The following is a 71,738-nucleotide window of genomic DNA, read 5'->3' as shown; positions in this document are numbered from 1 at the left end:
AGATGGTTGACATAACAGCCCCCAAAAGTGAAGCCAAAAGATTTAGCGCTCCCCCTACTGACTCTCTATAGTATAGGTCATAAAGTTCCACTCCTCCAGGTTAGTAGATGGGAAATGGGGCTAACTTATGTCCAATTATTTTTTTCTCAAACAAGATTTCTGTCATTACATTAAGTTTAACACATTGATTCAAAGGCTCGTTTTTCAGAGGAGTTAAGTTTACATTATTTGATGCTAAAAAAAGGGGTCATAATGACTGTTCTGTTAACAAATGAAGCTCTTGTTGTGCTTTGGCGCTAAAAAATAATTGACTGATATCAGCAGAACTTGTACATTCTAGTTGAGATACCAAACTTGCCAAAGATATCAAATAAGTAATGGATAACTGGGAAATGTTTAAAAGTGATGCAAATCATAAATTTTCACTAAGATAGGTTTCTTGTTGATATGAACTTCAGTGATGTTTGAACAAGCAGATCCAGTGTGTTCTTTGATGAAATCAAATTCTGTGAAAACCTCTTTTACCTTACTTGGAAGCTAGTTCAGGGGGGGATAATGGGAATAACATATTTTGTTTTTTCTGAACATTCTTTTGTGTCAGTACCAATCAGCACTGTGGGGCTGCAGAGATCTGCAGGTCACTGCGAGTTTCAGCTCTGTGTTGTATTTTGGTGTTTTGTTTGGGTGCTTGTCAACAGGGAGGGTATTTCAGTTTTCTCAGTGACTGATAGGCCTTGTTGTTTACGGAAGCTCAGTTATACGAGCGGCTCAGCAGACTACTGGTCCCAAATGAGACCCTGTGGGCCCAGTTATGGCTGCCCCATAACCTGCTGAGGTTTGGTGAAAGGGCAGCTACTGTCTTTGCTAGCTGCTATAAACTATTTTACTGTTCACTAACAATGTAGGCGCTGTGCTCGGGCTCTGTTTGCAAGGTTCTCCATATTCAATGTAAGGAGTAAGAGGGATTGATAGACGCAAGGGTCTAGGTGGAAAAGCCAGAAAAGGAACTAGTGGCGATAGATTTCACAAGCTTCCTGGTGTGCCTGTATGACATTTCTCAAGGGACTTGTCTTTTTGGACCTTTCCCCTTTGCCTTGTTTAAAAGGTATAATGTCAGAAGCTATTTAGAGGAGGAGGAGGAGGAGGAGGAGGAGAAGAGAGAGAGGGACAGAGAAAAAAAGGATGTCAGGACAGCTGGATAGAGATGAAAAGGAAAACACCAACAAAGATTACAATAAACAGATTCAAACATGAGCCAGTTGCACTTTGCTTTTCTTGTACCTCAAACATAAAACAAACTTAATGACAACATGGAAAAGAGCCCTGAGTGCCTCCCTCAGTTTATAGCCAGGAATATGTCAGTGCCTGGAGAGAAACAACAATCCTCTTTCAAGTTTGTTTAGACTAGAGAGTAAAAAGATTCTCCATAATTCCTCCCACTGTCATCTTGTGTCTTCTTTTCTCTTCTATAACCTAAACCTCCCCCCCTCTGTGACCACCCTTGCTCCTGCCATTAAGCCTACACAGGGCACAGATTTAAAATGTTATAACACATGTGTGCTTAAGTTTGGACAGGAAAACATTAAATATCTTGCAACACTGAAGCGATTGATTGAGGAGTTCAATGAAATACCTCAGCTGTGCAGTCTTTTAGCTTATACAGATCAGTCACTTAATGTAATTAATGTAACTCCATAGTGTTTGGATCTTTGTTTAAATATTCTGCAGCAGAATAAAGAGAGTGGCACGCCAGCTGAGACAGATGGTGCAGAAGAGGAGGATGGGAATTGACTGTGCAATGAAGACCAGTGTTGTAGTGATAGCGGTTAGTATTTTGTATGAATTCTGAGCATGCATCAGGGGTTTGTTGTTGACTGCACTGTCCACTACTCTGCACTTCCACTCTCACTCAGGCCTCACTCCCACTTTCTCTTATCAGCTTTCCTCCACTGCTCGCTAACATCTCAGCTCTATTCTTGATTCCCTCTCTGACACATTATTGCATTCCCTTGGATCACCCTTGTCTTTTTTTACTCTCCTTTTCTTAAACAAATCTTTTTATGCTCAATTCAGTATACTTGTTCATGAAAGTGTGAACATCAGCAGTAATATGATGGCTTTTTAGGGCCTCAGTTTGTCTCAGGTACAGTGCTTGATAGATCGTAGTGTCATGAGCTCTTAGTCGTTTCCTGTTTTATTTTGTTGATCATGCCTTGTGTTGTCTTGTTCATCGTTACTCTGGTTTTGTTTTATGGTTTTCCTGTTGTGTATTTCTGTTGCCATTAACTGTGTTTCATGTCTTGTGTTCTTGTTTTCCTTGTGTATGTATTTTCACTTGTGTATGTTAGTTCATTCTCAATTGTTTCCTGTTTTATTTTGTATTACTTGTTCCTTTAGTTTTACTTCCAGCCCTTGTGTGTTTCACTCCTGTTTGATTACTGTAATTAGATTCCCCTGTGTCTTTTGTCACACCTTTGTTGATTACCCTGGGGTTATTTAGTGTCTGTTTTCCTTCTCTCTTTGCCAGTTCATTGAGTTTTACTTGCTTGTTTCCTTGCATCTCCCAGTATTCTTCGCGATCTCTAATGTTTCTTGTGTACTTTGTTGGATTTACAGTTGGATTTTGGATTGTGTTATAAGTAAGTTTTTGTTTGTCTCTTGGCTTTTGTTCATTAAACTCTTTATTTTGTCGGTATCTGGGTCCTGGGATTTGGGAGTTAGACGGGAACACTTTCCAGAACAAACAATCTGACATGTGGGGCGTTTGTGACCTAGCGGTCTAAGCGCCCCAAATACAGAGCCTATGGTCCTCGTCACAGAGGTCGCTGGTTCGACTCCCGGCTGCAACCATTTACTCCATGTCTCCCCCTACATTTCCTGACTCTCTTCAGCTGTACTATCAATGAAGGCAACCCCCCCCCCCCCCCCAAAATATAACTTAAAGAAAAACAAAAACACAATCTGACATGTTAGCCAAATTCATACCAAAGTAATTTGATGTGTTCAGATTAAAAATAAAGAGGGAGATTTTGCACCTTGCAACTACTGTCCAAATAAAGTTAATACTAACACACATACACGCCAGGCAATGCATTTATAATGATATATTATACTATAATAATGATCAAGAGTCTTTTCAAATTTAATTCAAAACAATACAATTCAAACATACAAGAATCCAGAGGTTTACCACTCTCAATATTTAAAAGGGTTTCCTATTACCCCAGATTGATTCAAGAGAAATCTTTTTATTTTTTGTTCATCCTGCTGCAGAAAGCCAGAATCCAGCTTACGTGTGACATGCTACCAGTCACAGATGGACGGGTGCTCCACAGCTGTAAGTAACACCTGCAGTTAGTGTCAATCTGGGAAGTCTCAGGACTTAACCGAGCAAAACGTGTCATCAAATTAGTCAAACTCAAGTATCTGGAAATGGCAGGAGAGCTTATCCAGTCTCAGTTCTTGCAGATGTCCTAGAGATAGGATCCCAGATGAGAGTTTGGTTTTCTGATGGAAGGAAAAATATTCCCAGGCTATGTTTAACCAACCATTAAGACACATGTACCTAAAGACAAGTTTAACAAATGAGGCAATGCAGAATACTACCATGCTTTTTGTCTAAACACAGCTTAAGACTTTCTTATAATTCAATTCATAAAATTAATCATTCAACCCACCCCTCTCTATCACAGCAACCTGTGCATTGCCATTTGGAACCCACCAGAGTTCATTCTTGTGAAGATGCCAAATCCTACAAAGTAGCTTGTTTATAGTATACCTCTGCATCTGCTCCCTTCAAAACCTGCAACAATCTAAGACATAATGTGTCTCTGTTCCTTTGTCAATGTCTTTTGCAGAAACAAAAGGAATTTAGACTGGCAATGTTTCCATAAGCAGGGAAAGGAAAACTGTAAAGTGTTTCAAAATCTCTTCAGACTCTATTCATACAGTAAGAAAACACATGAAAGAACACACAGTCATAGTCTGAAAGCTCTGTCACGCTCATTTTGAATAAGAGGAAAAAAGATTACGGGACCTTTCTTTCCCATGATTGGTACGTCTTGTGCTGGTTGGTCATAAATGGATGAATCTAATGGGAACAAAGTACAGATGGTGACCAAATCTTCCTCCAGGGTATCGCCCCAAACTCCTTCTCCTCCTCCAGGACAGCTGAAAATTTCATGCCCAGTTCTGTACAACTCTTTTTGTGCATTGGATAAACTGTCTGACAGTGATGTATTCATCAAATCTTATTTTCTCTTTTTTGTCTGAGCTCAACTATATTTGGACTTAGGCTACAAACACTCTCATTTGCATGCTGTATAGCTCCCTAAGACTCTTTGTATAGGGATACAAGTCATTCCAGTGAGACATGGAAGAGTGATTAAGTGAACAACGCTGATTGCATCTCCAGGCCATGTTTGTATATTTTTCCAATGGGGACTACTTGTTTATTTTTGTTTCTCTATCCAGCTCTCCCTAATGTGGTTTCTCTGATGGTTCCTAAATGGTATATTAAGATACACGCTTCCACGTGGCTGACCTTTAATTTCTAGAGGAAATTGAAAGACAGGAAGGTATTTTCGTGACACCTTTGGCCCACTTAGGTGGATGTTTATTTGCATGTGTTTTCTCAAGCATTTCTTTGCTGTAATGGTGCCCCAGGCCTGTCAGACATGTAGAATCATGGTCTTTAAAAAGCTGAGTTTTCTCAGGAAACAAAGTTCAGCAACAGTATCTTTCACCTTTGACCTTAGGCTCTTAATGGTGATTTCTGAGAGCTTATTTTCATTCTTTACATTTACCTCATTCCCTATTTAGCGCCCCACCCAACCCTCATCCAAGTCTGTTTTTTCCTCTCAGATTTGGCACTTGTTTTCCTCTGCGGCCCTCTGCCCTGGCTCTTAAGGGCTGCATTAACATCAATTTACACAATTAAGCTAGAATGCGTGAAGAGTTAGCACGTTGCTGCTCTCAAGCCAAATATGTAATTGAGCCAATAGCAGCTGTTCGAGCCGGATCTTGTAACACATTCACATGTTCCATTAGGATTCTCTCAGGAGCCAGTGGTGGAGTGACTGGCTCCAGATGTTCTCCATGGCAGTGAAAAAACCCTCACAGGATACACCAGGGGAGATGAGGAGATGTGTTTTCTGTCACAGGAGAAGGATGAGAGTAGTCCCTGCTGAATCTGAACACCCTAAAAGGAGCTCTATTTTTACCATCTCTGAATGTATTGAGCTGCTTTTAATCAGGCAGTCGCTCTTTGCCAAACCCTCCTGAGTAATTTTGTCCTCTGAGTTTTCCAAATGATAACACCTCAGTGATTCTGTTGTTTTTAGGTGGTTCTCGGAAACGGAACATGCTGTGGTTGTGATTAAGTTGTGTTTGTAGTGGACCGATGTAAACAACCTGTGGGTGGTTTAAGACAAGAGCTAATAAACAAAGACAAATCTATCAATGGGGTTTCCCCACTCATTGCTACACGTTTGTCCAGTAGTTTTTGTGTTTCCCTCCTCATACATCCCTTAAGAGGATTTCACAAACACAAAAACTAACCCAGTTCCTTTGCAGAGAATTTGGCCTCTGATTAGCAGCACATAAACCACTGTTGCAGATGCTACTGTCCGTACACTTTGTCCAAACCAAACAGCTGTGTTCTCAAGGGAAAGTTATTACCATAAGCACTCTCCTTGAGCAGCTCATGTACAATCAAGCATCAAACTTTCCTCTCATGACTCTGGATTTCTGTTTTCCAATTGTTAATCACTATAAACACACCGATTCTCGCAATTATTTAATCCTGCATGGATTTTGTATGACTGTAATTGTATGAAACAATCACTTGATTGTATATATGCAAAAATCAAAAGCTAATGCTGAGCTTCTGACCTGCATGATTAGACCAAATACAATGACCAGCCATTCAATTCAGTATGTAAGTCTTTTCAAGTTCTGCATGGTCGGTCAACTGCTTACCCCATGGGAATAACTGCAGGTTGTAAGTCACAAAGGTCCATTGACCACAGCTCATTGGTTATATTCTATTTGCCCCAGACCTTAAAACAAACAGTTATTGAACCTTTGAGGTTTCAACTTTGGAAGTCCTGCTAGACCTGAACTCCTTTAAAAAAAGATAATCAGGCCTGCTTTTGCTTAATGTCTCAGCCTCTAAATGCAGTTTTTTTGTTTATGCCTTCTTCTATTTTATAATACTTTTAATGCACTTAATATAGTATAGATGTATCATCCATGGACTTTTATCCACATTGGACAATTTGCACCTCCTTATCCTTCCAACAGAAACATTCAGTCTGAAATCAAACTTTGGTGCTGAACGTGTTTTGAGATTTTACAGAATCAGCAAATTCAAGCATTATTCTTTTGGTAAGCAGATAAGGTTATTTTATTATTTTAAAGCTATTTGTGGCACCTAAAATGCAGGAAATATTTATGGAAATTTAAGTTAATCATCGCTTGAATGTCAGTATGATAAAGATATAAGATTTATATGAATGTGCTACTGAGTAATATGACGTGTGTCTGTGTGATCATGTCTGCAGTTGGCTTTTTTAGAGATACTGTGGGGTTCTTTTTTCTAGTTTCTTCTTGTACAGGAATCACCTGCATTGTCTGTTTAGCTTCCTCAGCTGTTTTGATGACATCACTCATGCAGGTTACCTCTGCCTAAGGGCTGATGACAGCTCATCAAAATGAGAGAAGGAGGTGAAATAATAGTTTCACTTACCTGGAAGGTGGAGAGCAGCACTGTCAAAGACTAAGTGCTTTGTAAGATACTGTAAATGTATTTCAAAAAGCTGATTTTAAGGACCAATTTATAGCTGATGTTTTCTAACGTCAAATCATTTACCTTTACAAATGTCATTAGTGGTATTTTCTTCCTTTCTTTAATGCATAACTTGGATTTTATTCTAAAAAAATCAAATATTTTACATAAATTGATGACAAAAAGCACCCAAAAGCTGAACTTGAAATCCAGCATTAAACTTCTCAATTTTTTAAGCCCACCTAAATCTGATTTAGTAGCATACTGTCAAAGCCACTGAATCAGCATTAATTTCTTTTTGGCCGTGTGATTTAATGCCATTATATTTATGGTGAAATGTGAATGGACAACCATTGGTGATAGAGGTGTTCAAACCATAATCCAAACGATTTAAATATCACAGTATAAATACAATTCATTCATCAAATACAAAGTCATGTATTCAAATTGAAAAGCAAAAGCAAAAAAAATTTAAAGATAAAAGTATAGCAAAAGATTGAGGAAATCTTGTATCATACTATTCATACTATAACTTTAAAAATAATTCTTCAAAGGTTACACACTCACAACCATTCAAGGCCTAAACTGACACTGAGACACTTTACAACAGAGTGTAAATGTGGAAGTTTCTCTTGTGTCTGGCAGTGTTGGTTTAATGAGTCCATCTCCTCATCTGTGTTTAATTATCGTTAGTTGTCTTCTCTTGTGGTTCTGGTTTATGTGGCTATGATCTCTGCAGCTAACTGCTCCTTAAGCATTTAAATTAACTCTAAATCTTAAATTCTAAGCAGATTTCCAGTCTAGAGAAGAGTTGCACCACATCATAGCTTAAGTAGAAGGTAATTGGAGGAATTGGTGTCTGGGGAGTTTTTTAATGATGCATTCATTAGGGTGGCTTATGTGTTTAATGTTGCTCACATCTGCTTGCTCACAGAACAACGCACTCAATTTAATGAAAAATGTAATGCAGTATGTCTCATGAAAACAAGCATGGAAACAAAGGAAATGCAATGCTTCCTACGATCCTCCTCTCTTTAACTCATCATCTTGTAAGACGCCACCGAACTGTTTATCTCCTCAGACAACAACTGGTTTCTTAGACTACTGTGTAAACATAGTACAACACCATCAGCTAACATATTTGGAGCTATTTAGCACAGCTAGTAGCAATAAAACAACAAAACCAAAGAGATGCCTGCCAAAAAAGTCAATAAGTTAAATTCCAGCAGTGCTTCACTGACACAGTAGACCCATGACAAGCCTCATTCTCAATATCTACTCCTCCAAAGTGTTTCTTTCCACTCCCTGAAAAGTAAGCACATTCTTCTTCGTCTTTATTCTTCAGTAAGACAAAGTGTGTGTGGGGAGTGACACTGCTCATTAATGACCTTTGACTGTAGCTGACATTAAACACGGGGATTGACACTGTAATGGTGTCACAGGATCTTTGGTTTACTCAAAAAGCACTTCAAGTAACCCTATTATGTTTGGTACAGCTATGATGACAGGGACAAAACGTTGTGCATATAACATGTGAGTAGACAGACAAGGTACTGCAAGCACTAATGGTGATGTCAGATCCTCTGCAAATGAACCCTTCAGAGACAAAGAGAGAGAGAGAGAGAGAGAGAGAGAGAGAGAGAGAGAGAGAGGAGAGAGAGAGAGAGGAGAGAGAGAGAGAGAGAGAGAGGGAGAGAGAGAGAGAGAGAGAGAGAGAGAGAGAGAGAGAGAGAGAGAGAGAGAGAGAGAGAGAGAGAGAGAGAGAGAGAGAGAGAGAGAGAGAGAGAGAGAGAGAGAGAGAGTAAGGGAGAGAGGTAGAGAGAGATTCTCAGAATTCTTCCTGAAGAGGAAAATCCTTAGCCTGTGGTTAAAGTTAAGTTTCCTAACTCTAGGTCTAACAACAGATAAATAACTGCTCAAAAATGCTGCAGTAAATCTTGTGAATGCAGCTGTATTTTGCAACCTGACCCACACTTGGCCGTATACATCCATGTTAAAGGTTTTCTTTTTGTACAAAAAATGACAAAGTTTCAGTTGTCTGGTCTAGAACTTCAACTTCTATCTTCTGACATTGCTCACACGTCCAATACTAATAGATAAAGATGGATAAAGATACACTCAAATCAAATATGGGTATTTTGAGTTCTCCACAATAAAATCCACAACAAAAGTATGCCTCAAGTTGGTTGATTACAGCAAACCAGACAGCAAGCTAGCACTATCTCAAGCATGCTGCCCCTTGACAAAGCAACTGCAAAATCCCATACAGCAGCCTTTAAGAAAGCAATGATGCATACACTACTACATATCTACAACTTCACATTTGGCTAATAATATAAACCATGAATGAAAATATATGCAGGCTAATCTTGGCATGAGTAACAATTAAGTGTTTACCTTGAAGAGCATAAAGAGACTGAAAGTCCAACACTGCTTTCATTTGCTGTTGCCCAATTAGTTTCAGTTTCAAACTCATCCGCAGAAATAGACCCTGATAGAGGCATGGTCACTCACTGTTAGGACAAGAGTCAGTGACCTATATTTCTTGTATTAGCTGTGTGAACCTGGCCCACTAGTGAGTGATTGACACAGTCTTTGAAGCTGTCAGCAAAATAATGCTAGCTTACTACCTGACAGTTAGCATGGTAGCCAGAGCTATTGTGACTGACTAGTCACAACTAGACTGATTGTTAGCAGTTCAGTTATAGGCTACAGATGTTCAGTGACACTCTGAATACAACTCTGAGCTTTATGTTCAATTTTGCTGTGTCCTTTTCTTTCAAATGCTTATTTATAGGGCACGAGTATCTTGAGGACATATTCAATCTTCAAGAGTCTATGTATATGATAACAGATTGTTGCTGTGAGAAAAACAATGGAAATGAAGTGACCATTGAGAATGCATGCTGTCATCATAGATGATAATGACACAAGCTTTAAAGCTAGCAAGATCCACCACTCTGGATAAACAAGCCGTGTTGTTCAGTCTTCATTCTAGACAACTGGAGCCATTACCAGCCACCGCAGAAACCCAAGGCTCTCTCTTTATTAAAGACTGCCTTCATCTACAGTCGTTTTCATAAACCCCTCTACCCTTCCTCGCTTTCTCCTCCAATATCATTCTTTGTGGGTTTGGGGTTGGCGAGTGTGAGGCGTCACAGAAATTGAGGCCATCCTCTTCTTTCTCCCTTTCTCAATTTTTCTCTTTCTTTGCTGCTCTCCCTTTTTTTTGCGTTTTCCTTCCCTTCTTAATTCCTTTTCTTGGGACTGGGCGTTCACGGTTTTCTTTTCAGGGGGGGGGGGGGGGGGGGGCATGTCAGGGAGAAAACAATGAGTTTGGTAGCAAACACAAGAAGGCAAGATGTATAGACTCCAACTGGCCTGTACCCTGGTGAGACTGTAAGCCAGCCAGAGCAGAGTGTGGTTTGTGGGTGCGGCCTGCTGTGCTCTCTACCCCGGGAAAAGAGTGATTTACCTCACACAGACAGAACCCGCTGAACTGAACACCCCTGAAAACATTCACACAGGCACTTGCCAGAGCAATAACACATGATATTGTAAATTCTCCATTTTCTTTTACTCTCCATCTGAATATCATGAAATCATTAATTGTCCTGAAAATTCTTACACGTTTCCAAGTGTCTGGGTGTTTTCTTTTAACACGAGATAGATCAGTAGATAGTTAATTGAAACCTGCAGGAATGGGTAAGGAGAAAAGGGCGGAGGTGACTCATACACACATATAATGGTCAGTATGGGGGTGTGGGAGGACAGATGGACCCCTGTAGATGCCAGTGAAGGAGGTCTGAATGAGCCTTTGTTGATAACAGTGATGGATGATGCTCTTGGACTTAGGGACTTGTAGATGGTATCTGTTTTTGACAGAACTGAAGAGGGGTCTGGGGGAGATTGGCAAAGTGCCACACAACATTCATCAAGTGAGGTAAAAAAGAAAAGAAGCATAGAGAGAAAGAAAAGAAAGAGATACCAGTGTTTGAACCTAGCTTGTTTATGGCGAGTCCTTACATGGGGCTTTCCACCAAAGGGCTTTCAACATAGCAACATGAAACACATGGTGGAAATGGGAGTTGGGAAGAAAACAAGAGTCATTATTGGCATGGTGGGAGTCAAGGAGTCATGAGGGAGTGAAGTCTGTGTAACTGGCATATCCTCCTCTTCTGTGGTTTCTCATGAATCATTAAAAAGAGTTTACAGAAGACTTTCAAGCCTTTCTCACACATGGACTTTTTATTGTACTAGCACACAGAAAGAACCTGCTACAAGCACACATCGTGTGTTTCATCTGCCTGCTGCTTCTGCTTGCATGGCTGGTATTGTGGTTCCTCATCAAGCATGTCTTTATATCTTACACAGATGGTGAAGATGACCCCCTGGTAGAGACCAAACCCACACCAAATCACAGTTACTCTTCATTTTCTGTGGGAGAGGAAACTTAAATCAGCAAAAAGGGTTTGTAAAAAATGAAATTTCAAAAAGCCATCTGCTTGTGTCTCTTCATACTGCACTACATAACTTTGATTGACTGCCCACTACTAGTGTGCTACTAACATTTGGCATTAGCAACACAGGAATGGTCCAGAGGGAGAGCTTAAGGTGGCAAAGTGCCAACAAGCAGGAAACATGATCCAGGACGCCACACTGCTGGACCAAACATCTCTCCTTTAAACATTCTGCCAGTAGCTTGACTTTCTAAGATCTTAAGACTGTGAGTGTATAACTAAATCACACTTACACCAAAAGTCAACTTTTCTTGTAGGAAGCTCCTGAACTGACAAAAAAGTTGCAAAGAAAATAAACCTTAAAAGACAGAAATATGGCTTAACACACCAATGAATAATTGAAGAAGAATTGGCATGCATTCGATGATGAAGGTAATACCTGAACCCAGATGCTGGTCCCTGAGCTACAAAGTTTCTCCAGCTAACACACTTGTCTGCTTTTGGCTAACTAGTTGAAATGTTGAATAACTTATACATTGACAACTGTAGCATGTAACACAGAATATGGCTGGTCAACAGTAAATTGTCTTGTGCAATTTAGTGATGAAATGTATCCATAGCTAGCCATAAAGGATGCATCCTCCAAGTGTTTAGCTAACAATGTTGTAAATGCAGATTATGAATGAATGTGTGTGTGACCTGTGTCCGTAATTAAGGTCGTACGGGGTCATTGTCTATTTAAGGTAGGAACCTTTGTTGTGTGGTAAGGTGTTCCGCCCGGAAGGTTAAACAGTTTTTGACCGCTGAAGCAGCATGGTGCTGCGGGAGTTATATGTGTATGTTTGTCTGTGATATGTCATGGTTTGGACACTTTGGAGCTCATGTCACGAAAATAAACGAACCGAGAGTTCAACTGGCAAATATGACTTGGACTTTAATTCATCAAGCACGGTAACTCCAGCGCATCAGATAGGTATTCCAGGTGCAGCGCTCAGCCTCAGTGGCTTAAAGATTTGGCTTGGCCTCTACAAATGTTTTCACCAAGCTAGCAAACAACACAGTCTTCTCAATTACTTCACAGTATAGAGGCACACAACACACGTTCTGTCACTACAATACTCACACTTTATCATCATTAAATTAAGATAAATTTGAATTTGTCATGAAAAATGGTAAATGTTGAGTGGGGAAAATAAAACAAATAAAATATTGATTGTGTGGCAGCTTAAAAGAAGAAAATGATCTACGATATATAAAAAGAGTAAAAGAAAACCCCTTAACTAAATTTTGAGGTTCCATAAACCTTTACCTATCAAAATGTAGGAAAACCTTTAGTCTTCAGAGTGAGGAAATGCCTGGAGGAATGTGACAGAGTAGTTTCTAATGTACTTCCATGCAGGGAATTTCCCCATGCTGGTGGGTTACTATTGGAATTGCCACAGTTGTATATCTTCCATGAGAGGAATGTGCAGTCTATCCCACTCCCCTTTTTACTACACAGCCCTGGCTTTAAGAAATAAAAAACCTGGTAACTTTAATTAAAAACCACATAATGCATTTTTGTCAAATGACTGGTGCGACCATAGATTTGGCAGACACTCCTCAGGCTTGACTTTCAGTGAAGTCTCCCTATTTCATTTTTTTCATGTTGAATCAAATCTACTTGCTTACCAGTGATTACAACATTGTCCATTACTGGTTTCTATATATGTATTCATATTCATGTTAAAAATTATATTTTACCTTAACTATCTCTCTCTATTCAGCACTTTTTGATTTTTTTCTCTATCCATAAATAAACTGACAGATCCTAGCTTGACAGAGTCTGACTGCTAGTTTGCTTGTGTTTAAGTGCAGATTTATTTTAGTCTTCATGAGGTAATGGGACCAGGTGTTTCGTTCTAGACATGAAAGAAAGCATGAGGTAAGTATACCAGGATAATTATAGGACCCCATATATGTATGTGTGTTTATGCCTGTATGTGTGTGGTTTGTGTGTATGTGTTTTTGTGTGTGGCATCATATGATCATTTCTGTCTGTCTGGGTCTGACTGTTAAGATGTGTACTGCGTGGGTGTGTGTGTTCATGTCTTGGAATGCGTATGACTAAACCTGCATTGTGTACAAGCTCTATCTCATACAGTAGCGGTCTGACACACCTGCTCACACCACGTCACCTCATAAGGTGTCTGGTTTTGGTGCTTCCCTCTTACAGGTGGACCCTTAATTCAACCTGTGTGTGTGAATGTGTGTGTGTGTGTGTGTGTGTGTGTGTGTGTGTGTAAATTCATTATATGGTGACAAACAGGTGATTAAAAAACACATATGACTCAAACTTCTTCTGGTTTCATATACATATATGGTGTATTTTAAACATAGAGCGTGCCTGTAACCTTGTCTGCAGGAAACACCAGAGTAATAACTCACAGTGCAGTGACAACAGCCGCTGTGATGCCCAGTGCAGATATAACAGACCGTTCAACTGCCACCTGCCAGGCCTTTATCATTACCTCCCTGTCCTTGTGTGGAAGTGTGAGAATAAGTTTGTGTGTGTGTGTGTGTGTGTGTGTGTGTGTGTGTGTGCGTGTGTGTGTGTGTGTGTGTGTGTGTGTGTGTGTGTGTGTGTGTGTGTGTTTGTGTGTGTGTGTGCGCGTGTGTGCGCGCGTGTGTGTGTGTGTGTGTGTGTGTGTGTGTGTGTGTGTGTGTGTGTGTGTGTGTGTGTGGACATGCAGGGCAAGGCCTCTTGTCAGAGATTGCTTTAAATGAAATCGGAACAGGAAGTAAAATCTAGTGGAGGGTAGACGTACATCTGTGTGCTAGCCCTCATTTCCATAATGAAAATCATGCAAGCAATTGACAATTTTAACAAAACAAGCCCATCCTCAAAAAAAAAACTCAGTCTAATGTTTGTTTCCTTAACAAATGATCCTTTAAAATGGGAGTTTTTGCTTTTCATCTGGTTACACCTCATGTAATATAATATCTTTTCACTCAGCCTGTCTGGTCTAAAGGCAGAATGAGATTTTGATGCCAACTCGAACTTGATGACTTTTCCTTAGTTAAATATGACCCAGTGAGACCTTTTCTTTTCCGCTCTTGCGTGCTCTGCGATCTTTTTCTGTTCATAAATCTTTCCCATCGTAATCCTCCTCCAGCCTGCAGCAAAACACTCCTGAGATGTAAAAAGAATGAGGGCTTTGTTTAAGTTTGCTTAAGCATTGCTTAAGCAAATCTTAAATTATCACAGCTCTCTTAAAGATAATCTTCTCACATGTCTTAAACCACAGCTGAGCTTTCAGTACAAACACCAACATCAGAGGGAGCCCCAAATTAAATCAAAAGTGCAGAGGACAAAATCCTTTGCAACTCGTTTGAGCTCTGTCAGCCAAGATTAATTTCAAACTGCGAAACAACTGTGGAGAGAGTTGTTTGTATGCAGATCTTCAAATAGTTTCACACATGTTGGGATTCTCCAGACCACATCCACAGGAGTTGTTTTTATTGTCTTCTCATGTCTGTTGAGTGTTTAAAACTTAAACATTAACCTTACCCTTAGGCCTCAGAAATACATTTGGTTCCAACTTTTGCTTGTGCTTTTTTCTTTTCACTCAAGTTTCTATGACCTTTTTTCTCCAGATGACATTAAGCAATTAATCTAAAATGTTTTGGGAAGAACAAATACATAAATAAATAAAAATATAATAATACATAAATAAATACTTTCTTTTTGTCTCACGTGGTAATTAAATCTTTGGATCCACAGGAAGACAATAGTCCTTATGTATGATAATCAATACATACACAATATAGAACAATACTGTAGAGTATGATACAATACGATACGGTGTGGTATGGTAAAGTTCAATAAGGTACAGCACTGTAAAATACCGATGTGATGCAATATGATGATAAGATATGAAATTTGTGTTATGTGATATGTCAAGTATGTGGTTATAGAATGAAAGTTAAGGCACAGTGGTGAAACTGCAGTCATCTAGCCTCTCCTAAAGAAGAGCAATATTGATGCTACCATACTTAACTTTCAAACCCACCATTTCTGACTCTAGTTATAAACAAAAATGTTCACAAACAGCTTTGCAAATTTTTGACTGAAAACTTAATTAATTAATTTGATAACTTTCAGTCAGGTTTTCAGCCTCATCCCAGCACAGAGACTGCACTCTAATGAATAATATTGAACTATTTAATTTTTTTTATTTCTGCATTGACTCTACCCCGGTTATGCCATAGTGACCTACACTGGCAGACACCTGTCCGTGTAGCTCTGCAATATTCTGCCTAAACACTAGTTGGTGGATGATTTCTATGCTACATCTAAAGCCAGTTTCAGTTCACACTATTCTTTGGTCCCCCAAATCAGGCTGTCAGAAGTGATTACATTTGAAATTTCCCATAAACTCAAAGTCAATTTTAGTTCACCCACATTAAGAGTTCTGTGGCTTTCAGATCTGATTCTGTGTTTGTTTTAACCCTGATAAAATGGTGATGCATCGAAATTTAATAGAGGCACTCGCATTATTTCAGCCATATTTTCAGGTTGAACAGCAACTTGTCCAGATCCTTTTAGTTTGGATATTGGACATTAGAAACTCTTAGTGATAAGCAGCCTAAATAGAAATTGATAATAGATTGAAGGCTTCATACCACAATGAAAGCAAAAACAATGAACCTGTCAAGATGTGTTGTTATTTGTGTGTGTTGGTTCTTACAGCATCAAATATGAGGGCCAGTTTACACTTTAAATTGTTGGTTAGACTGCATATGTAAGCTTTCCAAAGTAAGCCTTCACGTTATGTGGTCTGGCCATGTCTTGGGTTGTCTCTTGTCATATCAGCTGTGAAACCATAAGCCCTGAGCTCCAGATAACAACAGCTCCCAGGCAGGAGAGGACAATCACAACTTGTGCAGTTTCACAGACAAAAAACCCCCACACTCAAACATGCATAAGACAACCACACAAGATAAGACCCAATTATCATATCAAATATTTGGGGTGACTAAAAAAACATGGTCTTTTCTATCAACATTCCTAAAAATGGTCTTTAGGAAAAGACGTTAAACTTTCATAAGCTCACTTTCCTGAGTTGAGCAGATTCAGATTGTAATTAATCACACATGGTATTTTTTAATCTCCTTAGGTTTTAAATCTAACAAAACAGGTTTTAAATGTGGTTTAAATGACTGTGTTGCCATCGAAGACATTATATCTGTTACTACTAAGCACCTGTGTAAAGCTTGCATTTGCACTGCTATAACTATGCACAAGAAAACAATACGAGAGCCACACACAAAATGGTTTTTTTGGCTCATGTTGTTTTGTGTTGTTTCAGTCTGCATGAAACACTGATAACACTGTTTAGACTGTTCTGCATACACGTCTGTGTGATTCTTTTGAAAAAAAAAAGAAGTTTTGTTTTGGTCAGGACTTGTATGAGGGATGATGGTTTATTTGAGATACAGGAGTGGGAAGGGAGAACGTGCAGAAAAAAAGAAATACAGGGGAACAGTAAGCCAAGAAAAACGGAAATTATCAAATAAGTCACTCTCAGTATGTCTGATTTATGATTTCCTTGAAGTTTTAGAGGCAGACTTCTAATGTAGAGAAGAAAATTAAAATAATGATAAGAGAGTGGAGATTTTGATGCCATAAATGGATGCCTGTCCTCTTGGAGAGTTGTTTTGGCGCATAACTGTACTTCTTTTAATGACAGAGGGAAAACATTTTATTGAACAGCAGTGAGTTTACTTCTCTCTGTTTAAAAGTACAAGTTCCAATTTACTGTCTGCCTTTCTGAAGCTTGAAGAAGACATTTTTATTTGTAGCGTGAAGTGGAATTATTTAGGACTGTGACTTGTGTTTTGAGATAGAAGCAAATAGACCCACAGGGCAAGATAAACAAGAGACTCTGTGAAATGTTACATGGTCACTTTAACTCAGGAGATCAGATATGGTTTGTGTTTGTCTTGAAGACAGTATGATCTCTATGCCTACACCTTGGCATGTAAAAACACTAATTATTTTTTAATGAAAAGAAATGACCCCTAGATGTAAAACCAATCCACTGTGACTGTGTAAAGAACATTTCATAAAGGCTAATCATTCATGTTGAAATGCATGGCTGAAATAAAGACAATTTATAGCTACAATGAAAAGTCATACCGGCACCATGTGGAGAGAAACAGAGTTCAGTTTGTCATGGAGTTTACACCTCTCAGTCTCCAGAGAGAGATTTTACTCTGCTATGGACTGAATGTTTCATAGAGGCCACGTCTGGATCATGGAGGGTCAATTATTGTTGCTGTTACTGCCATAATTCAGTGACACACAGAACTCACACAAAATCACAGAGACACAGGCAGACAAGCAGTCAAGCACACACTCATTTATGAGTTGAGAGAGGCACACACACACAAGCAGTTAAAAAAAAGTTCAATGCCCTCAACAAATCTGTTTTATATACACACATAAGCACCCAAACACACCCTCTTCATCCCAGTAAAAGTGATCTTTCAGCTGCTGTCAACACAACAGAGGGGGAGCCTGGAGCAGCTCCTCTTCCCCATGGAGACTATCAATCACTCTGCTGTCTTGACAATAGTAAAAAGCCTGCGGTTGGCTCACGAGGAAACGCTCCAAGTTCAAGAGTGCTGCTGTTTCCCTAGTGACCACTGAGTGATTGACAGATTAGTGTTACATGGCAGAGCTTTGATAGAGCGAGGAAAGAAAGTACTAAGTATTCTGTGAACTGATGAGTCCTTTCTTTGAAGCTTAAGCTAAGTGATATTATATGACTATTATAAACAAATCCAATAACACCCTAAACCAAAAAATGAATTACCCTGACTAACATTTGCTTGTGTCGCAAAATCGTACTATTTCAGACCTCAATTGATGTAAAAAGAAAAGAAAATACTTGAAACACCTCAGTGAACCATAACACTGCTAAGGGGTGACTTTCAACTTTATTACCTTTACATAGAAACAAAAACTGCTGTGTGGACAAAATTCCTCACTAAACTAGATTGATATATCAAACCAAAATTAATCCACTGCTGAAACTAGTCCCAAAATTCCTCATATTTCCTTGTGTAAGTGACTGATTACATTTCCAGGTGAATGTACATCCTGTGTAGGAATGGTGTTGTTGATGAGGGAAACAGATCGAGCTCAGAAGTCAGAGTGCAGAAAGACTAATGTTGTTTTAAGTCTTTTTAAGTGATTTATTCAAAGAGACACACGGCTGTGTTTGAGCTAAAACTTGCAAGTCAGTCACAACCCCATTTAGTAGCTGCTGTTCAGCTCTAATGAGTATTCATAACCAGAATGATTCCTCCAAAACTGTCACTACTTTTATAATGTTGTTTACCTCCAATGGCAGGTCAGTGGCGGCCTGATTGGACTCACCTGTGTCTCGTTTTCACGTAATTGTCTGTGTACACAGTCTTTACCCTGTGTTTTCCGTCTTGTTGCCAGTTTGATGGGTGCTCTCTTGTTTTGCCTCGTCACAGCTTTGTCTTGTACTTGGGAGTTTTTCTGTTGTTGACCATAGCCTGAATTTTGCTGTTGTCTTTTTATCTGCCTCTTTTGGATTATTTTCCATCTGTGTAATCAGGCAATGGCATAATGTAGATCATGATAAGTGACAATAAACTGCCTGCATTTTACTCTGCCCTGTGTGAGTTAGTGAGTGCATTCTGGGTCCATTGCTCGTTATTCCATAAGTTGTAAACAGAGACGGTGTCAAAGTGTTAAGTGGGCCCTTTTTGGACATTTTCCACATCAAAGATACTCAATAAAGGAGGGGCTTCAAGCATAAAAATTCCAAACCAACATGCATCTTGTGTATATCTCTCCAACTGGACTCTTTTAAAATTTAAAGCTGTATTCACATATGCACAAAACTCCTGAAAACTTCCTGAAATTTTCAAGTGGGCTGTGTGAACCCCTGAAATATCTTCCAAACTTCATCCAAATAATTTCCCAGGCCATAAAAAGATATTCACAAGAAATTTGATGTCAATGTCAGAGTGCAGCAGTGAAAACGTGTTGCTTTCCCAAATTGTGTTGAAAAAATGGACTCATGAATTTTTAGACGTGTCTGGATTTGTTGACATGATTTGTTTCACCTCTATGACCTGCAGAGTCTTGGACCCCTCTCTTCAGCCTTTCCCTATCTGGGGTCAAAGGTCAGCGGTCAGTGCTGTCCATCACAGGCCGACGGTAGTCACTCTGACTGAAACCACTAAACCACAGCCAGACTTCAACCTAAAACAAACACCATAACCACTGTCCGCTGTGCATATTTTGGTGCTGTGTGTGAAAAGGGTCATTAATTACAAACAACTAAACACCACCTCCACCTCCAGGGAAACTCCTTTAACACTCCTACATTAAGACTTATGACACACAAGAGAGAAAGTGTCCCAGACACATAAACATCACAAGAGTTTGACTAAGACGCTGTAACAGTGCCAACTTCCAGGCTGCCATGTTTACTCACACTGATGGTAAGCTTGTGTCTGACTGAGAAACATGCATTCCCACACCAGCAGAGCATGAAAGGTTATAGGGGCACCTTTTTTTTCTTTAACCTGTTTCTAATTAGCTTCTCTCAGAAGTCTGTGTGAGTCATCTGAGAGGAGAGAGTCATGAGGCAGCTTGCACAGTGCTGCTCATATGCACCGCTGCAGGTATGCGCATGCATAAACACACACACACACACCACACACACACACACACACACACACACACACACACACACACACACACACACGCGCACACACACACACACACACACACACACACACACACACACACACACACACACACACACACACATAATAATAAAGTGAAGAGATGAAGATGATATGACAGAATTACGCATAACTTAGTCACAATAGTTTAGACATGTCCTTCCCAGCAGCTGTACAGCTTCTGGAAAAACTCAAAACTTAAAAAAAAATGAAGACACTACAAGAAGTTTTAAACTGTTAATGATGCTCTTAGCTGTATCCTTAAAAGTAGCGATGTCACTGTTTAACTCATCACTTCTTTAACAACACTATCCTACACCCATCTTCAGTAACTGAGACTTCCCAAAAGGACAGCAGTCATGCTGAAGTCAAATGTTGAGTAAGTGGCTTAACAAAGATCATCGTGAGCAATACGCTATTTACAGTAAAGCCAGAAAAGGAGAAAAGGAGGAACTAAAATGTGGATGCAGACAGTGAGTAAGCATGACAGTTATGTTTGCGCTTATATCCACAGACAGTAACATACATGGAAAAACCCAAGCTATAACTATGTTTTTTGTCTTCCCTAATCATTCTGACTCTGCTACCATCTGCACCGACCTTGTTCCATAATGGCCCTGTGGTATATTTTTGAGAAAAGCTCATTAATTTAATCTGCGACATTGGGCACTGAGATTTTCAAAGCAAAAACAGCTGAAACAGCATTTAAGTCATACACACTTGGTCATCAACTAGCTATTTTTGTGGGTTTGACAAAAAAACAGAAAAAAGAGAAGTAACCAAGGGGAGCAGTATGGCTCATTGATATATTTATAATATTTCAATGAGCCACATCATTTATATATAGATTAATGTTACAACTTGTATTAAATAAATAGTTTAACGATCTGGCTCCCAAGAGAGTAAATCTTAAAATACATTCACTGTTGATTGAGATTAAAAATTATGCTTTTTTTTTCAAACCGTGAATGTAAAGAAAAACAAGATTATTTCAAACAATGATACTGATGTTTTAACTTATGAAGAGTTCAGAATTAAATGCCTGGTGAAATAACCCTGTTCTTTAAACACAGCTTTCATGCATCCTGGCATGCTCTCTACCAGGCTTTCATTCTATATTTTACATTGCTGTTGAGTGATGTTGCACTCTTTAAACAAAAATTCAAGCAGCTCAGCTTTGTTTGATGGTTTTTCAGGTGATCACCCCAAACAGTACCTCATCAAGTAAAATAAGAACTGTCTGTGTTGGAATCCAGCTTGCACTTGAATAAAATTGCTTCCATGCATGATATTGATTTGAGGACAAATTTGGGGTGGTCTCTTAATTTTTTAAATACAACAGGTATTTTCTTAAAAAGACATTCAACTTTGTTTTCATAGTTTCTTATTGTTACCTTATTAATATAATGCTCATTTCAGTTATTATGAGTTTGATGGCAAAATATTTAAAAGAAACAATAACAACAACAGGAGGGCTTTTGGGAGAGACTGTTCTAGTGTTCCCAAAGGAATGCTGGGAAATGTTGTGTTTTCCATGCTTTATGTCTTTGAAAAAATAAGCTGTGTACATACACTTGGGATCCTCCACAAGATCTCTGTAGCACTGCTGCTGTTCTCTCTCTCTCTCTCTCTCTCTCTCTCTCTTCTCCTCTCCTCTCTCTCTCTCTCTCTCTCTCTCTCTGTGTGGTGTGTGTGTGTGTGTGTGTGTGTGTGTGTGTGTGTGTGTGTGTGTGTGTGTGTGTGTGTGTGTGTGTGAGCTAAGGGAGAGGAACAGCTAGGGGCCACTTAATAGTCAAGTCAAGTGTAACAACCTCCACCCGCCACACCTCTGCACAAACACCAGCACAAATGCACCCTGCAGGACCTGGGACTACAGGGCCCGCTGGAAGATTAAGTAACAGACTTCACAGGCACACAGGTAAACTGTCCCTGGACACTTACCCTGTGCAGGTGTGTGTATGTGAAAGTGAAAGTGTAATGGTGTTTCATTATGTGTTTTCAAAGTATATAAAAAGCAATGATCTATATGCCAGTGCAGGGACTCCCAGCACTTGCCATAAAAAGTAGACCCCATTTTCTTATTTTCTAGCCATATGCAAGTAACTCCTGCAGATCCAGGTGGATATCTTTAACCAATTTTATGAGTGGGTGTCCCCTAAGGAACAGATTATTATGACTCACTGAGGAAAATATAAGAGAAAGTAAAATTATAGTGTAATATCTCAGTGGAGGAGCTCATCAGTCACTGCTGCATCAACACAATGCTCCTCTGTGGGAGTTACATGGCCCTGTTAAGGGATTATGTCAGTATAAAAAAACTTCCTTTCCCTCTAAGCAGATGTCAAAGAGGAGGGAGCACCTGAACACTCACCTGCCTCCAGTCATAACATCACTTCCCTGACTTCACACACCACTGCTCTCAGATTTCCACTGTCAGACTCCATCAGATATCTTTTCCAGGTTTGTGTTGCTCTATGGCACACAAAACAAGGCAGAACATGTATTTACCGATATGTGATAAGAGAACACAGTTCAACACACTGAATTGGGATTTTGTGGAATTGGAGAGGTTGGCTGTTTAAACTGTGAGAAGACCTGTTTTCTGAGCAAAAACATAGCTAAGAGGCTTGTATCAGACAGAGCATTAACAAGGGAAAATGCACATTTATGCAAAGTCAGAAAAAGCAGCAATATCACAATATGAAAGAAAAATTAAAACAAAGGAAACAGAAAATATATTCCACCTAGAATATTTTGTTTCCAAAAGTTTTGAAAATAAAAGAAAAACTCACCTGTTACCACTGCTGTTGCTTCATGGAAAGTAAAACCCTTCGCTTTTGTTTTCTGCTGGGAGATTTATATACCTTTCTTTGATCCAGATTACAGGTTAGAGTTTGTGTCCACAAACCCCTTGGTTGGAAAGAATCTAGGCACTTTAGTTGGACTCATTTGTTTTGGCACATTTTTGAGGTTTTGATATAAATATTTTCAATCTATTGTGCACCCAACATCAGAGGGCAGCATTGTAACGTATGCAACCTTTGCATATTTATATATCACAGGCAACAATGTTTTTTTAAACCAGTTCTAATATTTGGGAGGGAAAGAACAGAAAAAGAAAGAAAGAATGAATTAGCTCAGTCTCTACTGCTAACATGTCAATGCATGAACAGCCTACTATTGATCACACTTATCACACTCCTACATACATGTCAAATTGACAAGGTTTGGTGTATTTGACTACTTAAAATCCTTAAAGTTCATTTGTTTTCATAACTTTTGTAGCTCTGTAAACTTTTGAAGGATATAATTCTAGTTGAGTGTAATAATAATGTGTGTTGGCTAACTTTCTGCCCAAGTGAAATATATAAATCATCCCTTCATCACTATAAATCTGCCAAAACCATACACTTTTCTCATGGTATAGTGTATGGAACAACAGCGTCCTCTGGCTGTCAGAGCCACGCTCCACAGCCAAGACGTCACCCCACCAAGTCTTTTTACTATTGGCTACTTTGAGCCACGTGACATAAACAGAGTGATGGCGGCCACCGCGGCGGTCCGGTCGAGCATGGGGCTGACTTTGAGACTTTCTCGTGTTATTCCGGACTGTAGCACCTGTCCTATCTACAGGTTAAAGAGCTGCGTGGGTACCGTGGGTAAACTACAAAGCAGGGGTCCCCTTGACAACTTTAAGACGATAAATCGACACTTGCAGACGAGTATAGGTGAGAGATGCTGCTAACATGTTTAGCCTAGGAGTCTATACATTCTGATGCGACTAATATACTACTGTTTACAATATATCTGACCAAGTTGCATTGAGTCCTATATCTATTTTCAATAGGTTTAAGTTGTCGTTGATGCCAAAAAACCTTGACCTGTAATGAGTTGAAGGATGTTGGCAGTCATTAGAGTCGCTCAATAACACTTGTGTAACCTCAACCCTAAAATCCCACACTGGCTTATGAAACTTGGTGCAACAAGTAGCCTAAAACACTCTGAGGCATTGAATCAGAAAACACTCACAGTCCCTTATTTCTCTCCTTCTTTTCTCAAAGGTCTTCATCACGGCGAGGAAGGGAGCCCCAATGCAGAAGACCAAGAGGATGTGTGAGTTTATCTAGGGTTATAATTATGATATGATAACGTTCCCAGTAAATACTACAAGGCTTATTTTACGACTACTAAACTTTGAATGTACAGTCGTACTCAGGCTAAAGCGGAAATCAAACTGTTTGATGGATTACATTTTTTGCTTAGTCATGCTGAAATGGCTTTTATACACAATGAACAAATAAGACAGACTGTGAAAGTGGTTGAATACACGTTTGAAGATGAAAACACTAATAAAACCCTTAATACTTAATATATATCAACATATGGATGTTTTTAAAAAAAACCAAAACATTTTTAACTTAAAAAATTAGATAATTCACTGTTTCAGTGTAAATTGCCTTGTTTTGCCAGTTACTGTGATTAACAACCCCACAGCACTTAGCAAAAACAAACAAATAAACAAACAACAGCAATGGATGAGGAGGAGGAAGAGCAGTTACCAGTTGGTCATACAAGTATTGCATGCAGTGGAAAGGGATTTGGCTTCTAATTTAAACTTTTTAAGGGATAATCTAAGGGTGAAAGCCGAGATTAACAATCGTAAAATTAATTGAAGAGGTTCTCCATATTCTAAGAAACTGTTATTTTGCTGGGCTTGAAACAAAATCCTATCCTCTACACAAAACATAATCTTCCTCCTCCTCTGGTTTTTGATTTTCAGGAATCAATAATGAGGAAAGATGAATTGAAAACAATGTTGCCAGTTAAATTAAAATGTTTGAATGTTAATGCAATAATAATTCTTAATTACCTGCTGTTTAGGGTGAATGTGGTGTATATAGATCGGTCTGGCAAAAGGATTCCAGTAAAAGCTAAAGTGGGAGATAATGTCCTGAACCTGGCTCACAGGCATGGGATTGAACTAGAAGGTGAGTACTGACACTTTAAAACTATTACTTGAATATCAAATTAAAGCACTAAATCAAAACTATAAATTGTTAATCATCTGTGTTTCTCTTATGTTTAGGAGCCTGTGAGGCATCACTGGCCTGCTCAACATGTCAGGTGTATGTGAGTGCAGCCCATTTTGACAAACTGCCAGAACCTGATGAGAGGTAGTCCCCTAAAATGATATCTTTCATTACTATGACATTTTAACAACATAAAAGGGTAATGAGATGATGTGGAGGCCACTGTAAGTGTTGATGAATATCTTGGTGTTTTAGGGAGGATGACATGCTGGACATGGCACCCATGCTACAGGAGAACTCCAGGCTGGGGTGTCAGATCTGTCTCACTCCGGAGCTGGAGGGCATGGAGCTCACCTTGCCCAAAGTTACCAGGAACTTTTATGTGGATGGGCATGTTCCCAAACCTCACTGAGAAGAGGTGCAGATGATGAGAGTTTGGGGGAAAAAGAGAGAGTAGCACTGCAAGTGAGACACCATGCGTGCTGGTTGAGTTAAGGGGCGACAATGAAGAGATGCACGGCTAGGATAGCAAAGTCCGTTGCAGCTTCCAAGACGCCTTGACAACTGACAAATTCCACAGTTAACCATAACAGGACCAGCCTGCAGATGAGATCAGGCATAGCCAGACACAATACGAGTCTCACTGAAGGTGAAATTAATGGTAACTTCCAAAGAAACACATGGTGGTATAACAGAGGATGTATTTATTCATGTGAAGAGTTCTCAGGCCAGCACTGACACTGTTCAACCTCACAGCTGCTCTTGTTACAATACCAGACCACTTTACAGGCATAATCTTGTTTCAGACATTGCAAGTTTTAACAGAGTTATTATTTGTGCCGTTCAATGGAACATTCCTTGTTAAAGCTCACATACGCACAAGTATCACAAGATTATGTTCGTAGTATATTTCTGCCAGTTCATTATTGTCATCTTGATTCACTTGCCAGCCACTGCATGCACAATCTTTATTTTCATTTTAACTACCAAGTTAATTTGTAAGTGTTGTGATTTATCGATGAGTACCAGATGACCATACTTTTTCAAAAGTCTTAAACCTCACAAATTATGACGGAGGACTAGGGCCATATTAAGGAAAAAAAATAAGACTGCAAGAATAAAGTCGTAGTATTCTGAGATGAAAGTCGTAATACTTGGAGAATAAAGTCCTAATGTTACAAGAATTAGGATTAATTGTATGTGAAATAAGTTTTATTACAGGTAAGATTTAATCTAGATATAGGCTGAAATATTATATAGAAGAATATCAAAAGATCAGCCAGCTGGCTGCACTGAACAGATGGATGTGGATCATCTTGTGAAGTTGATGCAGAAGCAAACACAAGCTGCCTTTTAGCTTGTCTGTCTTCATATCAGGCTCAGAATCCTGACACTTATGACACTGGGTTTGTGATGTGCTAAAAAAAAAAGTAAAAAGTATTATTTGCAGGCTGCTCTTCTGATATATCTCTTCAAAATAGCATACAGTTTAATTATAGCCTAAGTTTGACTTAATTCTCAAAATATTTATGAACTAATTCTTGTAATATGGTGCCTTATTCTGGTAACAATACGACTTAAATCTCAAAATATACACTTTTTCTATAAGGTGGCCTTAATACTCTGAATTATAAACTTCAGCCTGACACAGAAGCAGCCATATTTTATCGAAATGTGTATTTGAAAAACCGAACATGCCTGAGGCTAAAGAGTAGGGCTTCACAAATGATAATTTAAGCTGTTCAACATTCACTTTAAACATTTCAAAACATGCATTGTTAAATTGTGTGTTAAGTGTCAGAAAGAGAGTGCATTTTAAAGAACTCCCTGTCTGATGCCAGTGATGAAGGCTTAATTGGTTGATCTGGTTCAGGTGAGCTTTGATCCAGATCAGGTGAAGATGAGTTCGTTATGAAGCTGGTGGGCTTAACGTTGCCATGTGATGAGTTTACCACCATCTACTCTGTTCTTAAGTCTACTGTACTTGTCCAACTTACACAGGAATATTAGTGTATCATGTATCAGAAATGATAAATATTTAAAGTTGTGCAATAAAATCAATTTTAAGACTTACTTTTTATCCCTTCCCCTGATTTTCAGAAGCTGCAAACTGTCAATATAAGGTCTTAAAGGAGATTGCATTATTGAACCTGAAACTGAAATGAACCTAAGCCAGTGATTTCAAGAAAAATCAGGGAGCATTTTGGTCAAATCCTCACCTTTGCGTTTGAATACAAATGTTCTTGCAAGCAGCCATGAAGTGGGCGTCACTTTAATTCCCAAGCTGGTGTAATTTAGCAAACCAAAAACACCCGCGCAACTCCTGATCAAAAACACTATCCGGTTATAGCAACGAGCTACCTCAAAGTTGGCACACTTTATCAATTTATTGATGATCGATACGGAGATCAAAGGTGAGCATCTACAGCAATGCACAGCGATGACAGGTGGGTTATACATTCGACTGTGCTGACCACATTTTGAAGTGTCATTGGATCCATAAGATAATGTTGTTGATAGCCACAGAGGCCATGACAGGTTAGAAATGGACAAAAAAAGCATCGGCACTGATCACTGAGCCAGCTCTAAGATCCCAGGTAAAAATCAAAATATATGACTTGATGAACCAACAGTAGATCCACATCGAATTCTGAGCGAACAAAGTGTCCTCCTGGGAATGTCCAGACTTAACACATGAAACCAAACAATGGCTATAAGTCCTAAATACAGTGAATTCCATGGCTACCTTGAAACAGAAATCAAACCTTATTTTGACTTTTCTTAAACATTTAAGTATAGATACGTTAAAGCCGTCTGCTTGAAATATAGTAGAGAAGTGTTTGTAATAATTGAACGTTTTTCAGTATTGAGTCAAATATCCTGAGGCCTGCCTCAGCGCTCGCGACCCTTAAACTGTAGGGACACGCGCGAAAACTTCTAGAGCTCAAAGTTCTACATTTTATGTTCCAGAATACATTTACTTTACGTTTTTGGTTAATTTTTTTGTCGGTGAGTATTAAAAAATGTAACATGTTCCTAAGAGTCGCCTGTTGCTTAAAGCAGTCGGCTGTAACACATTTATTTTTTAGGCAAAATGTAAGCTTTACCGTGTTTCTTATAATATATTGACGCTAGATGGTTTTCGTTAGCTCGTGGGCTATTTAAATGAGGCCCTGATGAAACAAAATCAAGGACACTGTCTAAAACAGTTTTCAGTAGTCTTAAATCACTGTCACTGTTGTTGTCAGTTTGGAAATTAAGATGTTAAACGTCATAATTAAGTGCATTGTTGTAGCTTCTGTTCTGTTTGGTTCACTTTAGAAGGTGTGGGTGTGTAGGTTTAAGCAAGTTTTGTTGTTCCAGATTTTGAAGTCCCATTTGGAACTTTTTTGAAGTAAATGTATGAAGCAGAATTGAATTTTCACCTCTGTCACAGGGTGCATATCTGTTATTTAACAGCAGTTCATTGAATTGTAGTATTTCAATGGCATGAGGTAAGAAAGCACAACTGATTTTTAAACAATTCTTGTTTGAATGTACCCTACAGACATTATTTCAGAATGAGCACAGGGCCAAGGACACAAGCTGCCTTCATCCAGGGAAACCAGAGCACAGTGGACCAAGATGCTCCTCAATCAGCTCTTCTCTATCTTTTTCAAGAAGTTTCCCGACTAGCTTCCCCCATCCACAACAGTTTCCTGTACTCACCTTCGACTTCTACATGGCCTGATGAGACCTCAAGAGAAGGTCCTTTCATGGCTAAAGAGGATGCACACTCATTTAACATCTCCAGTAGTTCCTGCCAGCACAATGTGTCTTGTTTGTCAAATTATAAACAGACAGAAAAAGTGACACGGGAAAGTCACAGCAGCAAAGACACAGCTTTGGTTAATCAACATCCTGAATGCAACAGCCCCTGGAAAGTACTGAGTCTGATCAACCTGCAGTGTGAGAGGCTTTTGAATCACGGTGATGTAGAGGAGTCAGACCAGAGTTCTGTATCACCTGCCACTAAATTAGACAACTCAATAAACAATGCATTGACTCAAACAGACCAGGGTGGTAACGTTCTTAATGAGAAACAGAATATTCCATCTGGTGTTGTTCATGGGAAAGATGTGAGGGGGGATAGAGGAGCTGATGGATGTAAACTGCGGTGCTGTGTGAAGGACTCCCAGATGGGCTGTTGTGTTCAGTCACAGACTGCTGAAAACCCAGACACTTTGAGATCAGAGCTGGTGGAGGGTGAGATGCCAGCATCCTCTCAATCACAACTCAAAGACACAAAGGAGGAAAGGTTCAGTGCAAGCGGACAATTAAGGTGGAACCAGGAGTGTAACAATTGTTTCTCTTCTAAAGGGAATATTTTGAATATTCTTGTCACTGAAAATACTTCTCCTTCCAAACTATCTTTTGATTCAAAAGAAGAAACTAGTAAAATTCTGTCAAAACCAGCTCTAACACTGGACCACAATGCCAACCTTGTGTTCACTACAGAACTCCAAAGTAACACGCAGCTGCCCCCTCTGAGCGTTGACCTTTCTGCAACACAATCAGCATCACTTCTATTAAACAAGGCAGAAAACTATCACTCACTCTCAAACCAAGATGACAAATTTACATCATCTAAACCGGACTGTTCTAGTGCTCCCTCAGAGGATACATCCCCTCCAGTTTCACCGCTGAGAGCCTCAAGTTACAGTGGAGAAACAAACCCCTTACATTCTGCAACACCAGAGCTTAAATCCAGGCTTGTGCATCAGGAGGAATTTGCTCTGCATCCTGCAAAGAAATGGAGAACCAAGACTCCTAGAAAACAACGTCATCCTAGCAAGAGTGTTGATATCCAAGACCCGGACTTCCAGGGTGTGACATTCAGGATGGACACAGAGGTGGATGACACTAAGGAACAGTGTCGACTCCTCATTACTTCAAAGTACAGGTAGAGGCAGATTTATTACAATGCATGGGATTTGAGGAGGAGATGATACAAAATTTGATGTGACATAGTTACATTTACACATCATTTGTGCCTTCTTCATGTGTACCCCACAGTAAGGAGTTCCGCAAGAGTGTAAGAAACCCAGACTGAGGACTCGGACAGCTCTGAAGTCCCTCAAAACTATAAGCTCAGAAGAGGAGAGTGACCCATCAACCAGTGCTTCCAGTAAGTAACATTGAAGTACCTGAAGGAAAGTGCATTTATACAAATCATTGTAATTCAGTTTTGTTAGCTGCATGTAACCTATAGTAGGCATAAACATACATTTTCTCAGAGGGATTCAAATTATTATAACATGCAACACAAATTATCCTCAGTCTTTAATCCAGATAACAAAAATAACACTATAAAGCTCAAGCACTAAAATCCTTGGATGGGAGAAATTAACATAGCCCCAATTTGAAGAGTGTTTGATTTTGCGTGTTCAAATTAATTAAATAGTTGTTAAGATTTTAAGTACTGATACAGTTTCAAATATGATGGTGTTACATGGTGTATGTATTTGAATAAACGGTCCATTTGCTCCACAAGAGGGCGCCACCACCTCAACTCATAGGCATAAACAGCATCACTCAACACAGGTGGTGAACATTTGACAAGTATGTAAAGAGACTGTTGGGCCAGCATCCATTGCAATCAAATAGGCTTCTCATGACCAAGTAACCAATTTTTAACTTTAACATTTATTTTTCTTATAGCTGCAGGGAGTTGACTCACTGTGTCTCCAGAGTTTTCCTTAAAGTTATTTCAAAGTCATTTCAGTAATCAGCACATCTTCTTACATGTAAATTCTAAATATACTATTATGATTTCAAGTTTTTATTTTCTGTTTTATTCTTTTTTAATGAATTTGAAAAAGTTTTTATCCCCCACATTTTGAAACATCATGCTCGTGTGTGACGCTAGCCAGTTTTTCAGGCTTGTTCTGTTAGTGATTAACTGATACAAGCAGACAACATAAATGTTGCCATAAGCTGGTAAACACAGTATATGCATGAATGTACAACTATAAATACTTTTAAAGGAATTTATTTTTCATTTCATCTGATTGTGGATTTGAGGTCAGTCCTTCAAAGTCAGAGAATGACATCAAAAACACAAGACTATTTCAGGTCCTACTCATATATTAATCTTGGCTGAAACATATTTTAATTTCCAGAGAACTTTCTGTTGCATCCCATCTTCCTCCTGCATTTAGAAAATACTGCTTTTTAATTCGTTTTAATGAAAACTGTTTCACAACAAATAAATAATCTTTCTCTGTTTCACCAGAGGGTAAGGTTTGTGCATCCTGCTGCACCAGGAAGACCCCCATGTGGAGGGATGCCGAGGACGGGACCCCGCTCTGTAATGCTTGTGGAATAAGGTAGCTCATATTAACACTACTGGCTGTTGTTCATTTTGCACAAATGAAAACATAAAGCAGTGTCAAAGAGCTTCAGATCAGTATGGGGGTTTTAAATTAACTAAAGTCTTTGCTTTAATTCACACATGAACACGTGTTTTCCACAGAGTTAGATTTTTCCATATTGAAAACATCTTTCAAAATATCATACCTGTAACATAAACTAAGCTGGACTGCATTTGACAATAAATCATTTACTCAAAATATTACTGCAGCATTTCTTGCCAAATTTTCTAAAGGTAATTTCTTCCTACAGTTGTTATATTTATCAGTATAGACAGATTAACTAGTTTTGTTTTTGAAGCACAATATTATAAAATAATTTCAATTCATTGAAAGGTAAAAATATAATATACATTTTACTTCACATAATTCTTTTGTATGTGTGTAATTGAACTCATTTGAAGATGGGTTTTTGTTTTCTTCAATAATCAATAATCTTCAATAATCTTATCCTGCGGAGATAACACAACAGTAATCTTACTGAAATGATTTAATGTGTCAGTGATCTTGGATCCGAATTCCTACCTAGTGTCTTGTATGACTGAAAAAGGAGACTGGATAAAATCAGTCATCATGCCACCTGTCAATAGACAGGCGTTTACTCACTTTTAGGTCTCTACTTTTGCAGGTATAAGAAGTACAGAGTGCGCTGTGTCAACTGCTGGCATATCCCGAGAAAAGAGAGCAACTCAAATTCATGCTGCCTCAAGTGTGGAAACTTTGTGAAGCTGACCTCAACCCATCGGAAACACTCCGCCTAGTGAACATACGCAGAGCAAGCAAAGGTTTTTATATCCACATGTGACGATGCTCCACACACACTTGTATAAACAGTTCATGGCTACACTCACTGTGGTCCTCTACATTTTGCAAACATGGAGAAGCAGCACCAGCTTCTTGCATCGTACTTGAGTTTAAACAAGTGCTACAATGTTGAACATTAAAGTAACGTTATTCTCTATATTCTCTTTGGCTCTATGCATGGCTGCTCTCACTGAGATGTGGGCATCAGGGAAAAACAAACAGGTCAACACTAACAGAGTACAGATGATCTGTGCCCCAATCTGTACTCCACCAATGCTAGGTGCTACCTGCCAACCTGTATATAGGGTTTGATTTCCTCCATTTACACAAAGAGGGACATATCTCGATGAAGCACGGACAGAATGTCGCAGAGGCTGGAAGTTGTTCACAAAGGCTTATGGAAAAAAGTAAGAAGTAATGATAAGTAAAATGTGTTTGTTGACATTTTCCTTAATTATCTCCAGTGTCGTTTATTTATAATGCTCGACAGTGCCAGATGGCAGACCAAAAACACCAACCTGAGCTCTGTGCTGCATTCATGGTCATTAAGTGCAACAGTTAACGTCTCTTGATCTTTCAACACTGAGATTTTCTACTTAGTTCAAATTAAGTTTCACAAGTTTAATGAAGTTATTTATTGTGTTGTCATTGTTGTTGTATTGTTTTTGCCATGTTTATTTGGGATGATGTTGGTTAAATTGGCGCTCTTATCTCTGAAGCTTTGCAGTTGTTCTGTGAAAAGAAAATACATAATTTCTGTGAGTTCCTCATGGGTTTTGAGGTGTATTAAATTCTCTATGAATCATCCAATTTGTTTCCTAGTTGTTTTTGGTGCATGAGTAAGCCCTGTACTTGATATAGAGCCTCGACTGAAAATGTAACAACTGTAATACAGTGTTGGAGTTTCAGAGCCCTTCACAGATCACATTAAACTATATGGAGAGGTACAGGGAAGAATGGTTCATTAATGAGACTTCCCACAGTTTCCTTGGCCCACCCTGCAGTACAGGCCTGTTTGCCAAGTGGGTGGCCTCCCACGAATTGATACAGTGCGGCTATTATTTCAAAACCGATGACGTCTTCCTCTTATTTGAAACAGCCAGTTTGAAGGAGAGAGATTTGCCTCTCTAACCATGAGCCAAACCATCCAGCGATGAGGAACAGTGAAGGAAATTAGCACTGTGTGTGCCAAGAACATAAAAGATAAAAATGAGCTTAATAAAATGAAAGAGCCTGCTTCATTTTTACATTTGGTATATTTCGCTCCAAAGAGTCTCACCTGCACCGGTCATTTAAACGTTTAAATCAAACTTAATGCAGTTATGGAGAGTTACTGAGTGCATTTACTCAATCATGTACTGTTAATACATTAGTGGTACGTGTACATTGAGTGTAGTCATGCTTCGCAACTTTAAACGTCTTCTTCACCACATTTCACAGGCAAAAATTTTGCTCCATACTCACCTTTCTTTGCACAGTTAAATTAACTTCTTCTGCGTGCCTTTCTTTTTTTATTCTTATATATCACATGATTAACATGTAAAATGTGGTTGTCATAACCCTTACAGTGGATGAAGTAATACTTATAGTACTATTGTGATGGTATAAGTGGCTCAACATTGACAAAGGGCTGATCTGAAGTTCGATTTCAATCTAGTGGTCAGATACTATTACAAACAATTCTATTTATATTACTATAAACAAACTCAGTTGGTGAGTGCATGTTCTGTTTTTATTTTGCTTTTGTCCTTTAAGGTAAATTTTGAATGCAGGACTAAACAAATACTCGGGTACTCGAGTTTGATTAATTTTGCATACCAACAAAGGATGTGGGTACTCCAGAATTTATGATATACTCACTGGGAGTGTTTTTTTAGTAGCATCAGAAAAAGATATATCATACAAGGATAAACATTACATAAAGATCAAATGCAAAACAACACTAAAGTAACCCAGATTTAAAAAGAACCCACAGTAATGCAGGTAGTTTACGGATCTTTTTAAGGTTATATGATGAGTGAAGAAAATATAGAAAAAGACACCAATCCATCCTAATAATTTTATTCCCACATTGATCACTTGAGCCTTTCTTTGAAAGCTCGTTGTCTCATGTTTCTGTTTTTATGAAGACACACTGTTCAAGAGGAGGAGGAGGAGGAGGAGAAAGTTTAGACTGGGAGGCTGTAGATTCAAAGATGCATCAGATGTGTAGCTTTTTTGTGAATGAAAGAAGAGAAGGGTCTGCGCCTGCAGTGTCCCAGACAGGCGAGATCACCGCCTGGGGATCGGATACCCTGGATCATGACCCCAGACAAAGAACTCATGGACGCGCTGGACATTGACGTGGAGGACCAGACGGACCTTGGTGAAGAGAAGAAGAACACAGATCTGCCAGAGTTGAGGGAGAATCATGCAGACTTCGGTAAGAGCGCTTCATCTCGTCCTCTTGGGGAACAGAAGGTGGGAGGCTTTGAAGTCCGAATACAGGACGGTCCAGGCAGCAGAACCGCTTCGGTGAAGCCCCCGTACTCGTACATCGCTCTCATCACCATGGCCATCCTGCAGAGCCCGAAAAAGAGACTAACCCTGAGTGAGATCTGTGATTTTATCAGCCAGCGCTTTGCGTATTATCGGGAGAAGTTCCCCGCGTGGCAAAACTCCATCCGCCACAACTTGTCTCTGAATGACTGCTTTGTGAAAATGCCTCGCGAGCCTGGAAATCCTGGTAAAGGGAATTACTGGACACTGGACCCCATGTCGGCCGATATGTTTGAAAACGGGAGTTTTCTCCGGCGGAGGAAACGCTTCAAGAGGCAGCATTTCTATTTGGGAGCGCTGAAGGACTCCATGGCGCACGAGCGCAGCCTGATACCAGTGTTTCCTATAGGAGCGCACAGGATGAGCACTTGTCTCCGGGGTCCGGATTTGTACCAGGACCTGGGGATAAGAAGTCGTTTAAGCCCCCACAGTAATCCAAGCATCCCGCCTGTACGCAGCATCATCCCCGCGCTCTCCTCGCTCCTCTCTAAGAACGTCCCCTCTTGCCTAACATTTGAACATTTAGAGCCGGGACGCTGCGCCACTGTGCCACCTTTGGCTCCAAACTCCTCGTTCATTCCTCCAGTCTCAGTGCGCGGAATGATACCCAATTACCCTGTTTCTCATTTTTTCAACTTTCCCTATGGGATCCTAAAAGCATCATCTTTTTCAATTTAATGAAATAACGCTCGTTTGTCTCTTCCTCTCAGCAGGACAATAAACTCAGAAAAGATACATTGTGTAAAGATGGACTGAACCTACTCACGTACCGTTTTGTGCTTTCAAGGATACATTTTTTTGAAGTCTTTTTGAAAAACCTTTATTTTCATTTAACAACTATGTTCGGAATAAAACGTGATTGAATTAACACGGTCTGTGTGATTTGAATTATAAATCACAGTGAAAAAACAAATAATTTAATAAAATATCTTTAGCCCTAATTGTTTAATATTTCCATGCACTATTTTATATGTGTATATTTAATACTCACATTTAGCTCGTATTTTTGTTTTAACGAAAATTGAGAAGAGATTTTGTAAAGGACTCCTGCACTTTTCCGATTATACAGTATTCTCAACACGACTTCTTACATTCAATAAATCAGAACATCATCCATAACAACTATTATTAAAATAATGACGATGCTTGATGGTGCAAAATACAAATGGGGAGATTCCTTTGAAATAACGAAACTTGTGATTCCGACATGAGAAATAACTGAAAAGATGGAGCAAGTGTCAGTGCAAATGAGCTGCTTATTTAGCCTACATAAACAACGAATGAATAATGATCAAATTCGACATTTCGCTGCCTTTATTTTGCTTCGGCCGATCGATTAGCATAAACTCTGGCTGAAAGTCAGCGCACGAAATTACAAAAATATCCATGCAAGTGGACATTTTTCTTTCTCCTTAGTTGATGTAGGCTAATTGATCAGCTGTTTTTTCTTTGAAAATCTCGGGGCCCAATGTTGCAGATTAAATAAATGAGCTTTTCTCAAAAATATACCACAGGAACATTATGGAACAAGGTCGGTGCAGATGATAGCAGAGTCCGAAAGTTTGGGGAGATAAAAAAACATAGTTATAGCTTGGGTTTTTCCATACATCTTTGTTAAGCCACTTACTCAACATTTGACTTCAGCATGACTGCTGTCCTTTTGGGAAGTCTGAGTTACTGAAGATGGGTGTAGGATAGTGTTGTTAAAGAAGTGATGAGTTAAACAGTGACATTGCTACTTTTAAAAATACAGCTAAGAGCATCATTAACAGTTTAAAACTTCTTTAGTGACTTCATTTTTTTAAGTTTTAAGTTTTTCAAGAAGCTGTACAGCTGCTGGGAAGGACATGTCTAAACTATTGTGACTAAGTTATGCGTAATTCTGTCATATCATCTTCATCTCTCCACTTTATTAGTGTGTGAATGTGTGAATGTGTGAGTGTGTGTGTGTGTATGTGTGTGTATGTGTGTGTGTGTGTGTGTGTGTGTGTGTGTGTGTGTGTGTATGTGTGTGTATGTGTGTGTTTTGTCCCACGTCATGCTTGAAGACGGCCCTGCAGGCTTCAGTTATCCCTCATGTCTCACTGCACACTGCTTTCAGCCTCTGCAGTCTGCGCAGGGACGTTATCAGGGTTCATGAATAGACACTTGGCGATAAGGCTTGATTGCAAATTAATTTGGCAGAACAGCTTTTTTAATGTTTATGTAGCCTACAGACACCGATAAATATAAGTAGCATGTAAATAATAATTAGAACAAACAGCATGGTCACTGATAGTTGTTCTGTCAAGATGATACATGCAAAACATCTTCCTTACAAAAAAAAACAACGAAACCAATCCTAGGCCTATAACTACCACAAAATAACTTCTGTTTTTCAGTCCAAATAAAGTTTCATCTCAACTACAACTTGCAGGAATTTTGCAAATTCCTTCTGGTGAATTTTCCAATGAAAGTTTTTGTGCCCTGTCGTCACTTAAAATCCCAATCCGAGAAGCCTGTGTAAACAAACAGAGAAAATCTATCACAGGGTGTAACTGATGGTATGATTGTGTAACAGTGCATGAGGGTCCTCTGCTGTCTGTAGACAGCTGCTTCAGTAATAACCCCCCAGGGTATAGTTTGCTTTTCCAGCGAATTCACTTCCATTGCAGTTGTATTCAGTAACAGCATACACAAATCTTCTGTATGTGAAACAGATAATGTGAGTGCAACAGTTAGTAAGACAAAAATATGTTCAAGGTGATGATCCAGTTTATTCCCTCTTTAAACCTTTGCATCCAAGCATCCACAACAAGAATTTCCTTGTATCTCATTCGTTCTCTTTCAGGGATTAGGAGCTGTGTTTTAAGGGAAAACTGGGTTCGAATGTAGTCATGTCTTTAAATAAATACATATATTAATACAAATATTAACAACGAAAGCAGAAACTGAGAAAATTGCAGAAAAAACGTCTGCAAAACCAGAGGGTATAGCACATGATGTAATTCACTTATTCTCAGTTAACCACAAACCAAACACATCTAGTGCACAGTAGTGTGGGGGGTTTGCTCATCTCCGTTGATTTTTTTCTCCAAAAACTCAATTTTTGGGGGTTAACAAACCACACAGCCTGCAGGCTTGGTCATTATTTACTGAAAGGAAGTTTGGTTTCAATTCTTCAGTGTATTGCTCCTCACAACTGTGCTTTGTTCTTTTTGGCATCTCCCCATCCTGTACAAAATGAACTCTTAACCTAACCTAAAGGATAATTATCCAACATTACCAAATAAAGTTATGAGAACTCAGCCTATGGTGTCAGGTAGTTAGGATGTTTTGGATTTGCTGTATAATCCAAACTGTTTATGAAAATTTATCCCAGAGACTGGTGTAGCCAAAAAGTGTAAAAGACGCTAGCTGCTGTTTGAAGCTAATTAAATCCTGACTATGGCACAGCAAGCTAAATGCTATAGACAGCGTGCTGAGATGCTCACAAGAGAATGCTTACACATGAAGATTGCCAACAAATATGATGGTTATGATGTACCTAAGCTTAGTTTAGCCTTTTAGAGTGTTTACATAAAGGTCGTGGCACCTGTGATGTCATAAATTGCTTTGTCTCTTGCAAATTTGAAGTCTTGTGGTCAGTCTATAGTTGTTGCAAAGTCTATTTTCTAAAGCTGCCCATATTTTGATGACAGGGTGGGGTTTGTGAGGGGTGGAACACACCGAGTCATCAAAGCTAAACAGTGAACGTCTGTGGCTGATTTCTAGCTGGTGAAAGAGTAAGATCACCGCCAGCCTAACAAGCCAGGTGTATTGAGTGCAGTATACCGGTTACTTAAAGCTAATATATCATTCAAATAATGCTCAGATAATACTATTAAGTAAATAAACCTTTTTGAGGGCTGATTTGATTGAAAGACTCCTTAATTTAAGACATGTGACCAGCAGAGGAAGCTTGATGTGAATCTCAGCGAATTAGTCGCAGGTAATTGGTTCACACTGCACACTGCTTTCAGCCTCTGCAGTCTGCGCAGGGACGTTATCAGGGTTCATGAATAGACACTTGGCGATAAGGCTTGATTGCAAATTAATTTGGCAGAACAGCTTTTTTAATGTTTATGTAGCCTACAGACACCGATAAATATAAGTAGCATGTAAATAATAATTAGAACAAACAGCATGGTCACTGATAGTTGTTCTGTCAAGATGATACATGCAAAACATCTTCCTTACAAAAAAAAAAGAAACCAATCCTAGGCCTATAACTACCACAAAATAACTTCTGTTTTTCAGTCCAAATAAAGTTTCATCTCAACTACAACTTGCAGGAATTTTGCAAATTCCTTCTGGTGAATTTTCCAATGAAAGTTTTTGTGCCCTGTCGTCACTTAAAATCCCAATCCGAGAAGCCTGTGTAAACAAACAGAGAAAATCTATCACAGGGTGTAACTGATGGTATGATTGTGTAACAGTGCATGAGGGTCCTCTGCTGTCTGTAGACAGCTGCTTCAGTAATAACCCCCCAGGGTATAGTTTGCTTTTCCAGCGAATTCACTTCCATTGCAGTTGTATTCAGTAACAGCATACACAAATCTTCTGTATGTGAAACAGATAATGTGAGTGCAACAGTTAGTAAGACAAAAATATGTTCAAGGTGATGATCCAGTTTATTCCCTCTTTAAACCTTTGCATCCAAGCATCCACAACAAGAATTTCCTTGTATCTCATTCGTTCTCTTTCAGGGATTAGGAGCTGTGTTTTAAGGGAAAACTGGGTTCGAATGTAGTCATGTCTTTAAATAAATACATATATTAATACAAATATTAACAACGAAAGCAGAAACTGAGAAAATTGCAGAAAAAACGTCTGCAAAACCAGAGGGTATAGCACATGATGTAATTCACTTATTCTCAGTTAACCACAAACCAAACACATCTAGTGCACAGTAGTGTGGGGGGTTTGCTCATCTCCGTTGATTTTTTTCTCCAAAAACTCAATTTTTGGGGGTTAACAAACCACACAGCCTGCAGGCTTGGTCATTATTTACTGAAAGGAAGTTTGGTTTCAATTCTTCAGTGTATTGCTCCTCACAACTGTGCTTTGTTCTTTTTGGCATCTCCCCATCCTGTACAAAATGAACTCTTAACCTAACCTAAAGGATAATTATCCAACATTACCAAATAAAGTTATGAGAACTCAGCCTATGGTGTCAGGTAGTTAGGATGTTTTGGATTTGCTGTATAATCCAAACTGTTTATGAAAATTTATCCCAGAGACTGGTGTAGCCAAAAAGTGTAAAAGACGCTAGCTGCTGTTTGAAGCTAATTAAATCCTGACTATGGCACAGCAAGCTAAATGCTATAGACAGCGTGCTGAGATGCTCACAAGAGAATGCTTACACATGAAGATTGCCAACAAATATGATGGTTATGATGTACCTAAGCTTAGTTTAGCCTTTTAGAGTGTTTACATAAAGGTCGTGGCACCTGTGATGTCATAAATTGCTTTGTCTCTTGCAAATTTGAAGTCTTGTGGTCAGTCTATAGTTGTTGCAAAGTCTATTTTCTAAAGCTGCCCATATTTTGATGACAGGGTGGGGTTTGTGAGGGGTGGAACACACCGAGTCATCAAAGCTAAACAGTGAACGTCTGTGGCTGATTTCTAGCTGGTGAAAGAGTAAGATCACCGCCAGCCTAACAAGCCAGGTGTATTGAGTGCAGTATACCGGTTACTTAAAGCTAATATATCATTCAAATAATGCTCAGATAATACTATTAAGTAAATAAACCTTTTTGAGGGCTGATTTGATTGAAAGACTCCTTAATTTAAGACATGTGACCAGCAGAGGAAGCTTGATGTGAATCTCAGCGAATTAGTCGCAGGTAATTGGTTCACACTGCACACTGCTTTCAGCCTCTGCAGTCTGCGCAGGGACGTTATCAGGGTTCATGAATAGACACTTGGCGATAAGGCTTGATTGCAAATTAATTTGGCAGAACAGCTTTTTTAATGTTTATGTAGCCTACAGACACCGATAAATATAAGTAGCATGTAAATAATAATTAGAACAAACAGCATGGTCACTGATAGTTGTTCTGTCAAGATGATACATGCAAAACATCTTCCTTACAAAAAAAAAAGAAACCAATCCTAGGCCTATAACTACCACAAAATAACTTCTGTTTTTCAGTCCAAATAAAGTTTCATCTCAACTACAACTTGCAGATGTGTATCTTACATCTGGCGTAAAACCAACACAGCATTTGATAAAAATAGCATCATACCAACAGTCAAACATGGTGGTGGTAGTGTGATATTCTGGGGCTGCTGTGCTGGGTCTGGACCTGGACGACTTGCTGTAATTGATGGAACCATGAATTCTGCTCTCTACCAGAAAATCCTGAAGGAGAATGTCCAGCCATCAGTTTGAGACCTCAAGCTTAAGCGCACTTGGGTTATGCAGCAGGACAATGATCCAAAACATACCACCAAGTCCACCTCTGAATGGCTTAAAAAAAACAAAAAGAATGATTTTGGTGGCCTGGTCAAAGTCCGGACTTGAATCTGATTGAGATGCTGTGGTATGACCTTAAACAGGCCGTTTATGCTTGAAAACCCTCCAGTGTGGCTGAATTAAAACAATTCTTTAAAGAAGAGTGGGCCAAAATTCATCCAGAGCGATGTAAAAGACTCATCGCCAGTTATCGCAAACACTTGATAGCAATTATTGCCTCCAAGGGTGGCGCAACCAGTTTTTAGGTTTAGCGGGCAATTACTTTTTCACATAGGGTCAGGTAGGTTTGGATAACTTTTTTCCCTTAAAAAATAAAATCATCATTTAAAAACTGCATTTAGTGTTTACTCTGGTTATCTTTGTCTAATATTATTTTGATTTTGATGATCTGAAACCTTTTAAGTGTGAAAAATGTGCAAAAATATAAGAAATCAGGAAGGGGGCAAATACTTTTTCACAGCACTGTATATTTTACATCTGTCAGCTTTCCCCACTAAAAGGCTTAAAACTGGATTTTGCTAATGGGTCCCTTTTCAAGACTGTAAATTGATATTAGAGATTACTCCAAACCAACCTGCTGAGCAGGAAATACATTTAAGATGAAGATAATGGGGTAAATAATTAAGTAGACAGTCGGGGAAGTAAAATGTATGCTTTCAAGTATGAAAAACACTCCCCTAACACTCATTAACATAACAATCAGGTATGTCTAAGCCCTTTGACCAGACCATTGAGGGGATTTCCTTGTTCCTTGTTGAAACCATGAAATTGGTAAACAACAAGCTGAAACTCCCTGAAACATAACAACTTCCTGCAGCAGAACACCTGCACCCCTGTACAAAGATACAACTTTTACATGGCATCCTTCATTTCATGTAATGACAACAGTTTTATTTCTCACACAGAGCATATACAGATCCTTTTATAGTTTTAATAGGCAGATAACGAAACTGTGCAGATTTGAATGTCAGGTATGTATAGGTAATGTCAACAGTTTGTGCAAAAAATTTAGCAGTATTTAACAGAGTATTTTAACAGTACAAAGACAAGAAGCTGTATGCACAGATTAACAAGTGTAAACGGAACAGCCTCAGGCACATGTGCCTATTGTATCAGAGCTCATGATTTTATTAAGGAAAGTCTCTTAAAGGTGACATATCATGCAAAATTGACTTTTTAATGGTTCTTTACCTGAAATATGTGTCCCTGGCATGTCTACAAACCCCCCAAGAATGAAAAAAATCCATTCTGCCCCTGTTTTGATTTCTACACCTTTCTGTAAATGTGTGTGAAACGAGCCGTTTCAGACTTCCGTGTTTTTGTTACGTAACAACAATATCCGGTCTGTCACGGAGTCAGAGCTCGGAGCTTGTTCAGCCCATAGACTGTATAAAATAATACTGAATCCCTCCCCCGTTTTTCATTACCTGCACAAATATGTGCCAACAAGGAGCTTAGGAGGGAGGCATGCTAGTTGTAGGCTTTCTTAATAAACGCAAAGGTCGGTTTTACTCCCCACGTCTGCAGATTTGAAGATATAGTGGATGATTTTTATTTGTCATGGATAAGTGCTAGCGCTAATTAGCATAGCCACATAGCTATATGTTCATAGCTGTAGCTGTAGCTGTAGCTGTGTACCAAGACACACGTCGACATACTGACAAATAAAACAACAAGAAACACTAAATCTGTGACCAATCCTTCATAAAAGGTCCCGCTGCCTTTCTGGCAGAGGTCGGGTTTACTCCCCACGTCTGCAGATTTGAAGATCTAGTGGATGATTTATCATGGATAAGTGCTAGCGCTAGTTAGCATAGCCACATAGCTACATGCTCGTAGCTGTGTACCAAGACACACGTCTACATACTGATAAATAAAACAACAAGAAACACTAAATCTGTGACCAATCCTTCAGAAAGGTCCTGCTACAGGCGCCTCTCCGTCAGGATCAGATTCAGAGGGTTGAAGTAACGCGATCTCTGAGCAGCCGTGTATATTCAGCCAACATGTAAACATTAGATCAACGTGCTGGAGAGCCGAGGCACATCCACTTCCGGAGGGGGCGTGGTCAGAGGGAAAACAGAGTGTTCTGATGAGGAATGAAGAAAAGGACTTTTCAGGCATGCCAAAATCTGATTTCAAAGTGTTTTTTTGAGCATAAACTTTAAATACATGTTTTTGGGACCTCTTAGACCAATATAAATTGATGAAAAAAGCATGATATGTCCCCTTTAATGTTATGTCACATTTTTATTTTAAACAGCCATAACATGAGACTTAATCTATTCTACTGCATTTTCTACTCTCTGATCCCCTGCATAACTTCACTGTAGCTAAAAACTACAGAGGCTATCTGCTCAGTTTTGCTCTGCATACCACACTCCATTAGACAAACAAACCATCCATCACCAGTGTAAGCCAGGTCTGAGTAAGCACTGGGTCCACTATTAATGATTCAGGGTTTGCTCCATGCATTTGCTTGGAAATTTGTTAGGTATTAATCAAAACGTTAGCTGCCACGCCCACACAGTCCTGAGAATTGGTTTTAACTGGAAAATAAGCTGCTTAGGAAGAATCTTTTCTTTACTAGTTATGGTCGTTTATTTTCACTGAGTTTTGTTGATGCTTAATGACTCATTGAATGTTGATATTCTATAAGAATTTAAGTGGTCCAGGTTAAGTTCTCAAAGGCTTTAAAGGTGCCTCACACCTCTTGATTTGTGAGGCAAATACAGTTCCACTGTCCCATCTGGATCACAGCCAAAACCAGTCTGTTGTTATCTAGCTGAGCTTTCAGTTATAGCTTTCTGAGAAAATGTATTGATTTTTAACTGTGAATGAATCATTAACTAAATGGTCTTCTCTCCCATGACAATTCAACTTTTGCTGACCGCAAATCTCATAATCTTTTAAGTCATTTCAAATATTGTATGATTCAATTTTTGTTTTATAAGTAATAGGAGTCACTTTTGCATTTTAAATGAAGACAGAGAGTAGTTTCTGTTTTTTTTAATGACAGGTATTTTATTAATCCTCACAAAGAAATGTACATGTCACATAAGTGTAAAACAAGGAATACAGCACAAAACACATCCAATATAAGTACAGATCACAAAAGATTATCTTATACATGAAGTTAAAATTGATTTGTACTATTTATAAACCAATAAAACCTCTAATACCTTATATTTTCTGTATAAGCATGTCATACAACACAGTCTGTTAGTGAATCATCTTTTTTTGTTTTAAACAACAGTTTTTTTGTAATCTTGCGTGAGTAAACAAAATGTTTCTGTTTTGGTGTCATTGAGTATGCTGTGACATGATAAAGTGACAGTATATCACTTACCAATGCCCTGCTTTACATCATTGTAGCTGAAAACCTTGCAGGCTATCTGCTCAATCTCACTGTGCTTCCCACGCTCCATCAGACAAGCAAACCATCCATCACCAGTGTAAGCCAGGTCTGAGTAAGCACTGGGTCCACTATTAATGATCCAGGGTTTGCTCCATGCATTTGGGTCGCTTGGAAATTTGTTCAAATACACCCCTAAATCTGTGCGTTTGGACCTATTGCTCGGGTGGGTGAAAAGCAGCCACTTGTTTGGGTTCTGGTTCTGATCATCATCTACACCAGCAGCTTCACTTTGAACAGGAAAGGACACCACACTTCCCTGACAGCCTCCACCTGTTTCCACAAGCTTGACAGTAGGCAGGAGGGGGATCAAACCAGCCCTGTCATTGTGAAGAATAGCCTCCACTCGGTTTCCCCCCTTACTGCGGGCATTGCAGTAGATTTTGCTATTTCCTCCCTCATCAAAAAACTCTGCCATTTCACACTCTAAGGACTCAGTCTGAAGTTTATGGACAAATTGCCATGTTTTGCCCTTATCATCGCTGTACAGATAGAGAGCATTTGGAGTTGGGCGACATGAGCCACAGCATAAACAACAATGACAACATGAGCAACAGCAAGAAGCATAGGCGTAAACTGGGACAATCAATCTACCGCCGTCTGTCTGGATACCATGGCCGGGCCCGACAGCAAACGTGGCCCAGCTTTTGATTTCATCAAACTTGCAGGTCAGATCAGTCACTTTACTCCAACTTTGTCCGCCATCTTTAGATGTGATGTAGCAGAGACGGGCTTTGTTGCAGTTGTGGCGTATCTGACACTGCTCTGTAATAGTGCCTTCGACACACATGAAGAAGAGGAAGAGTGTCTTACTGGTTTTCTCATACAGCGGGCAGGGGCTCATGGGGCGGTGTCTGTGAAGATGGGCCTCCTTCAACAGTTTGAGCTCTGACCACTTAAAAAGACATCAATCAGATGTGAACATAAAGTTAGCAAAATTAGAAAAAAAGGCAAAGCTGTGTTTGGAAGTAATGTCTCAAGACAAAAGGCACCCACAAGTAATACTTTTGTTTGTTCGTATAATTACCTTCACTGTCACTTTATGGGTGGTTTCATCCTCCTTAAATATTCCTGTCTTCATGACAATGGCTACTGAGCTGGCATCATCTGACGTCTTCCGCTTCTCTGCAAAGGCCATCAGGATTTTTCTATCTCTATCGTAGAAAAGAGCAGGTATCCTGTAAACATCATTCTTCTTGGAAATAAAAACAGTGCTCTCATCTCCCTTTGGTTGATAACGCCTTGAAGGTTTGTTGCCCATGTCTGCACATGAATGATCCTAATGGGGAGGGTGCAGCTTTCTTTTCCTTTATCATCAGAGCTTGCGATTTGGAAGACTAGTGAATAAGGGAGGAGCCTTAAATACACATACTAAACCTCAGTGACTTAACACTGATGTTCCAAAGAATAGGGTGTAATGCCTTACTAGCAGCTGTGTAAAGAATGCAGCTCCTGCTCCACCATGACAGAGACAAGAATGAATTGGGGATAAAAAACATCCAGAGCAGAAACACAGGACAAATCCCTGCAGCTTGAGACAACAGCAGTCTTCGTTTCATGGCCTGTAGAAACAGCAGTAAGAGCAGGCATAGGTTAAAAAGATGAATGATTTCAAATCTTAAAGTGAAACTAGCAGGTTGACCTTTTTATAACACTGGAACATAACTTTGTTTGAAAATAGCTGCATAGAAGATTCCTAATTTTTTAATATGCTTTTCAAGGACGCAAACTTGAATGAACAAAGGTTGTTTTCAGTTATGCTTCCAAAGAACGTGTCTTTGTTTTTTTTAAATCGCGTGATATTACATCGAATGGGCAACTGAGGCTCACCCACTTTTCCTCTGTCAATGTGAAGTTGTAGGAGGCTGACTTCTCAGACACATATACCTAGAAAACAAAGTATTAAGACACAGTCATCATTTTCTCTTCCTCTCTGTACATCCCTCTAGCTTTGCTTTTCTTTCACTTCACTTTTAGCAGCCTCAAAGCATACACACACACACACACACACACACACGCACGCACACACACACACACACACACACGCACACACACACATGCACACACACACACACACGCACACACATACATACACACACAGGGAGAGAGCTAATGTGCAGAGTTCAAAAAGTCAACAAAATAATCTACGTGATAAACACAGATTCACATTATAAAATGTCTGTATGTTCACAACAGTTAATTATTATGGACTACAGTGAACCGCTCACTGGTTTTGTCTCTGGATCATATGAATTATAGCTTTCATATAATTACACTTTAAGGCAATCCAGTTCTATTCAAAGGCTTTAGAGACACAAAATTAAAAAAAAAAACAAAAAACATATAAGAACACAATATGTCAACATCAAACCAACTGAAACGTGTATGAGTTTATGAATATCTGTGTAACTGCATGCGTGTCCAAATCATTTACTTTTCCTTGGGTGTTGGCATTTTAATATTTTTGATTAGATATGCTCTCGCTTTGGTCATTTCGCTTTTTGCCTTGTTTTTGCCTCTGGCATAGGCTTATTTAACTCATTCATGTCTTTAAAAGTACATCTATACCTTTCTTTGTACAGAAAGTATTTTTTATTTTTATGTAGAATTATTGGATAAGATTTTAGGTTTCTATATTTATTGTCCTTACTGTCTTGTTGTCAAGCACCAGTGTTCAGATCACCACGTCACAATCCTTGTGTGTGTGAGCTCACTTCTTGATTCTTGATTGATTCATTGTATGTTATTTATTGTAGGATAGGTTTTTCTGTCCCTGTCTCACAAAACAATGTCAACAAATGTTGTATTCTGTTGGGTTATGTTGGGTAACTGTTTTTTGTCATTCTTTGTCTGATTTCCAGTTTTTATTTTCTTTATAGAGCGTGTACTGTATATTTTATTACTCAAGTTACAATTTAAAGAGTAAAATATGCATGAAGTGCTCTCCAGACTTTTATTCTAACTGCACTGACTGCCACCTTCAATGGTCAGCATGACTGTGCTTAATTCAGCAACCTCTGGTGTTAAAAAATGAAGACAATGCAGAAGTGCGGAAAAAATTGCAGCTCCACTTGAGGCTGGCAACAATGTAGCACACTGGAAAATTCGTTTTGGCAGAAAGTAGTTTAACACAAACTGCTGGCAACACTACATTGTCCCAAACATTCTCTGTCTCTCCCATAGGTATATACTATTGTATATGATATCTGGGTGGGTTTGAAAAATATCTGAAGAAAATAATGCTGCAGCTTGATGACAGAGTCATACCACTGCAAGGACACTCGTGCCCTAATGATTTATCAACATGTCGCACAAAGACAGGGACTTTATTGTAATAGTACAATGGCATATGGAGGTCAATTTCTAATCATTGCAGAATATTGTAAGTTAACCATTAAAAAACTCCACGAAAGTCAATACCAAGTATTTAAAAGTAACAAATTGTAATTGTTAACATCACTTTTGATTAAAATAGTTTTTATTTGAAACATGACAAGCTATTGAAATATATTTGGTTTTTACTTGAACTGTAAACACAGATAATGTGAGTGCAACAGTTAGTTAGACAAACATATAGTCAAGGTGATGATCCAGTTTATTCACTATTTAAACCTTTGCATCCAAACATCCACAACAAGAATTTCCTCGTAAATCATTCGTTCTCTTTCAGGGATTAGGAGCTGTGTTTTAAGGGAAAACTGGGTTAGAATGTAGTCAGGTCTTTAAATAAATAAATAAGCAATGAAAGCAGAAACTGAAAAAAAATGCGGAAATAGTCAAATTTTCTCCTGATGTATGGGGGTACCCAAACCAGCAGTCACTAATGGCTGCAAAACCAGAGGGTATAGCACATGATGTAATTCACTTATTCTCAGTTTACCACAAACCAAACACATCTAGTGCACGGTAGTGTGGGGGGTTTGCTTGAGTTTGCTCATCTCTGTTGCTTTTTTTCCCCCAAAACTCAATTTTTGGGGGTTAACAAACCACACAGCCTGCAGGCTTTGTCATTATTTACTGAAAGGAAGTATGGTATCAATTCTTCAGTGTATTGCTCCTGACAACTGTGCTTTGTTCTTTTCAGCATCTCTCCATCCTGTACAAAATGAACTCTCAACCTAACCTTTGGGGTGGCAGTAGCTCAGTCCATAGGGACTTGGCTTGGGATCCGAATGGTCGCCGGTTCGAGTCCCAGTATGGACGAAGTTTGGCAAGTGGACTGGTGGCTGGAGAGGTGCTGGTTCACTTGCCTGGGCACTGCCGAGGTGCCCTTGAGCAAGGCACCGAACCCCCAACTGCTCTGGGTCTGCTGGTTGATGGCAGTATCCTCACTCTGACATCTCTCCCTAAGCATGTTCACTGCATATGTGTGCATTTGTATGTATATACCAAAAAAAAACTGTATGTGTAGCATGTCCAAAATAGCATGAATGAAAAAACTGAATTTCCCCCCTGGGGATCAATAAAGCACCTTTCTTTTCTTTTCCTAACCTAAAGGATCATTATCCAACATTACCAAATAAAGTTATGAGAACTCAGCCTATGGTGTCAGGTAGTTAGGATGTTTTGGATTTTCTGTATAATCCAAACAGTTCATGAACATTTATCCCAGAGACATGGTGTAGCCAAAAAGTTAAAAGACGCTAGCTAGGATGACTTCCGGATGGCAGAGTAAGTGAACTACTTTCTAGTGCTCCGCTGCATATCACTGTTATATCTAACTGTCATTCTAGACCTCCCGAGTTACTGAACTGAACTGAACAGAAATATGCCGAAGTCTGTGAAATGGGATAAAATTAAACCAATGGAATCCGGAATGGATTGTCCCACACCAGACCCGACACATGGTGATAGCGGCAGTAGCCTTGCACACGCCGCGGACACTTGTGAAGAGCAGACCGTGACAAGTGCAGATATTATACAAGTTATCAAGTCCCTCAAACATGATTTCCATCAGAAAATTGACGGAGTACTCTCGGCAATCGAGGGAAATATGAAAGAGTGTACTGGCCGCCTGAACGAAGCCGAGGCGCGTATCTCATCAGTGGAGGACACAATAAACAACCTGCAAGCTAAGGTTGAAGGCAAGGGGGCCAAGTTGACAAAACTGATGACCAAAACTGAAGACCTAGAATGCAGAACTTAGGAATAACAGGCATACCAGAGAAAGACCATTGAAAAATGGCTGACAGAGATTCTCAACATACCCTCTCCGACAGTGGAGAGAAATCATCGTCTTACAAGCCAAAAAAACAACACTAATTATCCGCGGACACTGGTTGTTAAGTTTCTCGAGGGCTGCAAGAATAAAGGTCCAATTAACTACAAGGACAACGTGGTCAGGCCGAAACTTACAAGCAACAACGGGCTTTCGACGGTTTGCAGCAACAACTACGAGAGAAAGGCATTGGCAAGCATCGCATCTTGTTTACAGCTATACTTCTTCTAACCCACGGAGATACCACGCATACCTTCGACTTGCCAACAAATACATCCCTGGAATAAAAGGATAAATACGAGAGGAGGGAGGACTCTCTTTTTCTCTCTTTCTACACATTTTTTCTTATTTTCTCCTCCCTGCTGTTTGGATCTCCACTCGCCCACTGGCAGTATTCCTGCAATCAAGAATGCAAGCAGCTATTAGGGTTTGAGACATTGTAAAAATGCATGGTAACATTTTTTTATATTAATAACCCCTTTAAATTCTGGTGGACACTTTTTTTTTTTTATTGAAAAGAGAACAAAGACTGCAGACTAGGTCTGTAAAGACTCATTCTTTTATTTATCCTTATGTATTATCTCTCCCTCTTTAAACAGAATTTTGCCTGTCTCCCCCCTTATTTGGGAGGGGGGTATCTGTATCTTTAGCTTTATGAATTACAAACGTCTTCAGTATTACATGAGTAGGAGCGAAGAAGGTAGATTTGTCTTTTTTTTTTTTTTGTTAATATGAGTTTGGCCAATTCTTATAAATCCAAACGATGCAACGTAAGCACAAGTTTAGGAAATTGAAAAGAGTTAGAGATGGTTCCTCACTGTGATGAGGACTTACTGGTAGCTGAAGGAAGTTATGTTATAATAGTTGGGGGTTGTCCTAGCAGGTTCATGCAGGACAGGTTTGGGTTGGGGTTTTTTATGTTTCAAGGTATTGTCTCTTCGCTGATCTTTCCATTTATATCTGCATATGTATTTATGACAGTGGTAAACACTTATTTGTTTGTTTTAAGAGGCTATTTTACAGTAGCAAATAAACAATACACACGTCAGCAGCCGAAGTTGGTGGAACCATGAATTCTGCTCTCTACCAGAAAATCCTGAAGGAGAATGTCCAGCCATCAGTTTGAGACCTCAAGCTCAAGCGCACTTGGGTTATGCAGCAGGACAATGATCCAAAACATACCACCAAGTCCACCTCTGAATGGCTTAAAAAAAACAAAAAGAATGATTTTGGTGGCCTGGTCAAAGTCCGGACTTGAATCTGATTGAGATGCTGTGGTATGACCTTAAACAGGCCGTTTATGCTTGAAAACCCTCCAGTGTGGCTGAATTAAAACAATTCTTTAAAGAAGAGTGGGCCAAAATTCATCCAGAGCGATGTAAAAGACTCATCGCCAGTTATCGCAAACACTTGATAGCAATTATTGCCTCCAAGGGTGGCGCAACCAGTTTTTAGGTTTAGCGGGCAATTACTTTTCACATAGGGTCAGGTAGGTTTGGATAACTTTTTTCCCTTAAAAAATAAAATCATCATTTAAAAACTGCATTTAGTGTTTACTCTGGTTATCTTTGTCTAATATTATTTTGATTTTGATGATCTGAAACCTTTTAAGTGTGAAAAAATGTGCAAAAATATAAGAAATCAGGAAGGGGGCAAATACTTTTTCACAGCACTGTATATTTTACATCTGTCAGCTTTCCCCACTAAAAGGCTTAAAACTGGATTTTGCTAATGGGTCCCTTTTCAAGACTGTAAATTGATATTAGAGATTACTCCAAACCAACCTGCTGAGCAGGAAATACATTTAAGATGAAGATAATGGGGTAAATAATTAAGTAGACAGTCGGGGAAGAAAAATGTATGCTTTCAAGTATGAAAAACACTCCCCTAACACTCATTAACATAACAATCAGGTATGTCTAAGCCCTTTGACCAGACCATTGAGGGGATTTCCTTGTTCCTTGTTGAAACCATGAAATTGGTAAACAACAAGCTGAAACTCCCTGAAACATAACAACTTCCTGCAGCAGAACACCTGCACCCCTGTACAAAGATACAACTTTTACATGGCATCCTTCATTTCATGTAATGACAACAGTTTTATTTCTCACACAGAGCAGATACAGATCCTTTTATAGTTTTAATGGGCAGATAACGAAACTGTGCAGATTTGAATGTCAGGTATGTATAGGTAATGTCAACAGTTTGGGCAAAAAATTTAGCAGTATTTAACAGAGCATTTTAACAGTACAAAGACAAGAAGCTGTATGCACAGATTAACAAGTGTAAACGGAACAGCCTCAGGCACATGTGCCTATTGTATCAGAGCTCATGATTTATTAAGGAAAGTCTCTTAATGTTATGTCACATTTTTATTTTAAACAGCCATAACATGAGACTTAATCTATTCTACTGCATTTTCTACTCTCTGATCCCCTGCATAACTTCACTGTAGCTAAAAACTACAGAGGCTATCTGCTCAGTTTTGCTCTGCATACCACACTCCATTAGACAAACAAACCATCCATCACCAGTGTAAGCCAGGTCTGAGTAAGCACTGGGTCCACTATTATGATTCAGGGTTTGCTCCATGCATTTGCTTGGAAATTTGTTAGGTATTAATCAAAACGTTAGCTGCCACGCCCACACAGTCCTGAGAATTGGTTTTAACTGGAAAATAAGCTTCTTAGGAAGAGTCTTTTCTTTACTAGTTATGGTCGTTTATTTTCACTGAGTTTTGTTGATGCTTAATGACTCATTGAATGTTGATATTCTATAAGAATTTAAGTGGTCCAGGTTAAGTTCTCAAAGGCTTTAAAGGTGCCTCACACCTCTTGATTTGTGAGGCAAATACAGTTCCACTGTCCCATCTGGATCACAGCCAAAACCAGTCTGTTGTTATCTAGCTGAGCTTTCAGTTATAGCTTTCTGAGAAAATGTATTGATTTTTAACTGTGAATGAATCATTAACTAAATGGTCTTCTCTCCCATGACAATTCAACTTTTGCTGACCGCAAATCTCATAATCTTTTAAGTCATTTCAAATATTGTATGATTCAATTTTTGTTTTATAAGTAATAGGAGTCACTTTTGCATTTTAAATGAAGACAGAGAGTAGTTTCTGTTTTTTTTAATGACAGGTATTTTATTAATCCTCACAAGGAAATGTACATGTCACATAAGTGTAAAACAAGGAATACAGCACAAAACACATCCAATATAAGTACAGATCACAAAAGATTATCTTATACATGAATTTAAAATTGATTTGTACTATTTAGAAACTAATAAAACCTCTAATACCTTATATTTTCTGTATAAGCATGTCTTACAACACAGTCTGTTAGTGAATCATCTTTTTTTGTTTTAAACAACAGTTTTTTTGTAATCTTGCGTGAGTAAACAAAATGTTTCTGTTTTGGGGTCATTGAGTATGCTGTGGCGTGATAAAGTGACAGTATATCACTTACCAATGCCCTGCTTTACATCATTGTAGCTGAAAACCTTGCAAGCTATCTGCTCAATCTCACTGTGCTTCCCACGCTCCATCAGACAAGCAAACCATCCATCACCAGTGTAAGCCAGGTCTGAGTAAGCACTGGGTCCACTATTAATGATCCAGGGTTTGCTCCATGCATTTGGGTCGCTTGGAAATTTGTTCAAATACACCCCTAAATCTGTGCGTTTGCACTTACTGCTCGGGTGGGTGAAGAGCAGCCACTTGTTTGGGTTCTGGTTCTGATCATCTTCTACACCAGCAGCTTCACTTTGAACAGGAAAGGACACCACACTTCCCTCACAGCCTCCACCTGTTTCCACAAGCTTGTCAGTAGGTGGGAGGGGGATCAAACCAGCCCCATCATTTTTATCAAGAGCTTCTACTCTGTAGCCCCCCTTACTGCGGGCATTGCAGTAGATTTTGCTATTTCCTCCCTCATCAAAAACTCTGCCATTCACACTCTAAGGACTCAGTCTGAAGTTTATGGACAAATTGCCATGTTTTGCCCTTATCATCGCTGTACAGATAGAGAGCATTTGGAGTTGGGCGACATGAGCCACAGCATAAACAGCAATGACAACATGAGCAACAGCAAGAAGCATAGGCGTAAACTGGACAATCAATCTACCGCCGTCTGTCTGGATACCATGGCCGGGCCCGACAGCAACGTGGCCCAGCTCTTGATTTCATCCAGCTTGCAGGTCAAATCAGTCACTTCACTCCAACTTTGACCGCCATCATTAGATGTGATGTAGCAGAGACGGGCTTTGTTGCAGTTTGTGGCGTATCTGACACTGCTCTGTAATAGTGCCTTTGACACACACGAAGAATAGGAAGAGTGTCTTACTGGTTTTCTCATACAGCGGGCAGGGGCTCATGGGGCGGTGTCCGTCAAGATGGGCCTCCTTCAACAGTATGAGCTCTGACCACTTAAAAAGACATCAATCAGATGTGAACATAAAATTAGCAAAATTAGGAAAAAGGCAAAGCTGTGCTTGGAAGTAATGTCTCTTAAAGGCACCCACAAGTAATACTTTTGTTTGTTGGTATAATTACCTTCACTGTCACTTTATGGGTGGTTCATCCTCCTTAAATATTCCTGTCTTCATGACAATGGCTACTGAGCTGGCATCATCTGACGTCTTCTGCTTCCCTGCAAAGGCCATCAGGATTTTTCTATCTCCATCGTAGAAAAGAGCAGGTATCCTGTAAACATCATTCTTCTTGGAATAAAAACAGTGCCTCATCTTCCTCTGGTTGATAACGCCTTGAAGGTTTGTTGCCCATGTCTGCACATGAAATGATCCTAATGGGGAGGGTGCAGCTTTCTTTTCCTTTATCATCAGAGCTTGCGATTTGCGAAGAATTTATCAGACTAGTGAATAGGGAGGAGCCTTAAATACACATACTAAACCTCAGTGACTCAACACTGATGTTCAAAAGAATAGGGTGTAATGCCTTACTAGCAGCTGTGTAAAGAATGCAGCTCCTGCTCCACCATGACAGAGACAAGAATGAATTGGGGATAAAAAACATCCAGAGCAGAAACACAGGACAAATCCCTGCAGCTTGAGACAACAGCAGTCTTCGTTTCATGGCCTGTAGAAACAGCAGTAAGAGCAGGCATAGGTTAAAAAGATGAATGATTTCAAATCTTAAAGTGAAACTAGCAGGTTGACCTTTTTATAACACTGGAACATAACTTTGTTTGAAAATAGCTGCATAGAAGATTCCTAATTTTTTAATATGCTTTTCAAGACAGAAGGACGCAAACTTGAATGAACAAAGGTTGTTTTCAGTTATGCTTCCAAAGAACGCGTCTTTCGTTTTGTTAAATCGCGTGATATTACATCGATTGGGGAACTGAGGCTCACCCACTTTTCCTCTGTCAATGTGAAGTTGTAGGAGGCTGACTTCTCAGACACTATACCTAGAAAACAAAGTATTAAGACACAGTCATCATTTTCTCTTCCTCTCTGTACATCCCTCTAGCTTTGCTTTTCTTCACTTCACTTTTAGCAGCCTCAAAGCATACACACACACACACACATACACACACGCACGCACACACACACACACATACGCACACACACATACACACACACACACACACACACACACACACACACACACACACAGACATACATACACATATCTAATGTGCAGAGTTCAAAAGTCAACAAATAATCTACGTGATAAACACAGATTCACATTATAAAATGTCTGTATGTTCACAACAGTGAATTATTATGGACTACAGTGAACCGCTCACTGTTTGTCTCTGTCATATGAATTATAGCTTTCATATAATTACACTTTAAGGCAATCCAGTTCTATTCAAAGGCTTTAGAGACACAAAATTAAAAAAAAAAAAAAAAAAACATATAAGAACACAATATGTCAACATCAAACCAACTGAAACGTGTATGAGTTTATGAACTATCTGTGTAACTGCATGCGTGTCCAAATCATTTACTTTCCTTGGGTGTTGGCATTTTAATATTTTTGATTAGATATGCTCTCGCTTTGGTCATTTCGCTTTTTGCCTTGTTTTTGCCTCTGGCATAGGCTTATTTAACTCATTCATGTCTTTAAAAGTACATCTATACCTTTCTTTGTACAGAAAAGTATTTTTATTTTATGTAGAATTATTGGATAAGATTTAGGTTTCTATATTTAGTGTCCTTACTGTCTTGTTGTCAAGCACCAGTGTTTCAGATCACCACGTCACAATCCTTGTGTGTGTGAGCTCACTTCTTGATTCTTGATTGATTCATTGTATGTTATTTATTGTAGGATAGGTTTTTCTGTCCCTGTCTCACAAAACAATGTCAACAAATGTTGTATTCTGTTGGGTTATGTTGGGTAACTGTTTTTTGTCATTCTTTGTCTGATTTCCAGTTTTTAGTTTCTTATAGAGCGTGTACTGTATATTTTATTACTCAAGTTACAATTTAAAGAGTAGAAATATGCATGAAGTGCTCTCAGACTTTTATTCTAACTGCACTGACTGCCACCTTCATGGTCAGCATGACTGTGCTTAATTCAGCAACCTCTGTGTTGAAAAATGAAGACAATGCAGAAGTGCGGAAAAAATTGCAGCTCCACTTGAGGCTGGCAACAATGTTATCACACTGGAAAAATTCGTTTTGGCAGAAATAGTTTAACACAAACTGCTGGCAACACTACATGTCCCAAACATTCTCTGTCCTCTCCCATAGGTATATACTATTGTATATGATATCTGGGTGGGTTTGAAAAATATCTGAAGAAAATAATGCTGCAGCTTGATGACAGAGTCATACCACTGCAAGGACACTCGTGCCCTAATGATTTATCAACATGTCGCACAAAGACAGGGACTTTATTGTAATAGTACAATGGCATATGGAGGTCAATTTCTAATCATTGCAGAATATTGTAAGTTAACCATTAAAAACTCCACGAAAGTCAATACCAAGTATTTAAAAGTAACAAATTGTAATTGTTAACATCACTTTTGATTAAAATAGTTTTTATTTGAAACATGACAAGCTATTGAAATATATTTGGTTTTTACTTGAACTGTAAACACAGATAATGTGAGTGCAACAGTTAGTTAGACAAACATATAGTCAAGGTGATGATCCAGTTTATTCACTATTTAAACCTTTGCATCCAAACATCCACAACAAGAATTTCCTCGTAAATCATTCGTTCTCTTTCAGGGATTAGGAGCTGTGTTTTAAGGGAAAACTGGGTTAGAATGTAGTCAGGTCTTTAAATAAATAAATAAGCAATGAAAGCAGAAACTGAAAAAAAATGCGGAAATAGTCAAATTTTCTCCTGATGTATGGGGGTACCCAAACCAGCAGTCACTAATGGCTGCAAAACCAGAGGGTATAGCACATGATGTAATTCACTTATTCTCAGTTTACCACAAACCAAACACATCTAGTGCACGGTAGTGTGGGGGGTTTGCTTGAGTTTGCTCATCTCTGTTGCTTTTTTTCCCCCAAAACTCAATTTTGGGGGTTAACAAACCACACAGCCTGCAGGCTTTGTCATTATTTACTGAAAGGAAGTATGGTATCAATTCTTCAGTGTATTGCTCCTGACAACTGTGCTTTGTTCTTTTCAGCATCTCTCCATCCTGTACAAAATGAACTCTTAACCTAACCTTTGGGGTGGCAGTAGCTCAGTCCATAGGGACTTGGCTTGGGATCCGAATGGTCGCCGGTTCGAGTCCCAGTATGGACGAAGTTTGGCAAGTGGACTGGTGGCTGGAGAGGTGCTGGTTCACTTGCCTGGGCACTGCTGAGGTGCCCTTGAGCGAGGCACCGAACCCCCAACTGCTCTGAGTCTGCTGGTTGACGGCAGTATCCTCACTCTGACATCTCTCCCTAAGCATGTTCACTGCATATGTGTGCATTTGTATGTATTAAACCAAAAAAAAAACTGTATGTGTAGCATGTCCAAAATAGCATGAATGAAAAAACTGAATTTCCCCCCTGGGGATCAATAAAGCACCTTTCTTTTCTTTTCCTAACCTAAAGGATCATTATCCAACATTACCAAATAAAGTTATGAGAACTCAGCCTATGGTGTCAGGTAGTTAGGATGTTTTGGATGTTTTTAAGTGATCTACTCTCTAGTGCTCCGCTGCATATCACTGTTATATCTAACTGTCATTCTAGACCTCCCGAGTTACTGAACTGACTGAACAGAAATATGCCGAAGTCTGTGAAATGGGATAAAATTAAACCAATGGAATCCGGAATGGATTGTCCCACACCAGACCCGACACATGGTGATAGCGGCAGTAGCCTTGCACACGCCGCGGACACTTGTGAAGAGCAGACCGTGACAAGTGCAGATATTATACAAGTTATCAAGTCCCTCAAACATGATTTCCATCAGAAAATTGACGGAGTACTACTCTCGGCAATCGAGGGAAATATGAAAGAGTGTACTGGCCGCCTGAACGAAGCCGAGGCGCGTATCTCATCAGTGGAGGACACAATAAACAACCTGCAAGCTAAGGTTGAAGGCAAGGGGGCCAAGTTGACAAAACTGATGACCAAAACTGAAGACCTAGAATGCAGAAGTAGACGCAACAACTTAGGAATAACAGGCATACCAGAGAAAGAAGAGGGGACAAATTGCTGTGTTTTCATTGAAAAATGGCTGACCGAGATTCTCAACATACCCTCTCCGACCGTGGAGAGAAATCATCGTCTTACAAGCCAAAAAAACAAACTAATTATCCGCGGACACTGGTTGTTAAGTTCTCGAGGGCTGCAAGAATAAAAGGTCCAATTAACTACAAGGACCACGTGGTCAGGCCGAAACTTACAAGCAACAACGGGCTTTCGACGGTTTGCAGCAACAACTACGAGAGAAAGGCATTGGCAAGCATCGCAGCTTGGTTTACAGCTCTACTTCTTCTAACCCACGGAGATACCACGCATACCTTCGACTTGCCAAACAAATACATCCCTGTGAATAAAAGGGATAATACGAGAGGAGGGAGGACTCTCTTTTTCTCTCTTTCTACCCATTTTTTTTCTTATTTTCTCCTCCTGCTGTTTGGATCTCCACTCGCCCACTGGCAGTATTCCTGCAATCAGAATGCAAGCAGCTATTAGGGTTGAGACATTGTAAAAATGCATGGTAACTATTTTTATATTAATAAACCCTTTAAATTCTGGTGGACACTTTTTTTTATTGAAAAGAGAACAAAGACTGCAGGACTAGGTCTGTAAGACTCATTCTTTTATTTATCCTTATGTATTGTCTCTCCCTCTTAAAACAGAATTTTGCCTGTCTCCCCCCTTATTTGGGAGGGGGTATCTGTATCTTTAGCTTTATGAATTACAAACGTCTGCATATGACATGAATAGGAGCGAAGAAGGTAGATTTGTCTTCTTTTTTTTTGTTAATTGAGTTTGGCCAATTCTTATAAATCCAAACGATGCAACGTAAGCACAAGTTTAGGAATTGAAAAGAGTTAGAGATGGTTCCTCACTGTGATGAGGACTTACTGGTAGCTGAAGGAAGTTATGTTATAATAGTTGGGGGTTGTCCTAGCAGGTTCATGCAGGACAGTTTGGGTTGGGGTTTTTATGTTTCAAGGTATTGTCTCTTCGCTGATCTTTCCATTTATATCTGCATATGTATTTATGACAGTGGTAAACACTTATTTGTTTGTTTTAAGAGGCTATTTTACAGTAGCAAATAAACAATACACACGTCAGCAGCCGAAGTTAATTACATTTCGTGGAACTGTAGGGATCTAAACAATTAGTAAAGCTGAAAAAGGTTATGAGCAGGTTAAATTCTTGGGAGCTAAAGTTGCTTTTTTACAAGAGACTCACATGCTATCAGATGACATTTCAAAGATAAGGAGGAGGTGGTCGGGGCTTGTTTTTTTCAGCATGTCATACTTCAAGAGCTAGAGGGGTTATTGTACTGATTCACCAATCCATCCCTATACAGATACAACATGTAATTGAGGACCCTGCAAGGAAAATCTTTGCAATTGGATTAAGATATTAACATGCACAACTGTCAGCAGAGGTGCTAACGAATGATGTGGCATCTAAGGCCTTTGAAAATAAACAGGGGGTGCCCTCAAGGCTCTTCTTTATCTCCTCTTTTATTTATCTTAGCCATAGAACCTCTGGCCGTAGCAATTAATACGCATAAAAACATTGAAGGGATCCAGACAGGAACTATGGTTACTAAAATCTCAATGTTTGCAGATGATGTCATCCTGTTTTTAAAAGATTTAAACTCCTCCATTCCTGGCAGTACTAGAATTTCTAAAATAGTCACGGAGAGATCTCTGGATGCAAAATAAATACTTAAAAAAACCTCCATTATGTTATTAAATGAGGAAGAAGGAACGATTCAAATGTACACGTTTCAAATTTTAAACTCTCAGAAAGTTTTACATACCTAGGCATTAATATTACTGGACAGTTTGAAAAAATTATACCACTAACTATGAACCAGTTATTAAGTCTGCATCACAGTCCATAGCACGCTGGATGAACTTGCCTATTTCTACTATTGGAAGAATAAATGCTCTTAAAATGAATACATTACCAAAATCATTTACTTATTTTAGAACATCCCGTTAGCACCACCCGTTCATATGTTCCCCAAAATGCGAAAATTGTTTACTAAATTATATGGAAAACAAAACGCCCTCAAACACGTCTCTCACTTTTATACCTTCCCTTTGATAGAGGGGGGCTTAAATGTCCCAACCTTTTTTGGTATTACTGGGCTGCCCAGCTGAGAACAATAATGTTTTACTTTGTTAGTGATGCCACTGTGTGGATGGATATGGAGGCACGCTCTTTAAGTATCCCTTTACATTTATAGTTACACTCAGCTAGACCAAAATTTCTAAGAAAACATACCATTAACCCAATTTTAAATAATATCATCAAGGTGTGGTTTGATGTTAAAAAATACATGCGTATATCAACCCCTCTCTCTGGGTTTAGTCCGAATCTGGGGCAATGTTTTATTTGAACCTGGTAACATGACAGAGGTTTCCAACTATGGGCTAAAAATGGCTGAGGTAAAATTCAGGAGTGACTGAATTTCATTACTGTATAACTGGTTGATGTCCGGTGCCACAACAACCTCAGAGTCAACACTCATGGCTTGGATAAATGACCTACAGGTAGAAATCTCAATTGAGGAATGAGGCAAAGCATGCAGAGACGCTCAAACACAAACCGCAAATACGTCACTCAAACCTTCTTCAATGAAATTGGTTGATGCGTACCTATGTGACTCCAGTAAAATTACATAGATTAAAAGATAACATTCCTGACCTTTGTTTTAAGTGTGGTCTCATAAAAGGAACATTCATACATTGTATATGGGAATGTGACAAGATAAACATTTTTTGGGTGAAGTGATGTCTATTATTAACAAAATTCTGCCTGGTCAGGTTCCTATGGAACCTATAAGGCTGTTATTTTAGGGTTTATCCTCTCAACCTTTCATGAGAAAGAAGAATTTATATTACTAAGTTGTGCATCCTGCAAGCAAAACGGCTGATAGGACTGTTCTGGGAAAAAAACTGAAAGATCCAGTATTGGGGGCGGGGTTAAAAATATGGCTACATGCATGTCTATGGGAAAAAATAGCATACATACTCAGAGGAAAAACTGATACTATATGAAAAGCTGTGGGAACCCTTTGTGCATTTTTTGGAATGCAGTGATTGGTGCAATGTGCTTGTTGATTAGCTGTAAACTGAACTTGGACTTGGTCTAAATACACTGCTCAAAAAAATAAAGGGAACACTTAAACAACCCATCCTAGAACTCAATTAATGAAATATCCAGTTAAAAATCTTTATGCATTACAAAGTGGAATGTGTTGAGAACCAAATAATATAAAATTGATCCATGGAAATCAAAATCATTAACCCATGGAGGTCTGGATCAGAATCATACTCAACATCAAAGTGGAAAATCAGATCACAGGCTGATCCAACTTCTATGGAAATTCCTCAAGACATTCAAATGAGGCTCAGTAGCTACTTCCTGCTCTTGAGGAGTGCAGACGCTTTTTTGCTTGCTCTTGCTTATGCTTGCCTTCTTTCATTTTAACTCTTTTTCTTCACTGAGAGACTACAAGCAGTCACTCCAGGATACTTAGAAACCACTGGGACTATAATCTATTGTCGACAAAGTAAACTACTGCCTTATCTCGACATTTTATCGAAACTGCAAACGTGGCCTACTGATCGGCAAAAGCCTGTTAGCAGCTAAGCGAACTGGAACCAAAATGCCTCCTTTCACTGTGGGACGATTTTCAGAAGATCCTTCAGAAAATTGCTGTGCTGGAAACAAAGATGCATCGAATAGAGTGAATGTGGAAGTGAATGGACTATGCGGGAATGACACCACTCTTCCATGGGGTCAGAGCAGCAGACATGTACCTGCTAACACACGGCTAGTTAGCCCAACAATGACACTCCAAAACAGGAGGACTGTGCGTTGGGACCAGCTGGAACACTCTTGGCGCTAAGATAAACGTTCCCACGGACATGAGAGAACGGATAACAGGCAGAGCCCAGCGCCCTGAGATTCTGATGCGACTGGCTGGCCTGCACTCTCATCCAGAAGGAGTGCCGCCTCAACCCCCCTACCAAGGAGGAAACAGCCATGGACAGCAGTAAAAACTACAAGTAAGAGCAAACCTGTAGAAGAAACAAAGATACATTTAGAGAACAGATTTGCACCACTTTCACAAGATCCTGACTCTCCATCCCAGGACCTGAGAAACCCTGTGCCTCGAAGACCAAGGGAAGGTACGAGACCAAATCTATAAGCAAAAGGCTGCAGAGGGAGCTGACGACTGGGCCTGAAACACTGATCGTGGGCGATGGTGCCGTGAAAGAGGTCAGTAGCCTCTGTGGCAAGAGAAACACCAAAGTCCTCTGCTTCACCAACGATTCGGTCTCTGACATCTCAGCCAAAATTCTGGACATTGTTGCTGACCACACAACGGTGAAATCACTCATTCTTCACACTGGGGCCTTGGATGTTGTGAAGCAACAATATGAGGTATTGAAACAAGATTTTACTGATCTGCTGCGGCAAAGTCAGATCTGTTGATACTGTGGTGTTTATCAGTGGCCCTCTACCAACTGTCCGAAGAGGGGACGAGAGATTCAGCAGGCTGTTGATCTTGAACAAATGGCTCAAGCTACATGTGCTGCTCAATCAGTGAACTTTATTGACAATTTTAATATTTTCTGGGAACGCAGACACCTTTTTAAGGCAGATGGATTTTGCCTAAACAAGTCAGGAGTAAGATTGTTCACCTCCAACATATTTTACTCTGTGTATCACACACCAGCTTCCCTGGCCAAGGACAAGAGACAAGACAAAACAAAACAGCAGATAAGACCACATTCTGGAGGAAAACGACTGAGATCGCTGAGCCAGGAGGAGTCTTCATCGCCGCCACCTTCACCCCCCCAAGAGGAGCGTCCTCCAGTGCCGCCAACTTCAACCCCCCAACGAGAGGAGTGGCCTCCACTGCGGCCATCTTCACCCCCCAACAAGAGGAGTGGCCTCCACTGCGGCCATCTTCCACCCCCCAACAAGAGGAGTGGCCTCCACTCCCAACAGGAGGAGACTTCTATTCTTCACCACCCCAAACACCAGCCAACTCCCCGCCCTCTCCAGTCACTCTCTCTCCCGCCGCCCCCCTCCTGGCTTTTACGGATGAAATGAAAAAGCTTGTCAATGTTGGAATCAAGCTTACACCCCGTCCAAATCCCATATTCTCTCCCTAAATCTACCCCATCGCCCAGCCCCCAGCCCACCACCGCGCCCAAAACCACCATCACAGAAACTTCACAAAGCCCCTTCACCTCCTCAGAATCATCATCATCATAACAATTCTAACTGATATGGGCCGGGTCCAGGCTTCAAAGCTGATATCATTAATGTTTTCAACCAGGAAAAGCCGGGGCCCTGTGGAATTCAGGTAGCCTCCTCAATTCCTCTGTTGGCAGGAAATAGAAAAAGGGTAAATCTGCTAAGAAACAGAAGATACTCGACTAAATCTGCCAACTTATTAAATTTAGCTCCACTTCCTCGTCAGCCACAAACAGCTGTAAAAAATACACAACTGGTTTTAACTCACTAAACTTAGCTTTATTAAATATCAGGTCTCTGGGAGGCAAATCTTTTTAATAAATGATTTTATTATTAAACATAATCTCAATTTTATGTTTTTAACGGAGATTTGGTTAGACCAAGATAACAGTGCAGCTGTACACATTGAATCATGCCCTCCAAACTTCTCTTTCGTGAGTGAGACTAGAACGCATAAAAAAGGAGGAGGGTGTTAGTATAATCTTTAATGAGTTATTCAAATGCAAGCAGGTGTTTTATGGAAATTTCACTTCTTTTGAATATGTGGCTCTTCAGTTAAATACATCCTCTCGGTCTATATTTCTTAATATTTACAGACCACCTAAATACTGTACTGATTTCTTTGATAACCTTGTTGAACTACTGTCTCTTATCTGCACTGACTTTGATTCTGTTTTAATTGTTGGTGATTTTAACATCCATGTTGACAAACCTGAGGACAGAGTGACTGAAGAACTGTGTTATGTCCTTGACAACTTTGGACTCACTCAGCATGTGACGCAGCCCACACACAACAGGGGCCACATCCTAGACTTGGTTATCTCCAAGGGTCTAAACATTTCCAAGGTTCTGGTATCTGATGTTGCTCTCTCTGATCACTGCTGTGTTTTCTTTGAAAGTGATTTATCTGTGAACACTAATGTTCAAACTGAGGTTATCTCAAAACGTTACATTACTGAAAGTACCAGTGATATATTTATTCAGGCTTTCTCTTCCATAACCCCCCTCTCTAGGTTCTCTGCAAATGAACTTGTAGAAGATTTCACTTTAAAAATTACAAATATTATTGATTCCATTGCACCAACTAAAGTAAAAGTGGTCTCCAATAAGAAAAAATCGCCTTGGAGGAATACCATGCAGGTCAAACATGAAAAAAAGGAATGTCGAAAAGCTGAGCGCAGGTGGCGTAAAACAAAGCTTCAGGTTCATTATGACATTTATAAAGAAAGACCTCACATGTTTAATCTAGAACTGAAAAAGTCAAGGCAGACCTTCTTCTCTGACATTATCACCAAAAACAAAGATAATGCACGCGCCCTGTTTGCTACAGTCGACAGGCTAACAAACCCCCCTGTGCCAGTGGCCTCTGAATACTTATCTACCAAGGCCTGCAATGAATTTGCATTCTTCTTCACTGCCAAAATTCAGAAAATCAGACAAGCAGTCAGCACTACTGTACGAGGTACTGGGAATGTGTTATCTGTGTGTCCACCAAAAAACAACTCAATCACTATGACACAATTTAATCCAATAAATGACAAAAACCTACAAGACATAATACGACATTTGAAATCCTCATCCTGCTGCCTTGATATTCTACCATCACCATTTTTCAAAAAGGTTTTAGACTGCATGACCTCAGATCTGCTTCAAATTGTCAACATGTCTCTTCTTTCAGGTGTCTTCTCCCAGGCCATGAAAACAGCAGTAATTAAACCACTCCTGAAGAAGAACAATTTAGATGCATCTGAAATGAACAACTATAGGCCGATATCGAACCTCCCTTTTTTAAGTAAAATTATTGAAAAAGCTGTTTTTCAACAACTGAACAATTATCTAATGATAAATGACTGTTTTGATGTCTTCCAATCAGGATTCCGATGACATCACAGCACAGAGACCGCTCTAGTCAAGGTCCTCAATGATATTCATTTAAACACAGACAATGGCAAAATTTCAGTTTTGGTATCACTTGATCTTAGTGCTGCTTTGACACAGTTGACCACAAGATACTACTGGACAGACTTGAAAACTGGGTGGGAATCTCTGGTGCAGTACTAAATTGGCTTAAATCCTATTTAAATGACCGGGACTATTTTGTGTCTATAGGTAAATACACATCTGAACGGATGAAAATCGTATGTGGAGTACCTCAGGGATCCATTCTGGGGCCTCTACTATTCAACATCTACATGCTCCCCTTAGGTCAGATAATAAGAAACAACCAAATAAAATACCATAGCTATGCAGATGACACACATTTACATCACCATATCACCAGGAGATTATAGTCCCATACAAACACTGAGTAAATGCATTGAACAAATCAATGACTGGACGAGCCAGAACTTTCTTCAGTTAAACAAAGAAAAAACTGAAATGATTGTTTTTGGAGCCAAGGAAGAGAGGTTAAAGGTTACTGCTCAGCTCCAATCTGCAACGATGAAATGTTCAAACCAAGCCAGAAACCTTGGTGTAGTCATAGACTCAGACCTTAATTTCAGCAGCCACATTAAGACAATTACAAAGTCAGCCTATTATCACCTTAAGAATATATCAAGGATTAAAGGACTCATGTCTCAGCAGGATGCAGAAAAACTCGTCCATGCATTTATCTTTAGCAGACTAGACTACTGTAACGGGGTCTTTACAGGACTCCCTAAAAAGTCCATCAGACGGCTGCAGCTCATACAGAATGCTGCTGCTCGAGTCCTAACAAGGACCAAAAAAGTAGACCACATTACTCCAGTTCTTAGATCTCTACACTGGCTTCCTGTCTGGCAGAGAATAGACTTTAAAATCCTGCTGATGGTTTATAAAGCACTGAATGGTTTAGGCCCAAAATACATTGCTGATCTGCTACTACTTTATGAACCACCTCGACCTCTGAGGTCATCAGGTACTGGTCTGCTTTCAGTTCCTAGAGTCAGAACGAAACATGGTGAAGCAGCGTTTAGTCATTATGCACCATATATCTGGAACACACTCCCTGAAAGCTGTAGGTCTGCTCCAACTCTCACCTCTTTTAAATCAAAGACTAAGACTTTTTTATTTGCCACTGCCTTCCTATCTTAGATTATTTTAACCCACTTTAAATTAAAACTTTAATGTAATTTTTAATATATTTCTAATTTTCCTTTTCTTTTCTGTTTTATCATATCTGTCATTTTAATTGTGTTCTTTTATGCCTGTCTGAATGTCTCCAATGCTTTTAATGTTTTAATGTAAAGCACATTGAGTTGCCCTCGTGTATGAAATGCGCTATACAAATAAAGCTGCCTTGCCTTGCCTTGCCTAGTGTGTGTGGCCTCCACGTGCCTGTATGCACTCCCTACAACGTCTGGGCATCTCTTCCCAGACCTGGATCAGGGCATCAGTCAACTCCTGGACAGTCTGTGGTGCGACGTGGCATCGGTGGATGGAACGAGATGATGTCCCAGAGGTGCTCTATTGGATTCAGGTCTGGGGAACGGGCAGGCCAGTCCATAACATCAATGCCTTCATCATGCAGGAACGGCTGACACACTCCAGCCACATGAGGTCGGGCATTGTCATGCATCAGAAGGAACCCAGGACCCACTGCACCAGCATAGGGTCTTACAATGGGTCTGAGGATCTCATCCTAGTACTTAATGGCAGTCAGGGTACCTCTGGCTAGCACATGGAGGTCTATGCAGCCATCCAAGGATATGCCTCCCCAAACCATCACTGACCCACCGCCAAACCGGTCATGCTGGAGGATGTTGCAGGCAGCAGAATGTTCTCCAAGGCGTCTCCAGACTCTGTCACGTATGTCACGTGCTCAGTGTGAACCTGCTCACATCTGTGAAGAGTACAGGGCGCCAATGGCGAATCTGCCAATCCTGGTGTTCTCTGGCAAATGCCAAGCGGCATGCACGGTGTTGGGCTGTGAGCACAGTCCCCACTTGTGGACGTCTGGCCCTCATACCACCCTCATGGATTCTGTTTCTCACAGTTTGAGCAGAAACATGCACATCAGTGGCCTGCTGGAGGTCCTTTTGTAGGGCTCTGGCAGTGCTCCTCCTGTTCCTCCTTGCACAAACCAGCAGATAGCGGTCCTGCTGCTGGGTTGTTGTCCTCCTGTGGCCCCCTCCATGTCTCCTGGTGTACTGGCCTGTCTCCTGGTATCTCCTCCATGCTCTTGATACTGTGCTGGGAGACACAGCAAACCTTCTTGCCACAGCGTGCATTGATGTGCCACCCTGGATGAGCTGCACTACCTGAGCAACTTCTGTGGGTTGCAGACACAACCACATGCTACCTCGAGTGGTGAGGGCCCTGGTAAAATGCAAAAGTGACCAAAAATCAGGCAGAAGGGATGAGGACAGTGAAATGGTCTGTGGCCTCCACCTACAGAACCTTTCCTTTATTGGGGTTGTCTTGCTAATTGCCTCTCATTTCCACCTGTTGTCTGTTCCATTTGCACAACAGCAGGTGAAATTGGTTCACAATCAGTGTTGCTTCCTATCTGGACAGGTTGATATTACAGAAGTGTGATTGATTTAGAGTTACATTGTAATTTTTAAGTGTTCCCTTTATTTTTTTGAGCAATGTATATGAAATACCACCTCTCTTCTCTATATGTGTTTGTATATACGTGCATGGGTGTGTATATATGTATAGATATGTATGTATGTATGTGTATATATATGTGTGTGTATATATATGTATGTATGTATGTATGTATGTGTTTATATGTGTATATGTAGATAGAGTTTTCTTGCTTTGTTATTTTATTTTTTATTTTTTATTTGATCAAGTCTTCTTTTTAACTATATCCTGAAGTTTACGGGCTGCTTATCCCTTTATAAAATGTTATGCTTTATTTTTTTTTTAAAAAGAACACACATATAAAATATGAAATTTGCAGTTGAATACATTATCTCTTTTGGCTTAAGTTTTTTTTTTTTTTCTTTTTTGTTCCTCTATTCTTTTGCCTGTTTTTATTTTATCTTATTTTTTTGCTTTATTTATGTGCGAAGAGATTTAGGGGTTGGGGGTTAAAGGGAAGTCATTTTTTTTTTGTCAGCGTTTTTCAATCAAAAAAGAAAACAATAATATTGAAAAAATAATAATAAATAAGACGCTAGCTGCTGTTTGAAGCTAATTAAAGCCTGACTATGAAACAGCAAGCTAAATGCTATGGACAGCGTGCTGAGATGCTCACAAGAGAATGCTTACACATGAAGATTGCTAACAGATATGATGGTTGTGATGTTCCTAAGCTTAGTTTAGCCTTTTAGAGTGTTTAAATAAAGGTTGTGGCACCTGTGATGTCATAAATTGCTTTGTCTCTTGCAAATTTGAAGCCTCGTGGTCAGTCTATAGTTGTTGTAATGTCTGTTTTCCTGAAGCTGCCCATATTTTGATGACTGGGTGGGGTTTGTGAGAGGTGGAACACACAAAGCACACAAAAAACAGTTGACATCTGTGGCTGATTTCTAGCTGGTGAATGAGTAAGATCACCGCCAGCCTAACAAGCCAGGTGTATTGAGTGCAGTATACCGGTTACTTAAAGCTAATATATCGTTCAAATAATGCTCAGATAATACTATTAAGTAAATAAACCTTGTTGAGGGCTGATTTGATTGAAAGACTCCTTAATTCAAGACAACATGTGACTAGCAGAGGAAGCTTGATGTGAATGTCAGCGAATTAGTCACAGGCAATTGGTTCATCCGTACCTCACAACTATCAGCACTACTGTAGGCAGTGATCAACTACCGTACAGGTAGCTGGCAGCACGTCATTGACAGAAGGTGCTAGAAAGAGCTACACATCTACACACTGTATATCTGCACATTGCTGAAGGCAGTGCTCTGTCCCCCTCCCGATGAATGATTTCAATGCTTAAAGTGCAACTAGCAGGTTGACCGTTTTATTACACTGGAACATAACTTTGTCTGAAAATAGCTGCATAGAAAATTCATAATTTTTAATGTTGAATATTGAATGTTGATATTCTATAAGAATTGTGCTATTCCATGTTAAGTTCCCAAAGGCTTTAAAGGTGCCTCACACCTCTTGATTTGTGAGGCAAATATATTTCCACTGTCCCATCTGGATCACAGCCAAAACCAGTCTGTTGTTATCTAGCTGAGCTTTCAGTTATAGCTTTCCAAGAAAATATATATTGATTTATAACTGTGAATGAATTATTAACTAAATGTTCTTCTGTCCCATGACAATTCAACTTTTGCTGACTGCAAATCGCATTATCTTTTAAGTCATTTCAAATATTGTATGATTTAATTTTTGTTTTATAAGTAATAGGAGTCACTTTTGTATTTTAATTGAAGACTGAGAGTAGTTTCTGTTTTTTTTAATGACAGGTATTTTATTAATCCTCACAAGGAAATGTACATGTCACATAAGTGTAAAACAAGGAATACAGCACAAAACACATCCAATATAAGTACAGATCACAAGAGATTATCTTATACATGCATTTAAATTTGATTTGTACTATGTAGAAACCAATAAAACCTCTAATAACCTGATATTTTCTCTATAAACATGTCAATCATTTTGAATGACAGATTTTAAATGTTTAAAAAGTTAAATATTTTTGATTCAGTTGAATAATATGAATTTACATTTTTAATTCAAAACTGTGAAAAGACTCAGTAGCTGTATGATTACAGTTAATCATCTTTTTTTGTTTTAAACAACAGGTTTTTTGTAGTCTTGCGTGAGTAAACAAAATGTTTTTGTTTTGGTGTCATTGAGTATGCTGTGACATGATAAAGTGACAGTTTTTCACTTCTCAATGCCCTTCTTTACATCATTGTAGCTGAAAACCTTGCAGGCTATCTGCTCAATCTCACTGTGCTTCCCACGCTCCATCAGACAAGCAAACCATCCATCACCAGTGTAAGCCAGGTCTGAGTAAGCACTGGGTCCACTATTAATGATCCAGGGTTTGCTCCATGCATTTGGGTCGCTTGGAAATTTGTTCAAATACACCCCTAAATCTGTGCGTTTGGACTTACTGCTCGGGTGTGTGAAGAGCAGCCACTTGTTTGGGCTCTGGTTCTGATCATCATTTGCACCAGCCGCTTCACTTTGAGCAGGAAAGGACACCACACTTCCCTGACAGCCTCCACCTGTTTCAACAAGCTTGTCAGTAGGTGGGAGGGTGATAAAACCAGCCCCATCATTTTTATCAAGAGCTTCTACTCTGTAGCCCCCCTTACTGCGGGCATTGCAGTAGATGTACTTGAGGCCTCTGTCATCAGACAACTCTGCCATCTCACATTCAACTGATACTTTTTGGATCCTGCTGCTAAATTGCCATGTTTTGCCCTTATCATCACTGTACAGATAGAGTGCATATGGGGTACAACAGTAGAATTTAATACAACAGCAGCATGAGGGGGAGCAAGAGGCATACCCATACACTGGGACAATCAATCTACCGCCGTCTGTCTGGATACCATGGCCTGGCCCGACAGCAAATGTGGCCCAGCTTTTGATTTCATCCAGCGTGTCCGTCAAATCAGTCACTTCACTCCAACTTTGTCCGCCATCATTAGATGTGATGTAGCAGAGACGGGCTTTGTTGCGGTTGCAGCATATCTGGAACAGCTCTGAAACAGTGCCTTCGACACAGATGAAGAAGAGGAAGAGTGTCTTACTGGTTTTCTCATACAGCGGGCAGGGGTTCATGGGGCGGTGTCCAGCAAGATTGGCCTCCTTCAACAGTTTGAGCTCTGACCACTTAAAAAGACATCAATCAGATGTGAACATAAAATTAGCAAAATTAGAAAAAAGGCAAAGCTGAGTTGGAAGTTATATCTCTTAAAGGCACCCACAAGTAATACTTTTGTTTGTTGGTATAATTACCTTCACTGTCACTTCATGGGTGGTTTCATCCTTCTTC

At 39.5% G+C, this 71,738-nt stretch overlaps 6 protein-coding genes across 9 annotated transcripts in view; 3 read left to right on the top strand and 3 right to left on the bottom strand.

The window, feature by feature from the left end:
• The first annotated feature begins 23,554 nt into the window (after window positions 1-23,554).
• fdx2 (ferredoxin 2) lies at window positions 23,555-27,121 on the top strand. Its single transcript, XM_034688863.1, has 5 exons — window positions 23,555-23,750; window positions 24,084-24,135; window positions 24,904-25,010; window positions 25,109-25,196; window positions 25,308-27,121. The coding sequence occupies exons 1-5, from the start codon at window positions 23,564-23,566 to the stop codon at window positions 25,462-25,464; spliced, it is 591 nt and encodes a 196-aa protein (XP_034544754.1). The 5' UTR covers window positions 23,555-23,563; the 3' UTR covers window positions 25,465-27,121.
• A 215-nt stretch (window positions 27,122-27,336) lies between these two features.
• zglp1 (zinc finger GATA like protein 1) lies at window positions 27,337-33,076 on the top strand. Of its 4 annotated transcripts, none has more exons than XM_034688860.1 (5): window positions 27,337-27,466; window positions 28,600-29,994; window positions 30,108-30,219; window positions 31,327-31,420; window positions 32,091-33,076. In XM_034688860.1, the coding sequence occupies exons 2-3, from the start codon at window positions 28,613-28,615 to the stop codon at window positions 30,142-30,144; spliced, it is 1,419 nt and encodes a 472-aa protein (XP_034544751.1). In that variant the 5' UTR covers window positions 27,337-27,466; window positions 28,600-28,612; the 3' UTR covers window positions 30,145-30,219; window positions 31,327-31,420; window positions 32,091-33,076. The 4 variants fall into 4 exon arrangements, with proteins under 4 accessions (XP_034544751.1, XP_034544750.1, XP_034544752.1 ...); XM_034688859.1 differs by having other exon boundaries at window positions 27,337-27,499; XM_034688861.1 differs by lacking the exon at window positions 27,337-27,466 and adding an exon at window positions 27,536-27,649.
• A 1,381-nt stretch (window positions 33,077-34,457) lies between these two features.
• LOC117816335 (forkhead box protein D1-like) lies at window positions 34,458-35,630 on the top strand. The gene has a single exon (XM_034688546.1). It carries the CDS (start codon window positions 34,490-34,492, stop codon window positions 35,480-35,482), a length of 993 nt encoding a protein of 330 aa, XP_034544437.1. The 5' UTR covers window positions 34,458-34,489; the 3' UTR covers window positions 35,483-35,630.
• An 8,693-nt stretch (window positions 35,631-44,323) lies between these two features.
• Window positions 44,324-46,064, bottom strand: LOC117816133 (sialidase-3-like). Its single transcript, XM_034688270.1, has 2 exons — window positions 45,746-46,064; window positions 44,324-45,613 (listed from the first exon to the last, which is right to left on the bottom strand). The coding sequence occupies exons 1-2, from the start codon at window positions 45,977-45,979 to the stop codon at window positions 44,645-44,647; spliced, it is 1,203 nt and encodes a 400-aa protein (XP_034544161.1). The 5' UTR covers window positions 45,980-46,064; the 3' UTR covers window positions 44,324-44,644.
• A 7,049-nt stretch (window positions 46,065-53,113) lies between these two features.
• On the bottom strand, window positions 53,114-54,682 carry LOC117815545 (sialidase-3-like). The gene is given in 7 exon segments (XM_034687309.1): window positions 53,114-53,888; window positions 53,890-54,052; window positions 54,055-54,102; window positions 54,105-54,219; window positions 54,221-54,364; window positions 54,492-54,517; window positions 54,520-54,682. Coding segments are annotated over 7 exon segments (1,149 nt in total). The 3' UTR covers window positions 53,114-53,398.
• Window positions 54,683-70,550: 15,868 nt separating this feature from the next.
• Window positions 70,551-71,738, bottom strand: part of LOC117816319 (sialidase-3-like) — a 1,603-nt gene continuing 415 nt past the window's right edge. Inside the window, exons 1-2 of the mRNA XM_034688526.1 lie at window positions 71,702-71,738; window positions 70,551-71,575 (exon numbers count right to left, since the gene is read on the bottom strand). The exon at window positions 71,702-71,738 is cut by the window's right edge and continues 415 nt beyond it. Coding sequence (XP_034544417.1) covers window positions 70,616-71,575; window positions 71,702-71,738 — 997 coding nt within the window. The 3' untranslated portion in view covers window positions 70,551-70,615. The remainder of the gene's footprint in view (window positions 71,576-71,701) is intronic.

Source organism: Notolabrus celidotus, chromosome 7 (genome assembly GCF_009762535.1).
Source record: "Notolabrus celidotus isolate fNotCel1 chromosome 7, fNotCel1.pri, whole genome shotgun sequence".
Lineage (NCBI taxonomy): Eukaryota > Metazoa > Chordata > Actinopteri > Labriformes > Labridae > Notolabrus > Notolabrus celidotus.
This window is presented reverse-complemented; position numbering and strand designations above follow the sequence as displayed.

Coding starts and splice junctions, on each gene's coding strand:
- fdx2 (XM_034688863.1), top strand. CDS start 23,564: ATGGCGGCCACCGCGGCGGTCCGGTCGAGCATGGGGCTGACTTTGAGA. Junction 23,751..24,083: donor ACACTTGCAGACGAGTATAG/GTGAGAGATGCT, acceptor CTTTTCTCAAAG/GTCTTCATCACGGCGAGGAA. Junction 25,197..25,307: donor CTGCCAGAACCTGATGAGAG/GTAGTCCCCTAA, acceptor TTGGTGTTTTAG/GGAGGATGACATGCTGGACA.
- zglp1 (XM_034688859.1), top strand. Junction 29,995..30,107: donor CTCATTACTTCAAAGTACAG/GTAGAGGCAGAT, acceptor TGTACCCCACAG/TAAGGAGTTCCGCAAGAGTG.
- LOC117816335 (XM_034688546.1), top strand. CDS start 34,490: ATGAAAGAAGAGAAGGGTCTGCGCCTGCAGTGTCCCAGACAGGCGAGA.
- LOC117816133 (XM_034688270.1), bottom strand. CDS start 45,979: ATGGGCAACAAACCTTCAAGGCGTTATCAACCAAAGGGAGATGAGAGC. Junction 45,614..45,745: donor CCCATAAAGTGACAGTGAAG/GTAATTATACGA, acceptor TGTCTTTTTAAG/TGGTCAGAGCTCAAACTGTT.